Source organism: Juglans regia, chromosome 6 (genome assembly GCF_001411555.2).
Source record: "Juglans regia cultivar Chandler chromosome 6, Walnut 2.0, whole genome shotgun sequence".
In the NCBI taxonomy this organism is placed as follows: Eukaryota; Viridiplantae; Streptophyta; class Magnoliopsida; order Fagales; family Juglandaceae; genus Juglans; species Juglans regia.
In genome coordinates, this window is record NC_049906.1 from 21,273,468 (window position 1) to 21,334,277 (window position 60,810).

The 60,810-nt window shown below is 38.4% G+C and overlaps 1 non-coding gene across 1 annotated transcript; it reads left to right on the forward strand.

Moving 5' to 3' along the window:
* The first annotated feature begins 44,176 nt into the window (after nt 1-44,176).
* Nucleotides 44,177-44,283, forward strand: LOC118348816. Its single transcript, XR_004801823.1, has one exon. It is a non-coding gene; the product is annotated as a small nucleolar RNA R71 (small nucleolar RNA).
* The last annotated feature ends 16,527 nt before the right edge of the window (nt 44,284-60,810 follow it).

The following is a 60,810-nucleotide window of genomic DNA, read 5'->3' on the forward strand; positions in this document are numbered from 1 at the left end:
TCCGCCGTTCACCACAGTCACCATCTTTAACTGGCCTGTCTTTCCCTCAGCCTCCATGCATGAAGCCGCCAAGGTTATTACAGTGAACCCGTACCCCCCACGGTCTCATTGTCCCCTGTTTTAGCCACCCAAAAACAGAGTAAGGAAATCACCTCGCTTCCCCAGTTTTTCAGCCTCGATAGACGACGGAGAACCACCCAGCCAACCTCAAACTGCCGTCTAAATACACTTCGTCAGCCTTGATCAGTAGTTCGTTCTGCATCAGCACGGTAAGCCATGCCAAAACTACCCCCTGCCTCTCACGTATATCTTGTTTTCTCGCTCACCGTGTTTTTTTCTCTCTCTCTGTCTCTCTCTCGCTCATCTCTCTTCCTCCCTCTCTCTTTCAGTGCGCTGCCGTCGGGACAGCCTTCGCCCACCGCAACTCAGGTCCTCCACGATCTCCTTCCCTCACGGGATCCTGTCGCACGTCTTCCCTCACTCGTGAGTTTCAGAATTTATGGTTATAAGTACTGCGGTTACGTAAAGTTAGTGGGTAGGGGAAGATATTTATGAGATTACCATTTTGCCCTTAAGCCAATAGGATTTGAATGTATTTTGTTTTTAAAATGGGTTTTGTATGGGCTTTGTTTTAGGTTTGGGTTTGGTTTTATGTTCAACTTGTGTTTTACAAAAGCTTTTGTAGCTCAGACTTGTCTTTAATTGAAGTTGAGTTTGCAGATGGATTTATGTTTTATTAAGTGGATAATGAGGATTTCGGAAAGTCATGGTATTTTAAGGTTATGAGGAGTTTTAGGTATTGAAGGATTAAAATAGGTTATTTTAGAGACTTTAGATTAAATATCAAAGTATGTGAATAATTGGAAATTTACGAAAATGACTTGATTTTTGATAGGTGACGATTGTTAATTATCGATATTTTGAGGAAAAATTCTGAAAAGCTAAGAAGTCTAGGTAAGCGGGGTTCCTATGCTAGACTTTGCATTAAAATAAAATGAGTTGAGGTCATTTTTAGAAAATGTGCATGTTTTACTATGAAAAGAAATTTGAACTACCTCAGTTATTTGTTCTGCATTACTCATGAGATTTTGTTTAAGAAGAAAGTATTTTCTGTCATGATTGGTGTAGACATGAGCTTATTTTTGACATTTTATTTTTGAACTTTGAAAATGAGAGCGAATATGAAATTTGTGCATAAATTATGTTGTGATATGATTTTGTTTTGTTCCGAAGATTTTTGTTCAGTACTCTGTTTGGAAAAGACGTGATTTCTGAAAACCTTTGGCATGACTCCCTGATTCTGAATTTGATTCTGTTTCCGTTCTGTTCAGTTACAGCCCTGTCACGGGTTATAATAGTGGCATACGGCCCAACCACGGGTTACAATAGTGGATACGACCCAACCACGGGTTATAATAGTGGATACGGCCCAACCACGGGTAATAATAGTGGATACGGCCCAACCACGGGTAATAATAGTGGATACGGCCCTGCCACGGGTTATAATAGTGGTCTCTGTTTTGAGTGCACACCTTGGTGACAGAGTGTTTTATGTTCTGCTTGGCTATACGCAGATGCACAACCCTACCACGGGGGTTATACATGGCCTCTGTTCTGATATGATGTTCTGATGATGATGATGATCATTTATGCTATGCCAAAGAATATTTTAAATGAAATTATTTCTAAATCTTCGCTCTGATATTTTGATAACATGTTCTGCTTTCGCACTCTAAAATGAAAAATGTTTTGTTCTGCATTCTGATTTCTGTAAATGCTCATGTTTATACACTGGTATATGTTCTCTGCTTACTGAGTTGTTGATAACTCACCCCTTATCTCCATATATTTTTTAGATAATTTTGATGGTTCAGCTGGGGAGTAAGAGTAGAAAGTTTAGCAACGTGTGATGATCGTAGTGGAATAAGTGCCTAAGGGTACAAATGCTTATTTGAGAGTCGTAGTTAGAAAGCTGATTTATTTTTTTTCGGGTATTTGATTTGATAAGTTGAGGATGTTTTCGAGTTTTTGGAGAATTCTAATTTATGTTATTGGGGATTTATTTATTGTCGCCATGGAGGAACTTAGATTTTTGGTTTGATTAAGTGTATTTACATTTTATGGAATTTTTCTGGAGTTTATAGTTGTGTTATTTAAGTTAATTTTAAGTATTAAGAGCTAACTCTCCGGACCTCTGGGAACAGGGCGTTACAACGTCTTATAATGTGGAGGATATTTATAGTAGGTATCGGCATTATCAAGCATCAAGGGGTAACATAGAGTCCAAAGCAGAGTTGGATCGAGATTATATGGGGAGCCTTGAAGGATTGACACCCAACTTTGATATTTTAATGTGGTGGAAGATGAATTCAATCAATTTAGCTCGATCCTTGCTAATATAGCTCGAGATGTGTTTGCTATTTCCATATCTACTATTGTTTCCGATTCGACCTTTAGCGTTGGAGGTCGTGTCTTAGATTCATTATATAGCTCATTGGCCCCTGCAACAGTTGAAGCTCTTATTTGTACATAAAATTGGTTGATGGCTCCCTCTGTTAATTATGACTCCCAAGATGTAATAGAAGATGCGGAAAGCTACAAATTAGATACTGGTAAGATTCATATTTGAAGAATATTTTCATATAATCCTTTCAATTAATTATATTTTTAACATATTTTTTTTTTTTATGTAGAGATGATGATGAATATTTTGAATGAGGCCGATTGAACATTACTTGAATTCTCCTTACTAACGGTGATTATTGAAATTCCTTATTTGATTGTTTCCCATATATGCTGGCTGCTTCAAATATGCTCGATAAGAGGAGAATCTTATACCATTTGTATGCTTGAATTTCCTTTGCAGGTGGGTAGTCCAAGTTCTTCACTAAGTTGCTGAAAATTCAATTTTTTGGGGTTAGAGTCTGGTTCGAATGTACAGCATGGATCATCAATGTTTTTATAATCTAAGACAAAATGTTTTACTTTTGTAGTATTATAAAGTAGAAAAACTTGAGGTTGAGTCAACTTTCCAAAAGTTTTAAGTTGATCACAAAGCTATGGGATTCTCTATTGATAAAGCAGATAAGAGTTCCCACTTTTTTGTCTTTTGAAACCTATATTATGTATACATCCTGATGTAATATGGAAATCTCCAATTATTATGGAGTGGATGTAATAAATGTACAGCATGGATCAACACTGTTTTAATAATTTGAGCCAAAATGTTTCAATATTAACATTAAAAAAAAATTATAAAAAAAAAATCGGTTGATCCGGTAATCGGGTAATTTTTGAAAATTTTCCGTTCGATTAAATGGGTAATTTGGCCGGTTCAGTTAATCGGGGTAATATGGTCAGGTTAGGTTGGAACAGTGGATTCGGGTCAGGTTGAACATCCCTATTTACAACCACCACCGTGTGCCACCACCTTTCCTCCATGTGAAGATGCACCTGCCACAGCCGTGAACAACCATCGTTGGAAGCACAGAACCTCCATCCACGGCCCCCACCTGTTGCCTAGCTGCATTTCATCCACAAGTCTCTAGCGGCAACTCGTTCTCCAGCGGCAGCACCACTTCATGCATGCACCACTCCCTCTGCCCACACTCCACGCATGCATTCAGAACATGCACAGTGTAACTACACAGCCACTGTGAAACCCAAACGGCAACCTCCATCCACGCACACAAAGCTTCACGTAAACTCCATGCAGGCCTCCTCCTGCGCAATTGCAATCCTCCTCTGCAACCCGTTGCATCTCCTGCTGCTGCTGCTGCAACACCACCAGCCGTAGCGCAGTGCCGCTGCACAGACCAACCACATGAAGACAACCACGCTGCCAAACACCACCACTCTGAAGGCAGCAGTCAGCACAACCAGACGGAAAGAAAGAGGCAGCAAGGCCAGCGACACAGGAAACAAAAGAAATAAAAAGAACCGGATGCACTCACAAAACATGGAACGAGATTCGCGAAAAAGAAAGAAATGGTTTCGGCTGGAAGAAAAAGAAAAGAAAGAACATGCGGCATTGGGAGGAAAACACGGAAGAAAAAGAAGGAAAATGGGACCCTGCTATTAAATATTTTAACATGAACATTAATAATTGGATCTTTGATTTTCTATGATCCACAATTATAAAACAATGATAATTAAATACGTACCTTTCTCCATCTATTTGATGAAGAAATTAATCTGACTATGAGAGAAGGATCACCCTAGCAACTTATCCTCCTAAGTATCTCCCGATGGCTAGAGGTACTCTGATGTTGTAGTTGAGAACCCTTTAACCCCTCAGTGCTATTTATAGACTTCTGACCATCAAGAAATCTAAGACTTTGTATTTGATTGTGATTAGAGATATAGAGTTAATCTTATCTCTTATGAGTCTTCTTATCCCATTATAACTTATCTATTAATTGATAAGTTTTGAACTATTCCAAACTCTATCAAGATGGGTGTGTGGGACATTGAATTTAAATAAAACTCTTACATTCTCCCACTTGCCCCATACGCCCATAAAATAATATTTTCCATTCATGGGTTTATCATAGGAAATTAACCATACTGCGCAAATTCATTTCCTAAAACTTTCATAGCTCAAAATACATTTCATGAGTTTCGTAATATCAATGTCAAACCAACTACCAATGCGAGTCATGGTGGTCCTATGTTATATGATCAACAAATTCCCTTCTATGTACTACAACACCAGTAACTTAATTTAACACAATCTTTAATTGGGATAATTAAGGCTAATACTATAATACCTTGGGTTCCAATTCATGTCTATTGTAGACATTATCTTGTCATTATTTATCCATACCATTCAATGTACATATAAAATGGAAAGACAAGAAAACAGAAACAATCATAATAGATATCTTTCAATTTTCAGTAACAAAATACTCAGCATATCAATGATCTCTTTAACATGTTCACATCATGGGTATAAGCATATGAGCCATCTTTTCAACATGCCCCTTAAAGTATAATCATTAATACAATATTGTTATGGACATATTTGTTTCTGTACTTTCTCCATAACACTTATGTATTTAAATTTTCATTAAATACTTATCATTCTGAGAAAAATATTGTATGGAATTCTTACAATACTTTCTTAGCGGCTTGGCTATAAGTCCACAATTCCAAATTCTAAGATAAATTTCCTCAATTAGATACCATACATTGTGGCCTCAAATCATACCACAAACTCAATCCCTATTGCATATGAAGTAGTAAGATATTTACCTCATACTTTTTCATAAAATAACTCTACTAGATAGAAAAATACATAACCATAACTGTATTTTCCATCGTTAGAGTAATCCCACAAAAAAGGGTTTGAATATACAGTTACCTTAAGAGTATCAATTCTTCTTAAAACAACAATATAGTTTTTAATTTCTTGCAAACAACATTGCATTCTTTTCACAACTTTTGGGTCAAACATCCTTGGGTTAGTTTGGCAACAACCAAGATGTCAACTGAAAAACTGACATTCAACCTTATACAGGTTTGTGCAATCATCAGATTTATTATAATAATCATATACAAAATTTCCTTAACAACCTAATAATTTTGAGGACACTGTAAAATACTGAGCATGTCACATTTTATTTTTAAAGCATCTATTAAACAACAATTCTTCATGTAAAATCTTTCAAAACTCTATGCAACTATACCGAGACAATCCTAACAGTCATCGTCTTGGTATTAAAATTCAATCCCAATTACAAATGATGTCTCATTCATAATTTCATTTTTAAAGTTCCTTAGAGACATAACTTTAATGCCATACTATAAACCATAATTCATACTTGCCAAAAGTCATATATATGCATGACCATAAATACAAATATACTCCCGCTGACTTATATGTATATACATTAACAATGTTTTTCTTAATTCCAAAACAATATTGATATTATCAAATTTTAGATACCAATTTTTCAAAGTAATCATTTCAAGAAATCTGTTACCTCTTCTAAGTAATCCTTTTATTCATTTCTTGTAGATTTCAGACTTTCACTTTATAATTATTTTCACATTTTTTTATGTAACTCTAGACCATAATGAGCTACTAATGTTATAGTGATTCTTAATGAGTTCTTTCAGGTTTATTAGAATTTCTAATCAATGCTCATTTCTGAGTGAAATTCTTAATTACATGTCTGACTCTATATTGTTCAACATTTCCTTTAAAGTCAGGGTTTTGTCTCCAACACCCATTTACATTCGACTTTTATACATTTAAGATAATTTAGACGAAATTACAGAATTTACATAGATTCATGGATTTCAATCACTCTTTTATGCATCAGTCTTTTATAAAATCACTTATTTCTATAACTTGTGAAAACATATGCGAACTTTCATTTATTTCTATGTCAAATTCAAATTTTTGAAAAATACACCACGCAACCTAGGCAAAAATCAAATCAAGAAGATCATATGAGGTTACCTTTTCTGATGTCTCCATGGCCAATTCTTCATTGGTGTTTCTCTGATGAGGTAGATAATCATTTGCTTATTGTTCCATGTTATAATTAAGATAATCATAAAATGAACTATAAGCATTTTTGAAGTACAAAAATGCACTTCACAATAATCACATCTCTAGTTTCTATACTCTCACTGATTTTGCCAACCAATCTGACATTTCAATTTCCTCAAAATCCAAACTACGAATAAAGACAATACAACCTAAATCATTTGGATCTCCATGAATAATCAATAATGTACCCATTAACTATTATACGATCCAACTTTCTTTAATTTGTATTGTAAAGCCTTACTTTAAATTGACTATTCATACATGTATAAGCCTTAAATCAAGTATCCTATCACTCCATAACTCAAAAGTCTTTGAGACTACTTACTGGGAACACAATTTAAAATATATACCATTGTTTTTAATAATTTTACTACACATCTTTTCATGAAGTTACAAAAATAGGTCAAGATTATACCCTGACTCATAATATTTTTTCTGGCACTTACTACATCAATCCAATTTGATGATTTTCACATTTTACCTAGCTGCATTTCCTCCCTATGAGAAGTGCCTCAAGAATTACTAATGGCTTGAGACTTCTCATGTAGCAGATAGATATATCCATACCATGAAAATCATCTATGAAAGTAATGAAATACTTATATCTATCAAACATTATAGAGAAAAGATTTACATGCGTCTATATGCATTATCTCAAAAAACTCTCTATTCCTTGTACCATCTTTTCTTGATATGTTTGATTTGTTTTCCTTTTATACAAATCAATACACATCCTAAGATTAGAAAATCTAAATGCGAAAAATATTTTATTTACTAATCTCTACAACTTTTTTTGAAGATATTCTCCAAACTTTTATGTCACAAATTATGTTTCAAATTCTATGCATAAATTGTAAAAAAATTTCATAAATCATTTTTCATTTGGTTCCAATACATGCTTCACGAGTGAAAATGAAAAACTTTTAACAAAAACACTAATACGAAGGCATGATAAATACAAATTTTATTGGAAGAAAAATTGGAACAAACATAAATGGCATTTTGAAACAATTTAAAATTTTAAACATTTGTACTCGAGTTCAAACACTAAAATAAGTATCAACATTTATAGAGTTTGATTTGAAACTTATACAAACAAAATACATATGAACATTTGCACTCAAGTTCAATCTAAAAGAATGTATAAACATGTATTAGATCTTATTCGAAACTTATACAGAAAAAATGCTTACCCTTCCCTTCGAATCATGTCTCATGCTTATGGCATATAAACCTTCATGTGTCATTGTTTCTTTCAAACTTCAAATGACACAATTCTTATATTTTCATCACCATCATTTTCCTCATTTTCCAAAAGATACAAATGGCTTTTCATACAAATTAGCAAAATAAATTTGTATCTAACTAACAATCATACTACCAACTTTTTCATATCTTATTACTTTAATGAAATAATAATGCATCTGAAATAAACCATTATGTACAAAACTAAGAATTTCCTATAGTTTGATATCTAGTAATTAATCCAATATTCTTAAAATGTTGTACTTTTCTGACCCTTATCACTATTCTTAATAATAATTTATGTAAAGACTTAAAATGAATAAACAAGGGTCTACAACTCTTAGTGTAAATTTGACATGCTCATGTTTCTCTATACTAGAGTCAATTCCGTACAGAAAACATTGTAAATATATTCGTATACTTATTATAAGAAAAATATTTTAGTTACATTAATGCTTTGAGTAAGACACTCAGAAACAATAATAAGAATTTAATCAATTATGGATGAACTAATAGTGCCATCAAGACCATCCTTTGGGAGTAGATCTTAATACACAAAGTGTTCTCACCAGTATTAAATTCTGTGGATGAACTAGTTATATCATCATAATTCTCCTTTGGGAGTAAACTCTGACATACAAAGTGTTCTCTCAAGCTTTAAATGATATGGATGAACTAGCTGTAGCACCAAAATTCTCCTTTGGGAGTAAACTCTGGCATACATAGTGTTCATTCCAACTTTAAATTATATGGATGAACTAGCTGTATCACCAGAATTCTCCTTTGGGAGTAAGCTCTGGCATACAAATTGTTCACCCCAACTTTTACTTTAATGGATGAACTAGTAATGTCATCAAGACCCTCATTTGGGAGTAGATCTTGACACACAAATTGTTCACTCCAACTTTATCCACCTTACTATGGAGTTTAATGATTTTTCACCAAAATTAAGAAAATCTTGTACCTTTGGGCAACCAATCTTTTCTTTAATTTTGATGTAAATCATTTTCCCCATATTAGATAAACAAATATACGTGGCATGATAATGAGAGCCAAAACAAACAATTCATACATGTATTTAATAATAACATGTACATAAGATTTAATACATGTATTTATAGCAACACCGAGGGCTCTCCTCTTTCGTGGAAAGGTGGAGTTTTCTCTCTACTGTTCTCTGATCCTAGAGGCTCTCTCTTAGCCTTTGTCTGAAGAGAGTTTCTGTCGTGGGATCCCCTGAAGTAAAGCATAGTGTTACGGTATGGCAGAAGATTTGTCTAACCTTTACGAAGTTTTGAGACTTACGGAAGAAGAGAAGGAGGAAGTTCTCATTCCAAATGAGGAAGTTCTTAACTCTATAGCAAAAAGTAGGAATTATCTGGCTGCTCTCATTGTTGCAGAGAAGGAAATGAATAGAGGAGCGTTTCGAAATACCATGAGTAAAGCTTGGAAAGTAGAAGGTCAGGTTTCCTTCAAACACCTTGGAACCAACAGGTTTTTGATCAAGTTCCAGAATCACATGGAAAAGGAACATATACTTTCGAGAAGACCCTGGTCGTTTGACAGGGCCTTGGTTTGCTTGTTTGATTGTGAAGGCTGTGTGGCTCCAAAAGACATTGAGTTTAAGGAGGAACCATTCTGGATTCAGCTTCACGACCTGCCTTTTGCAGGAATGAACAAAACCATGGGTGAAAAGGTTGGAGCAGTGCCTGGAACTGTTTTATCAGTTGACGTGGATGCTAGTGGTATGGCCTGGGGCCATTTTCTTAGAGTTAGAGTCTTACTCGATATTTGTAAGCCTCTCATTCGGGGCAAGTTCATTAACATGGGAGGAAAATGCTTTTGGATTCCATTTAAGTATGAGAGACTCCCATTATTCTGCTTTCAGTGTGGTGCCATTAAACATACGGGTTTGTCTTGTCCTAATCCTTCTCGGGGGGATATTGCTAGTGAAGGCTCAATACCTCAGTTTGGCTCCTGGTTGCGAGCTAGCACACAGCTGAGGAACTCTCCAATATTCAGTAAGAGAGATGGTGAATGTGAAAACACAGGGAGTTGGCGCCAAAACAAGAGTGAAGGCAGCAGATATGAAGATGATGGGATGGGTCAAAACGTCACCAGCAGTCCCAAAGTAGGCGCTGACCAAGCTGACCTTGGGAGTTCTGACAACCACCAACTTTTGGGACCTTTACACGAAAAGGGCAACTGGGACAATACAAAAGTCCATTTTGTCCCTTCTATCCAGGTAAACTCTGATAGCTTTGAGAATTCCCACATGGCTAGTATGATTCCTAAGGACACATTGGCCTTAAAAGGTGTCATACCCATCCTGGATCCCTCCCTGTATCACACTGATCTAGATACATCGTTCCCTACTAGAGACTTGACTTAGGGTAGCTCACATTCTCAGAACTTTACTGTTAAAACTGCTACTGCTATTGATATTAAAAGAAAGTGGAAAAGGAGGGCTAGAGAGATGGGACCTAACCAAAGCCCAATTGATACAGTTATGGGTTAATCTAGTGACCCTATAGTAAGGAAAAGGCTTGATGCAGGAACTCAGGGGATTATCATGACAAGAAAGAGAGCTAAACAAGCTCAATTGGCAGTGGCTGGCTTCCAGCCTTGCCAAGCCCCATGAAACACTTAGCATGGAACTGCCGAGGGCTTGGGAACCCTCTGACAGTTCGTGAGCTCCACCTCATGGTGAAGGAAAAGTGCCCGGATGTTGTATTCCTTTGTGAAACAAAATGTAGAAGAAAAAAAATAGAACTTATCCGAGACAGACTTAGATTCGACCATTGCTTTTCTGTTGACAGTATTGGAAGGAGTGGGTGTATTGCCATTTTTTGGAAAGGAGATATTGAAGCTGAACTAGATACATATTCTCATCATCATATCTCTATCTCTTCATCTTCTAACATCCCAAGTAAGAAGTGGACTGTAATAGGCTTTTATGGACAGCCTTCTACTGCTAAAAGAAGTATTAGTTGGGATCTTCTCAGGCTGATCCATTCCAGAATTCATAACCCCTGGTTATGTATGGGGGACTTTAACGAGGTTATGTTCCAAGAGGAATACTTTGGTTCGAACATACTCCCCTTTAAGCAAATGGAAGATTTTAGACTGGCCTTATCAGACTGTGGACTTATGGATATTGGTTTTGAAGGATCAAAATTTACTTGGAGTAACAAAAGGGAGGGGGCTGAATTCACTAAATGTCGATTGGATAGAGCCCTAGCCAATGTTGAATGGCTTAACCTCTTTGGCTCTAATCAGGTCCTAGTTCTTCCAGGACAATGTTCTGACCACAATCCCTTGCTTATTCATTGCTTAAACTCTGCTCAAGATGAGTCCTCTAATCACAGAATATTTAGATATGAAGTGGCATGGGGTAAAAGAGAATGGTGCATTGAACTTATTAAAGCTACCTGGATACAGAAACCACCTCAGGCTTCCAAGCTTGATTTTACTCGAGGTGGATTGAAGGCATGCAGGGATAAGCTCAAGAATTGGAGCAAGGAGGCCTTTAGACAGTAGAAGAGGCTCCTAAACTACAAGAGAGAACAGTTGAGATTTTTACAAGAGTCCAATTCTGGCCAGTTTAATAGCCAAATCAATACTCTTCAGAATGAGATAGATGGGTACCTCGAAGAAGAAGATCTGAAATGGAGGCAAAGAGCTAAACAAAGGTGGCTTAAGGATGGAGACAGGAACACTAAATACTTCCATAAGTGTGCATCTCAAAGGAAACAGGTGAACAGAATCAAACATATCAAAAATGGTAATGGAAGTGTGACTTTCAATAAGGATGAGATTGCAAGGACCTTTCAAGACTATTACCAAAGCCTTTTCTCTTCCTCTAAACCAAGCAATATCGAGGCAGCCTTGAATAATTTCCCTCCTTCAGTCACTACAGAAATGAATTGCTCCCTTGCTAGCCCTTTCTCTGAACAGGAAGTGGAATTTGCAATTAAGAACATGAATCCCCTCGGATCACCTGGTCCAGATGGATTTCCAGCTGCATTCTACCATCAACACTGGTCCTCAATAGGCAAGGAAGTGACAGCTGCAGTCTTAGAAGTGCTACAAACCAGACAGGGCTTTAAAGATATTAATCAAACCTTTATATCTTTGATCCCCAAGAAGAAGTGCCCACAATCTGCTTTAGATTACAGACCAATCAGTCTCTGCAATGTATTCTACAAGATCATCTCTAAAGTAATTGCAAACAGACTCAAACTTATTTTGCCTAATCTCATTTCCCTCACCCAAAGTGCATTTGTGTCAGAAAGATTGATCTCAGATAATGTAATTGTTGCATATGAGTTGCTGCATTCCATGCAATCAAGGCTAAAAGGGAAGCATAATGGCTATATGGCCCTTAAGCTCGATATGAGCAAAGCATATGATCGAGTGGAATGGGACTTTTTGAGTAAAATTATGAGGAAAATGGGCTTTGAGAGTGAATGGGTAGACTTGGTGATGCAGTGTGTTACCACTGTCAACTACTCTATCCTTGTTAATGGTGTACCCCAAGCAAATTTTATTCCTTCCAGAGGCATTAGGCAGGGAGATCCTCTATCTCCCTACCTATTCATCATCTGTTCTGAGTTCCTCAGCCATAGCTTAAATCAAGCTGAGATGCAGGGAATTATTTCTGGGATTCCAGCTGCTCGAGGCTCCTTTCATGTGAACCACCTTTTCTTTGCAGATGACAGCTTGGTATTTTGTAGATCTAATCCAGATGAATGGTGTAGACTACAATAGGTGTTAAGCAGCTATGAAAAAGTATTAGGTCAAAGGCTTAATCTTGAAAAAACCTCAATCTTTTTCAGCAGGAACACCAAAGTTGAGGTCCAACAAGCCATTCTTCAATAGTCAGGAATCAAAGCTTCAGGATCCTTTGATAAATATTTGGGGTTACCATCATATGTGGGAAGGAACAGAACAAAGGCCTTTCACTCAATACTTGCCAGGGTCAAAGCCAAGATGGCTAATTGGAAGAGCAACCTGCTGTCTCAAGTTGGGAAGGAGACCCTTCTTAAATCTGTGCTGCAATCAATCCCAACATATAGTATGGGGATCTTCAAACTTCCTAAAACAATTCTTAGAAGATTCAACCAGCTTCTACAATCCTTCTGGTGGGGTCAAAGCAACCATAGTTCAAAAATACATTGGTTGAGCTGGCAGAAAATAGGGAAATCCAAGCAAAAGGGGGGTTTGGGATTTAGGGACTTTGAACATTTTAATTTAGCTTTACTGGCTAAACAAGGTTGGAGGATCATTCAGAACCCTCAATCTCTTGCAGCTCAGGTTCTCAAAGCTAAATATTTCCCTACCTCAGAATTTCTATCAGCCAAATCAAGACCTCAAGATTCCTATGTGTGGAAGAGCTTCCTTCTAGCCAGACCAGTAATTAAGGCAAGTTTGATTTGGAAAGTTGGTGATGGAAGAAAAATCAAAATTTGGCAGGATCAATGGCTGCCATGCCCATCTACTTTTAAAGTTCAATCTCCTGTCCATATTCTAGAGGCTGAAGCCCAAGTTGCTGAGCTCATTAACCCAGTTACCATGCAGTGGGATCTATCTCTCATTTATAACATATTCTCTGTCTCTGAAGCAAAACTAATTAGCCAGATCCCTATTAGGCCCTTGTAGGAGTCAAGATATGCTGACATGGAGGTGCTCGAGCAATGGGAAATTTTCTGTAAGGAGTGCTTATCACCTTCAAGGCTCTTTGATAGAAGATAAAGTGGGGCAATCGTCAACTCAAAGTTCCAGCTCGAGATTTTGGAACAAAGTTTGGGGTATCCAAACACCTCAAGTAATAAAATCTTTCCTCTGGAGAGCTGCTTGTGAGTCCCTTCCCACTAAGCTGAATTTGCATAAAAGAAAGATAGTAGGTTCACCTCTCTGTCTAATCTGCTCTTTGAACCCAGAATCAGTCTCTCATACTATTTGGTCATGTGGCGCTTCAATGGATGTATGGTCTATGAGCTCAAAAAGAATTCAGAAATCAAGCCTGCATGAAGGATCCTTTAAAGATATTCTAACATCTTTAATGGATCACTTTTCTCCATTGGAAATCATAGAATTTGCTGTTACTGCAAAAGCCATTTGGTGTAGGAGGAATAATTGGCTCTTTGAACAGCAATTCCAATCCCCTTCTCAGGTGTCAAAGCTTATCCAAGCAGAGCTGAGTTATATTAAGTTGTGGATTGAGAATGGAACAAAACAGAAAGGAACCCAAGCTGCTAAAGTTAACAAATGGATTGCTCCCCCATTAGATATGTTCAAAGCCAATTGGGATGATGCCATTGATAAAGTCAATTCAAGGGTGGGGATTGGTGTAATTGTTAGGAACTCAGAAGGAGTTGTTATGGCATCCTTATGTTCTTCGATGGACCTGGTCCCAGATCCACTTCTTGGTGAGGCCATAGCAGCTCGATGAGCCTCTTCCTTCTGTGCAGATCTGGGTCTTCAGCATATAATACTCAAAGGTGATTCCCTTTTGGGGGTGAAGGCAATCCAAAACAAGGAAGATAGTTGGAGTGATTTTGGCCTTGTTATTAGAGATATTAAGATTTTGCTTTCTAAGTTCCTCTCTTGGTCTGTCTTACATGTCCATAGGGAAGTTAATGTAATTGCACATCACTTGGCAAAGTTTGCTCTTAGCTACCAAGAGGATTGCATAATGATTGAGGACTGTCCCCCTTGTATCAAGCAACTACTTTGATGAATGAAATAGTTTATTTAAAAAAAAAAAAATACATGTATTTAACAATAATAACATGCATATGACATTTAATAAAATTTAATACATGTATATGCCAATAATAATATGTATAGAAAATTTAATAAAATTTAATACATGTATTTAACAATAATAACATGCATAAAATTTAATTTAATACATGTATGTACCAATAATAACATGTATAGAAAATTTAATAAAATTTAATACATGTATTTAACAATAATAACATGCATAAAATTTAATTTAATACATGCATGTACCAATAATAACATGTATATAAAAAACAAATAAAATTTCAGTTTTTTTCTAATAAATAATAATATTATAATCTGACCGGTCCGGGTTTGGACCGGTCCAGTACATCAGGCTAAGACCCAATTCAATTCATTGGTCAAATATAAGATGACTTGGGTAGGGCCTACTTTTCAGGCCTGATACCTTCCCTTTTTTTTTTTTTCCCTTCTCTTACCGGATTGGGCCACAACAGTGGCCTGTTTATTTTCTCTTGGACTAGACCAAGGCCCACGGCCCAAGCCTTTACAAGTAAGAAAAAACCCAGAAACCCAAGGGTTTCTTCTTCTTCTTTTCCTTAAAACATTGCAGCGCCGCACCACTTCTACAGCTTTGAGCTGCTGCGGTCGAGAGCGTCGCCGACGAGGAGGCGACGGGCAAGCTGTCTCCGTCCTCCTTCCACCGCTGACTCCTAATACACTTTTCCCCTTATTTATTTATTTTTTATTTCTCGTTCTGTTATTACCAGAGAACCGCTACAGCAGTGGGCTTTAGAGCCCTCTACCACCGTTACAGGGCCATCGTGGAGGACTTCCTCTCCTCCTCCCAGCACCGACCTCACCGTAAGTTCGATGAGAACCTCAAACAAGCAGGGGCAGTGCCCATTTGGGACTTCATAGCCCCTTTGCATTGCCCCTCAAAGCCACCTCCTTTATAGCCGCCTGTTGAGCCACTGGCCACTACACACGGCGCTTTACCCCACACCCAGCAGCTATACAATACATGGGCTACACAACCACACTGCGGCGGCTCACATGGTTCTTCTCTACAGGCTTACCTCAACTGTCTTTCCCCATTACAATACATAATACAAAAACACACAACAGTGTTAAAACCCATACATCAAATGGAAGATACATATATATATATATATTTATATATATGAAACAACACCAAGTAGATGCACAACACGGTATTAGGAACCTTTTAGCAACGCCTACATTATTTCAGTGCGTGGTCTTTCATAAAAGACAAACACATAATAGATGTTTTAAAACATCATCACGAATTTAATTGTCAGATCCAAAAGACAGTATTTTTAATCTTTTGCAACATTATAAAATTATAGATACATGCAAAGCATATACTCATCGTATATTTTATCGAGATCATAAAAAAATTATAACCTGAAGCTCTAATACCACATGTTAAATATTTTAACATGAATATTAATAATTAGATATTTGATTTTCTATGATCCACAATAATAATAAAAAATGATAATTAAATACGTACCTTTCTCCATCTGTTTGATGAAGAAATTAATCTGACTATAAGAGAAGGATCACCCTAGCAACTTAGCCTCCTAAGTGTCTCCCGATGGCTAGACACTATGATGTTGTAGGTGAGAACCCTTTAACCCCTCAGTGCTATTTATAGACTTCTGACCATCAAGAAATCTAAGATTTTGTGTTTGATTGTGATTAGAGATATATAGTTAATCTTATATCTTAGGAGTCTTCTTATCCCATTATAACTCATCTATTAATTGAAGTTTTGAATTATTTCAAACTCTATCAAGATGGGTGTGTGGGACATTGAGTTTAAATAAAACTCTTACACCTGCTTGTCGGTGGAGATAACTCTATATAAAGGTATCAAACAGACGAAAGAAGATCATCAGAAAATAATCAGAGTTCGAGTCAGTTTTAGCCTTAGTTGTGACGCTCATAGATTCCGCTTGGGATCGGACGGACATCTGAAGCATTGGGACATGCAACAAAGGGTTACGTGCCCCCGTTCATGACATATAAGATGCAATGTTCCTAACATGCATCTAGCATTATGCAATATTCGTAGTTGATAATTTTTTTTTCTTATAATATTCCAAATACTTACAACATACTTCATACATAAAGACATACTAAACAACTGAGATCACAACACTAGTCCAAAATGGTTGTGAACAAAAGAGTGCTGGAGATTGAACTCCACAAAATACAAGTAGTAACCAAAGGCAACTACATCTAAGTCGCACTGTCGCTTAGTCGACCATTTCCAGTTGGTCAATTTTTGATTCTCCTTAAGATCCTGTAACAAGATCTATCATTCGGGGGGAATGGTAGTTGGGACTACCACAGTGAGATTTGATTACAAATTTCAGCATGTTAACAGGAAACTTCCACACAGGTTAATGATGCATGCATGACAGTAAAAGCATGATTGCATAATCAAAGTCATAAATAAGCATAACATAACTTGACTTATAGCATTGCATAAATGACATAACTTGAACTGAAACTGAAACTTATCTTGACGTGACATAGCATGTACGTGAACTTAAAACATAACATGGACAAGCAACATAGCATGAACGTGAACTTGAAATATAACATGGACTTGAAGCATAGCATGAACGTGAATATACATAATTTGAAAATGAAGTTGAACATAACATGAACTTGAGCATGACATAACATAAATGTGAACTTGAAACATAACATGAACGTGAACATGACATAACATGAACATGAACTCGAACATAAAATGATATAGGCATGAACTTGAAACATATTATTGTCTCATGGGGTCACCATGATTGAATAATCTTATCTCATGGGATTATCATGATTGACATGAACGTAAACTTGAATACAACATAACGTGAAACATGACTTGAACGTGAAATATATGAACTTGGAATCTTTTTCAATAGACTTAATCCTAACGTGACCATATGGGTGCTACACGGGTCCCCTTGAGCCGTCTGTCCCTGCCGATTACCGCATCAGAACACAGGTGTCTATACCAGCTATGAGTGTGTTAATACGTACTCCACAGTTGTTGTGGCCCCAAGTATTCTATGTGTCACAATTACTATCTCATGTAGTGTATGCTCCACAGTTGTTGTGTCCCCATACTTCATGCTCCACAATTGTTGTGGCCCCATGAATTGTTTGTGCCACACTTGCTGTGGATACACGTAACATAATGTATGGCTCCATCGGCGTTAGTGCCTGACGTGCTCCGGTGACCAACTAGTTAGGCCTCATTCGCAACCTGTTGACTGTACTTCGTCAACCCAGGGAATTTCACACATATTTAGACACTCCAGCATGAACAAAAGAGTTCCACTAGGATATTACCTCATCCTAGCGCTTAGGGTCATGATTGACACGAGTAACTTAACTGGCATACATGACATTTCGCAACGTGGTGTGACATGAACGTGACATAAAAGACAGAAGTCTTGACGTAGCGTAACGTGACATGAATGTAAGATGACAAACATGACATACTTTGAGACATAAATGTAACAAAAAATATTTCATAACATGGTGTACATGTAACAGATAATATTTCGTGACATGACATAACATGTAATAGACAATATTTCGTAACATGACATAACATGTAACAGATGGCATACATAATGTGACATACTTGCAATAGATAGTAACATGTGATAGAATATATTATGTAACAGATAAGATTTTTGTGACAGAATAATTCATGTAATAGATAAACATGTGATGGCATGGCATGGCATCTACAACAACATACGAATATAAACTATAATTCTCTTACACATCACACATACACAATAAACTGATAGTAAGTTAAGAGCTAACTTACCTCGATCGTCGCGTTCTACGAGAATAAGCGAGAAACACGAGGAACTGTAAGAGGATATTCTAAAAGTTAGAAATTTAATTACTAACAATTAGAAATGTGAAAAGAGACAATTTAGAATAAAATTACCATTTTCCCTCTATATGTGGGAAAATGACTATTTTACCCCTAACTTAAGGATTTCACATCCTTACTCCAAAAATTACCAAAATTTATATTCCTCATGTAAATTTTGTCCTAATTTATGGAAAACTCACAATGGCAGAAACATTCATAGACAATTTCTCTTGATTTTGGTTGCAATTTCTTCCATCTTCAAAGCCCATGATTAAACCAAAATTTTGTAACAAGGATCTTCCCATCCTAAGTTTAAAAATACACTTAAAATATCCATTAAGAAAAGCTAATAATCAACACCAAACTTTTTGTAAAAAGACCCAAACTTTTTAACAAAATGTAAATCCTTAAATCACAAGTTTTGACCTTAATAAAAACATCTCCAGGAATTCTAAAAAAATCAAATCTTACTTCTAACATATTCATAACATCATCGAAAGATCAACCATGCTTTAAATCATTAAACAAAAGCCACCAAACATCACAAAACAACACTTGGAGTTTTTTGTTTTAAACTTAGTCCAAAACAGAAACTTTTCTCTCCACTAACTTTGATCAATCTCTTGATCCATGGCTTAAACACATGTGATCTTCAAACTAAAATATATCATGGTTTAAAAATGTGTCTAAAGAAGATCCAACCATCAAACTTAAAATCGCATGGCTAAAACTCAATAAAACTTGGATCTAACCCAAAAACATCAAATCTTAGGCCTAACCGAAATCCTCTTGCATAGAAAAATCATACCTTTAAAACTAATACTAAATATCTTCAAAAAAATATCCTAACATGTATATAAGAGGCTTAGGATCTTCATATAAAAATATCAAAGCCTTTGGAATAACATCAAACCACAAAATATTCCAACTTTCACAAAACAAAAACTGTCTAACAACTTCCAGTTTTCAAGTTTCTAAATCTAAGGAAACCTATCATCAAAAGCTTTATTCATGCAACAAAACCTCAATGCAAATTCATAAACACTTCCTAACAACACTCCATAAAAGTTTCGGACCAAGATATGTCCATTAGCTTGGTCAAAAATTCCAAAACATATCATACTCTCCAGTTTCACGCCCAGAATGACATTTCCATGGTTAAAAATAATTTGGACCTATCAAATGAGCATGGAATGAGACTAATAAGAGATTCATGGAAACTACACTCAAATAAGAACAACTTATGTGAAGGCATCATCGTGCGAAAATACATACAAAGGGTCAAAAAGGGTCACGCAAAAAGATCCAGAAATCTGCCGGAGAGAGCTCTTTTGGATTTTCTCTTTAAGAACGGGGTGAAGAAGTGATAAAATGGAATGAAATGTGCCTTGCACGACTTTAGACTCCTGGAGGGGGAAGTTGTGGGCTTGAATGACCCTTGATTGGAGTTGCCTATGTGACATAAAGTGGAGAATAGTGAGAGGAATGGACTGCCTGTAGCAGCTGTGAGAGATGGAGGTTGATGGAGTGGATTTCTCCTTCACATCAAGGCACTATTGGGTGCAGCCAATGGCAATCGATGGTCTGCCATGTGGGGGAGGGAAATTCTCCAAGAAGTTTGCCAAGGTGGCCAATTTCGTGGGCCTTGGTGGGCCCCAATTAAGTGGGCCTCAATTTGGGGTTTAAAGGGGGTTTGGTTAGGGTTTGAGATGCTATCAAGCCCAAAACCAATTTTTATTGGCCCAATCAAAATTCCAAGATTTAAAAGGTTGAATAATGATGTCATAACAATGATTTGGTTAATTAATAGCATGTGGAAGTGATTTAATCAAGTGATTAAACGCAATGCTAGAAATCGGGTTAGAAAGGGTTTGGAGGCCAACTTTAGGGTTTGGGGAAACCGTTTAGGGTTTCGGTTTCAATCAAACTTTTGGGGTTTCAATTGAATTCCCACCATTTAGGGTTTCACTAGAATTAAAACCTTCTTTGGTCTGGCACAATTTGGTTGATCAGATGAAACAAAGCTTTGCTTAGGTGGCATGATCTCACACCTTGACTTCATTTACAAATCCATCTAAGGATTCCTCATGGTGCCAAGTGTCTAATACTATTCACTATGTGTGGCTAAGATCTTGCCAAGTGTGCAAATAAAACTCCTCCAATCTAATTTGGACATTTCACACTGTGATTTTGAAAACACTGCATTTGGTGAGCTTATCGAGGTTACTATTCACTCCAAAAAAATACATAATAAACTTAGTACTGAAAAATTCTAAATATTCATATTAATCTATCGTGAAAATCGTTTACCGAAATTCAACCCCGAAGTGCCCCTAAAAAATAATTTCACAATTTCCAACAAACGTTTCGTCCAAAATTATGAAAATAGACTATTGCGCCATAAAATCCTTAATAATCTACTGAGTCTAATGGCGTAGACCATAACGCATTCTGACACTTCTAACTACCTTAAATAATTAAACTCATAAATCTAACACCATAGTGAGTGATAACACTGATTATGATGACAGACTAAAACCTGAGCGATTGGTCGATTTGTAAAAACTTATGGGGCTTTCATGAGATTCCTAAAGTCAATAGAAATTCTACCAATGAATTTCTAACTGGCTGTTACATTAGTTTTAGTTTTTCTTTGAGTTTGTGGAATAAAAGGGAGCTTTTGGTCTGGGGGAGGAAAGCAGGGGATGCAGTGCGGTTGCATAGTTTAAAGCCCAACTGTCGTTGGCCAGCCTTCCTCCTTCGTCCAAAATGCAGATCATTTCATTTTCCTGGCAGTTTATTTTATTTGAGAGTCAATTTGTTTTCTTCAAACTTGTTTTGTAATTTTGTTTTGTTTACTTATGGAGAATTTATCCTTGAATTCCATGGCTCTTGTGATGAACATGGTTGGCTAAATTTTGGTACTAAGGTTAGAGGTGAAGTCTAATAATTTAGATATTGTTTTGGATCAACAATAGAGTTTATATCGTGAGTTTGATCGATGAATGGTGTTATGATTAGAAACTTTGATTATCTATATATTTTTCTTGATTCATTGTGATTTTCGAATACATTGGATGCTTGAAAAATCCCTGTGATATTCAAATGGATTTGTGAACGTGTCTACCATCAATTGATCAAACTTAATCTTTAGTGATGAAAAAGAAGTTTTGGTGTTATTATTAGAAACTTTGATTATCTATATATTTATCTTGATCCATTGTGATTTCTGAATACATTGGATACTTGAAAAATCCCTGTGATATTCAAATGGATTTGTGAACGTTTCTACCATCAATTGTTCAAACTTAATCTTTAGTGATTAGTTTTCTTGGGCTTAAATGTTAAATTTTCCAGTTAGACGGAATCATTATTATAGTTTAACTGAGCTAAGTTGATTGGAAACAATATTCTAAATTATTTGACAGATCCTCGAAACCTCAATCGTTCTCCATATTGATTTATTTTGTCATTTCAGTTATATTTTGTTACTTTAAAAATCCTTATTTCAATAATTCCCTCCTCTATTTGATTGCATTTTCTTTTTAATAATTTGTTTTCATTGTTTAAGTTTATTCTCTTTGTTATATAGTTGACCCTGTTTGGTACTGCAACAGTACCTGTATACTTGCAGGTAAAACTACTCTGAATTTTTGGTTCATTATTTTGAGTCAAAGTTTAGATGCAACAGAGTGCTCCGCCTCTCCCCCTCTTACTCTGAGGGAGATGCAGTTTGTAGTATTATGAGATGTGGTCCGGTGGTATTTGTAGTAGTAGCAGCCTCTGCCCTTGTTGTCAGCTTCCTAAGTGGTTGGTCTGCTCTCTTCTTGTATGGACAGTGTGACTCTGTCATATTGGGGTCCTAGGCCTCTCGAGTGGGGCACCTCCTCCCGCTTCCAATCTTGTTGTCCCCTTCTGGCCTTCCCAGGGGGCCTTGGCTTTGCCCAAGGCCATGGCCTTTCTGTCGGCCTGTTCCAATTCTATCTTCCTGGGCTTGATCAGAGCCCGGAGCATGTCTTCAGTGTTTATGAAGCCATTAGCTTGGTTCGTGAATTCCTATAGTGTGGTGGGAATTCTTCTTGCCAAATCTGCCATGAAAAGGTTTTGGGGCATATGTTTCCCAGGAGTGCTGCTAGGGTGATTTTTGCTTGCTGGTCGTCCGTCGTCATACACCATTTCTTAAGAGAACCGCTTTGGAGCAGTCATGACTGGTTTTGCCTTCAGATCAGCAGCTAATAAGGTATTGACACATCAGCAATGTACATTGTAACACAATGAGGATGACTACATCAGAACACCCAAAATACCCTACGTCTTTTCCCTTCTCTCTTGCTACTCACTGCTCTCCCTCATCCATCACCGCCCAGCCATTCCCACGCTAGCAGCCTACGCCACAACCATTCCGACGCTAACGACAACCACCCAATCCGACGCAACAGTGCTTTCGACACCACCCACCCAATCCAGGGTTTGTTAACTTTCCCTGTCATTCTTCCATGGTTTTGTTTGCCTGATTGAAATTTCTCAACCCCTGTTTTATGTTGCAAATTTGCTGCAAATTAGCAGTTGCAGTTCACGGGTTTTGACATGCTCTAACCATGTCCTACAAGGTTAAAAAAACTCTCTCGGATATTGAGGTCTTCAGCGCATCCTCATTGTCTCTACTATTTATTTCGACAGATTTTTCGCATATCCGTATTTTATTCACCACCATATGATTTGTTGTCATGTTCCAGTTTTGTCCATGCAAATACAGCTAGCAGAACCCATTGTCTCACAAGCAAAGAGATGCCTCACAAGTGCCTTATCACTCATGATTTTTTTTCATTGCAACGGCAAGACTTGTGTCACTCAAAGAGGGAGTCCCTCAGGAACTGCAACAACTAGTATAGTCATTGAAATAGCAAAGTAATTTAGAAGTTTGAGTGCATCAATGGCAGACCAGTCTGTGATCTTATTGTGTAGTGATTTTTCCACTAAAAATCTTGAGGTCAAAACTAAAAAGGTCAGCACTGCAACAACAAGACCTATCTTTCCAATAATGGTTGTGGGGAAGGGAGGGAGCTGGCTTCGTGGGTTTGGTGAGAGAGAGACGAGGGTGAGTGAGGGTAGGGGAATCAGAACTAGCTTCGAGAGAGGAGGGTGGGAGAGAGAACAGGCATCGGTGTGGTGCGGTGCGGTGCGGACGCATCTTGGGTGTAATGGGTGGGCTATGTGGCAGGTATACAATGGTGGCTATTCTCATCCCTAAATCAGATGTACCGACTAGAAGATATTCTCCTCTGTTAAACCTAGCCAAGTACGCTTTCAAATTTTTGTCCTCCTTTTGTTTGACAATTAGGAGGTACACAACTGGGCGTCTTCTCCTCCAACTAGCAAATGGACTGCATGAGGAACAAGCGGACTAGTTCCCTAAAACTATTGATCAACTCGGGTGCTAATGACCCAAACCATCCTCTCGCGGCCCCCTTCAAGGTTAGTGGGAAGGCTCTGCAAACAATTTCCCCTGGGAAACTATGTAGGGTCATATGAGCCTTGAAGGTTTCTAGGTGCTTAAGGCAGTCCCTAGATCTGTCTTACATTTCCTTTTGGAGGACTTTGAACTTCGGTGGTAATGGTGCTACCATCACCTTAGCACTATAAGGTAAGTTTGTGTTGGTAAGAAGCTGATCCACCGAAGAGGAGGCACCCATTTTCCTTGCCATCTCCTCGTATTTGTCCATGAGGCTACGAAGCTTGTGATGCATCTTCTTTCTTTCTTCCTCACCAGCGTCTACCCTGCCACTGCTCTAGGATTGTTCCTGCTCGTTCCTATTTGACCTCGCCTCATCTTGCAGCTTGGTCTTTCTCCTCAAAGCTTCATTTTCTTAGCGAAGATTCTCGACTTGTTCCACACTCTTCCTCATGTGTTCTTCCATCTCTACAAATCGTCTTTCCATGTTCATCGATATTTCTTCTTGTCCGCGAGTTGTCTTTGAACACATAGTAGTTGGCATACGAAGGACATGTTGCGTCTATAGAGATCCCACAAAAGGCGCCACTATTGATGACATGTTTTGTACGCCTAAGCCGAATTCCAGCAACCCGGTTCAGGATCTTTCTACTTGCAATCAAAGAGACGAAAGTGGGCTCAGTGGTGGTCTGGGGAGCCTCTGGTGCCAAAGTCAATACTTCTTCTTGGAGACTTATCTGAAAATTAGAGAGTTTAGAGAGCTTTTATACGTACCAGGAAACATGCTTTTATACGAGGTATTGGGGGAACATCTCGTACCCTGTGTTAGGTCTACGTCACACCCACAGTGGCGACATCAACGTGGCATGGCTCCTTGGGTGGCCTTTCGACGGCAGGCAATTGATGCGGTCACTTTCCATCCCCATCGTCAGAGAATAGAGGGTTGTCTGTGTTCTCCATTTAATTGCATGCTTAGATCTTTAAATGTTAGGTGTTACAGAAAGGTATTTGGGTCCACATGTCCTGTTTGTCCCCCCCTGACTTGTTTCCCGTGCGGTCTATCCCCTTTCTTCCAATACGGTTGGTGGGCTGGATTTTGTTGATGGTCCATGGCCCATAGGAGAGGGGCGATTCAGACTGGAATGGGCTTCCGTATCTTGCCTAGGCCCAACCCAGTGGACCAGGATTGGAATATCCCCTCCACAGATAGAAAACACCTACAATATAATCCATTTTAGTTTCTCCCTTGACATTGTTATGAAAACAATTACATGTTTTTTATTTTATTTTTTCTTATTAATTTAAAAGTGTTAATTAATTAATTTCTTTTTTCCACAAGTGACATCTTAGAGCTATATGCTCTGTAGTCAGAGCATCTCGAGTAGCCTTCTCTCTTTTTAGCTAATTGAAAAGTTGGCTACCTACTTTTTAAATACAATTTCCAACATTTTCTATTAATATGTTTACTTTATTTAAGTATTATATCTCATTATTTTTCTTTTTCGAACAATTAGATATCAAACAAATATTTTCTAATGGCCAAAATTTTAACCATAATTTATTTTGACTGTCATTTTTTTCTATCAATTATATATATTTTGTAATGATCATATTTCTCAAATAACAAGTTGACAAGACTCCCTATGTAACCATGTTTCATTTGCTAACCCTTAAACTCATGGTTAAAGTTAGGGCTGTACACAAACCGGCCGGACCGACCGCCGCCGACTCAGACCGACCGTCGGATTCAGGAACCGGCCGAAACCGGCAAAGAACCGGTCGGCCGGCGGTAGGAAATTAAGGAAACCGACGTCGGCCGGTTCGGTCTGCGGTTCAATCCCGGTCTAAACCGACAAACCGGCTGACGTCTTATATATATTTTTTTACAATATATTTCTTATATAAAACGACGCCGTTTCACTTATTTAAGTGAAACGTCGTCGTTTTTCTCTTGGAACTTAAAAAAATATATATATGGAACGGCGCCGTTTGGCTTGCGTCGTTTCAAAATGGATTTAATTGCCCCTCGCCCCTCTTCTTCTTCTTCCCCGCGTCTTCTTCCGTTCGCTCTGTTTCACCTGCAAGTTGCAACTCTCTTCTACTCTTTCATGGTAGACGGCGGCATATCCCTCCTCCGTGACAGAGACGCCGACGGAAGACCGAGGAACCGAACCACACCGCGCCGAGACCGATAATATCGGTTTTCTCTCCCCTAGTCGATCGGTTTCGGCCGGTTTTTTCATCTCATGGCAGACATCGGTTCGGCGTCAGTTTGGCACCGAAACCGCGCCGAACCCATCGGTTTTCAGCCCTAGTTAAAGTTAACAATGCATTAGAGATAGGAATGCCAATTCGTGTTCATGGGTTGTGTTTATGTCATGTCAATTTATTGATATTTGATTTTATTGGTCAATTACAATACGACTCGTTAAGCTAAACAAGTCAAACATTTAAACCTTAACATAACTCATTTTAAATAATGAATGACATGACATGATCATTTAATTATTTTAGAAATGGGTTGTCATTTCAACCCGTTTTATGTAAATGGGATGAACTAACCGCATAACCCATTCAGCTTGATTAATAGAATTTCACATAAAAATTAAAATCTATATTTATTAGTAGCTACAATATCTAAAAAAGAAAATGATAAGACTACCTACTAAAACAATATCAATATTTTTAATATTTTAACCTATAATAAAACCAATATTACAAACCTAACAATAAAAAATATGAGCATAGGTCTAAAATTACAATTCTCACAACAACAATATATGCACATTGAGAAATACCAATATTATAACCCAACAATAATAAAATTATAATTTTGAAATAAAATTTAAACGAATTATTGCGAGTTAATTTCAAGTTAAAATGGTTGACCCGTTTATTAATCTTGTCTTAATGGATGAATTCGTTTTGACCTGAACCAATTTATATCAAATCCAAACCTACTAATTTCGTGTTGTGTCATGTCATGTTAGGTTCATAGGTCGTATCACATATTGTCACCTCCTAATTAGTAGAGTCAAAGAAATGTATTCCCAATTTCAATCGGACCTCATGTAGCCCTTGTTGCAATTGAATGGTCAATTGTTAAAAAAAACTTGCATTTTAAATTTTATATGCATCAGTATTATTGTAAATTTCAGATTTCTATGTTTAAAGTTAGTGTTAGTACATTAAGATCATCTTTCAATTATAGATTTCAATGAAATTAAATCTTATTTTGCTAAAGTCCAAGTGCAAGAATCAACCTTTAAAAAAAGTTCCATTTCTAAAAATCCAAGTATTGGAAAAATCTTGAAGAAAAAAAGGACATGCTTATTTAATAAAATATACCCTTTTTTTTAGGAGATAACTAATCTTATAAGTGAAAACAAAATTAGAAAAAGTGTAGAGATAATTTCTTATCAACTGCTCGCCGCCTTCACTTCCGCCATTAACCACCTACGAATTAAGGCAAGGACATTAGGTATTTTAGTGAAAAATATCTCCCATGCCTATGTCAGAAAGGATATTAAGATTTAAGAGAAGGGTACTGCTAGGGTGCCACGCAGCTAGGGCTGAACAAAAATCTGAAAATCTGACTTTGAATCCAACTTCGCCTTGGAAGTCGGAGTCAGAGTAGGAGTCAGAGTCGTTGATGAATCGACTCTGGCTCCGACACTCCACCTCCGCCTCCGACTCTGACTCTCGGCCCTCTGACTCCGCCTCTGCCTCTGATTTTATACATATTTTATAAAAATATATGTATTTTTTTATATATTAATCATTTAAATTTTATACAACTATATCCTATACAGTTAGTTAAACTCAATAATATACTAGTTAAATAATATATTTATACTATAATATATATAGACTATATTGACTAATAATAGTTTAGTATATGACTATATGTAAACATCATACTATTACAAATTTACAATATTACTACCATGTAACACTAAATTACTAATGTATAAATACAATAACATGTAATACTAATGTATATATAATATACTATAAACACTAAAATGCATAATAACATGTAATACTAATGGATAAACACTAATTTATAAATTTGTAATAACAGATAATACTAATGTATAATAACTAAAGTATTAATCATATAAATTTTATATAACAATATCTTATATTGTAACACCCCGCTTAATTAACTTTTGATTAACCCTTAAGTAATCTAGATTAGGTTTTTAATTATGGCTTAATCACTTTCATTAAGGTTGATAGTGGGATTAGCATTAATGTTGGTACTTAGTGTTAATGAGCTAAGGATTAGAGAAGCAAGCCCATTAGTAATTTTGGTGAGGCTTTTTAGGACCCAAATACATTCATGGGCCTAGTCCAAAAAAAAAAAAAAAACTTGAACCAAGCCTTTAGGAAATGAAGGCTAGTCTTGGTCCAAGTATAGGAAGGCATAAGGCTTTTTATGTAGATTGGACCCTTGACCCTTTTCAAGCTCATATGGCCCATAGTCATTTTGGACTCATTGTACCATTCAAAGACCAAAGGCCCAATACACTATACCATTGGTTTATTTAAGCCCAAATCACACTCAAAGTACCCAAATTAAGTTTTGAAAATTTGCTAAGGCCATTAACCATCATACTTGAGATTAGTGCACTTTAAGCTATGCTTTGAAGGTTAATCATGCTTAATCTTTTCTTAAACTTTTTAATTCAAATTTTCTTGAATTGATACTCCATTAAACCATGATTAGAACATGTTAATACCCTAGCTAAACCATTCTACATGTCATTAAGAAAAAATGACATAACAAGCCCAAACCATGCTTCAATCAGTTTTGTGCATTGCCCTTTGTAATGCTTGGACTGTTTTGTCCTTGGGTCCAACATTTTTGTAGTTTATTCTCAAGGATAATATGGTCCTTAAACACCTTATGAGACCTTGCAAAACTCAGTTTGAGCCTTGGACGAAATTGGTTGCATCAACCAACTCAAAGAACCAAATCGGGTGCACCTTGGTCTAGTTTGTGTAGGAACCAATTAGATTGAGTTTGAACCAGTCTCCTGCCATGGTTTGCACCACCATCTCATGTCACCTCCTTCTCCACCCAATCACCAAGAAGTCCCATGACCATCATGAATGATTTTGACTTATTTTTGCTGTCCAAAAATATCCGAAACCGAACTGATTTTCTGTCACCACAAAACCACCTTCATCCACCTGTTTTCAAGAGTGGTTTGAGGGATCTTCTGCCATCCAAATGATGCCCCACGACCTGGATTCATCTACAGGACCCTTGCAGCTACTGTGGAGAGGAAATGATGGTGGTTTAGGGCACTATTCCATTCTGCACAAGTGACCTAAGCTCATGCAAGCAAATCTGGAAATTTTCCAGATTTAAGCACATCCCACTTCACCCAATCACCAAGCACCCAAGCCAACGTCCCTCACCCCTTGGCCACCTATAAATACTTCCCTTCCCTTCTCATTTTACCCACACCACAGCTCCAAGCATCATCTTCAGCCTTGAGAGCATTTCCCCCTCCTAGAGATCAAAAGTGTGCAAACCGAGTGAGTTTTGGTGAGTTCTTGAGTGTTCTTGTGTAAGGCAGTCTAGAGAGCTTCGAAGGCCACGAAATTTGTAAGTTTGCTTCCTTTTGATCTTAGCTAGCATGTCAAGCTTTGTTTCCAAGTGTTGGTACGAAATTTGGTTGAGTTCTGAGAAGGTTATGATGCTTAATGCAAAACCGGGTCAATTAAAGGAATGTTTGAATGATTGAATGTCTTTAATTGGAAGTTTAGCTATGGCATGTCCTAAGCATGATTTGATATGATCTATCAATATCCTAACATGATTATGGAAGGTTAAATTTGTGATTTTTCATGATAGGTTTTAAATCTATCTTGTTTTGATCATCAAGCATGAATCGGTTTTAAGCATATTGGTGATTAAGGATTTCTTAGTTTTGACTAAGTGTTGGGATGAACTTGATTACTCAAGGATTAGACTTCATAATGTCCCTAAAGATGTTAGTGATCATTAATGATTAAAGAAAATCTCACATGCATGCATTCATAGGGATCTATAGTTGAAAATACACATAGGTATCAACTAGGATGCATGCCACGGGTTGGGACTAATTGAAAAAGTTCCACTTTGAATCATGGAAATATAAGGGCATAGATGGTTTTAGAATACAAGAAATATGAAGTCCATGAAATTTGGTTAAATTTGGAGTTCGTTTGCAATTAGTGAAAATTTAGGGCCTAAATGGCAAATTTTGAAAGTCTAGGGGTATTTTTGTAAATATTCAATTTTTGAAGCGTTTAATTTTGAACCTATCTATAAGAGTATTAATCCTAACTTAGTATACACACGATTTATGCAGCTACGACGCTAATTTCGAATTTCTCTGGAAGTTTGTAAGTTGGCCTCTAACTTACTCCTTGATAAATTTCTTATGAATTATTGATAAATATTTCATTTATTCTTCAATTATCATTTTGAGCATAAATTATTATGTTATATGAAATATTGAGTGCATACTTACATAACATATGACATTTTTACCATTTTTGCATATTACATTTATAAATGTCATTTTTACATGAAATTTACTGCATATGCCCATGCCATGAAAAGATTTTTTTTAAAAGCATAGCATGAAAATTATTTTTATCACGACCCCAAAGGCCGGGATGGGGAATTATCCTGGTGGAACTCCTCTGTCCACTCTGGAGTGTTTAATAATGGAGTGGTAACCTCTGGGTTGACAAAGAATAGTCAACAGGCTTCGAATAGGTTCTTTTTAAAGAATGCTGGAGTGAAGTCAACATGTTATGACACATAACGCTGGTGGGTGTGCACGTTATAATTTTTATGATGTTATGTTATTTACCAATGCATTGAGAACGAGTCTATAGACAACGTAGTTTCGTATATACTACGGTCACCGGTAGGTACTCACAATGCATATGGGAAACTGTGACATTACCACACATTATGTTATTAATTAAAATAATTATGTAAGTCTATGATGATGAAAGTTTATGATGAAATTTTTATGAAAAATTTATGTCTTATCAAAATGATCACGAAATTACTTATTGAGTAAAAACCCGTGTCTCCATATTTAAAAAAAAAAAATAGATGTTGAGAATCTGGATGGGAGATATGCATAATGATTTTTCCACATCTCATGCATTGCATATCTATCATTTTTTCATGATTGATTTATCTTTGTGTTAGTTAGTTGTTTAACTTACTGAGATTTCGAGTAAATCTCACCCTTTTATGGGTCCACTATCATTCCACTCGGAATGATAGAAGTTGTGTCAATAATCGACTAGGACAAGATTGATGGAGCACTGGATTCGCATGATTGAGGAGGAGTTGGATCTGGAGAGGAAGCTGGAATTAATTTTGATATTCATAGCCCAAGTCCTTTATGCTTTAGATCGCATTAAGAGAATGATATGACTTTGTATATAAGTCTACGCTACTTTAGAATTTCGAACATGATGATTATCTAATGAATTTGGGATGTTTTAGTTATTCTGGCATATTTGTCACCTTAACCTTTTATTTCCGCTGTGATTATTTCATACTGCTAGTTGCATACTAGGATGTATTGCATATTAACTGTCATGAACGGGGATATGTAACCTTGTGTTGCATGTCCTGAAGCTCTAAGTCTCCGTTCCATCCTTAGCGGAGATTGGGGGTGTCACATATATTAATTATATTTTTTGGCCTAATAAATTCTCAACATATTCATTTTGATAAATATATTAGTAACACTAATATACATTAGTATATTAATTAGATTTATGGCCTAATACTAATACTATTAGTAATCCACTTTAAGTCTATATATAAATTACTATATAAATCACTATAGTATTAGTTACTAATACTATATCACCATATAATACTATTAACTATAGTGATATAGTAATACTAATACTAGTTGTATTAGTATACTAATACTATCAGTGATATAGTTATACTATTACTATTATATAGTTATACTAAATTAAGGGAGCCGCTTCTCTCAAACCCAGAAGCTCTCACTCGAACCCGTCTCTCTCAAAACTCCCGTTTACAGTTCTGACTCTCGCCACCCTCCGTACCCTCTATGTAGTGCTCCATTTTGTGTTTGTTGTGTTTTGCCGGCTAAATAAGGGAGAATCGCGGATCTAGATCCTCCGACAACCATAGATCAGCACGCGCCTCTCCATGGCGTTGCCCAACCGCCGATCTTCAAGACTACCGAAGGTGGCACCAAACGGAGCGGCGAGTTACTCGCACGCGCGGCCAAAAGCTATCGGAGACGTTCGCAGAGTGGCTTTCTCGCACCGCCGGGAGGCCCTCTGCCATCGTCACGCACGGCGCCACTGGGTTCTGTGAGTCTGGATCCTCCAAGATCAGTAGACGGTTTTCTCCTAGGGTGGCATGTGTATTGCACGCGCCACCGCAGCCGCTTGGAGCATTGTCCTTTTCCGTTGTTACAGTGGTTTTTCCATTGTATTTTATTTCATGTCCTGTTCTTCTTTTATTGAAAAATAAAATCCAAAAAAATTTTGTCCCTTCGGACCTTGGTCCGAACGGTGTGATCTCCCCTCTTCGTTTAGGCGGTGTATGGGGTTTGGTCCACCCTACTCTGCGTAGTCGGGGTATGGGTTTTGTCACCTGGTTACTATTACTCTGTCGGGGACAGAGATGTGCACGATGGATCCCTTAAACTTAGGTCTTTAGAGATCTGTCGCCTGGACTAGACCATGTCAGCCACGGAAGTGTGTTGGGAAGCTATTAATGTTTGTAACTGACTTTTTAAGTCATATTTGTATGTTCTCTATTATGAATGAAATGTGATTCTTATTATATATAAAAAAAAAAAGTTATACTAAATTAAAATCACTATAGCAAATACTAATATATAGTTATGCTAATCACTATAACTATTAACTAATACTAATATTTATACTAATACTAATATAGACTATAGTTATAACTTATAACTTTTACCTATACTAAATCACTATAACTTATACTAATATATTATATAGTTATACTAAACCACTATAACTTGTACTAAATCACTATAACTAATACTAATATAGTTATACTAATCACTATAACTATATATAGTATTAATATCACTATAGTATTAGTGATAATATTATATTATCAATAACATATAGTAATAGTACTATACCAATAGTATTATTATATACTAATACTATTAGTGTATTACTAATATATATATATATATATGAATATATATCAAGTATAAGAGATTAGAGATTTAATATATTAAATCACTAACATACTAATAGTATGATACTATAGTATTAGTGATTATACTATAAGATATGGTAATAGACTAATGGTATATTATAATAATAGTATATTATATATAAAATAGGCTATAATGGTGTGAATTAGTAATAGTATAATTAGTATTAGTAATATTCATATATATTAATATATATCATAGATTCATAGTATACTATATAAATATCATAGTATAATATACTATATATAGTTTAATACTCTTACATATGTATTTTTTTGAATCTTCATTTCGTATACGGCGCCCTTTTTTTTAATATTCATATATATATATATCATATATATATTTTTTTGAATCTTCATATATATACATATATATACACGTAGTAATTAGTATAGTACTATCCGGTGCCGTTTCTAGTTAATAACTTAATTGTTTAGGAATTAGGGTTCCTGAGTTCCCCCCTCTCCCCATTTCGTCTTCAATCTTCATTCTTCAAATTCTTCACAATCGTCTCACTCCCTGTCACAGCCCTCCCTCACGTAGCTGTCAACAACTCTGCAACAGTCCCCACTAGTGATTGTAATGCCCCTGATCCCCCCCCCCCCCCGAGTTGCTATTCACCCTCGATCGCTCACTCTCGAAATTCCTTCGTTCTCCCAAGTTTCCCTTGAAACCCTAGGTCCCGTCGTCGCCGTCGGGTGGCCTCTTGAGGTGACTGCAGCTGTGCAAACACCGTCCCTCGAATCCCCATCGCCTATTGATCTCTTACACTCTCAATCGTAGATTTATCATTGCCCATCGAAGATTCAAAGTCGGTTAGTTACCCAAACCCATGTCTCTATTCTTTAATCAAATCCTTGAGGTTGGTAATGTTGATTTTTTCTATGGTTATTTCCAGATTTGGCTCTTGATAGTGCTTCTTCCAGATCTTGGTTCACCATAGTAAGCTCCTAAACTGCCCCTGTCGTGTTCTGATTTATACTGTCAAATGATTGGGTTTTAATTTGCTAATTGGTAATTTGGGTTTATTTTGCTGATTATGTTAGGGAATCCGTTACCCAAAAATATGTAATTTTTTATGTTGTTTTAGTGGTGTTTTCATCCATAACTTTCTCATTTTTCAAATCTACCCATATTGTTTATATACTTTTGTTTTAGTGGCACAGAAGGAAACACCATTTGATCTTCTCGAATTTCAGACTTTTGAACATTTGTTGTGTAGATTAGGCACTGAAGTATTTTCGTGCATTATCCATATTGTATGTAATTAAGCATGCATATATGAGTTGCCTGGTTTGCTTGGAATTGATATCCCTTTTGTTAAAAAATGTGTCTAGGATGAACATATTTTGTTGATGATTCTGCTAATTTTGATGGTTATGTGTTATAACTTATAAATATGGTTCTATGTTATAACTTATAAAGATTGTTCTGTTGATAATTTGGAAATTTAATTATGCTGCTGCATTTGTTAGTTGTGCACATGTGTCAAGACTGAAAGTTTTCAAGTTTTAAGAGTACTGCTAGTACCCGTAATATATATTCCAATGCTTATTGTGATGTTTAAAATTGGCCAGTATGTACGCAAGAGTATCTTTCAATCATGAGTGTTGGTGATATGATTTGTGTAGAGGGTTCATGTTATGTGTTTGTTATATTATTTCTTTTATATGAATCTATCTTTTATTTATATTATTAATGTTATTATTTTTAATAATAATCATGTGGGTTTTGGTATAGAAGTGAGAATGAGTGGGTGAGGAAATGGGGAGCAATCTGGGTTTTGTTGTGCGGGTTGAAAAGGAAGCAGAGCAAGCTGGTGTCTGGAAGGCTGGAATTTGATTTATTATTGGTAAGGAATAAAAATAATTAATTATTATGCATAAGAGAATACATATTTTTTTATACATACATATATACGTATACTTATCCATATCTAATCTTATAAACATATTTTTATTGATCTCCTGTGTTATTTTAGGACCCAAATTCCATTTCTAGAGTCAGAAACCACATTAATCTAGTGCCAAAATACGTATCTTGCAGCCAAGCATTTCCTATGTTCCTTTATGTTTTCTTTACTAATCTTTTCATATTTGTTTCAGGCACAAATTGGAAGTTGGAACATTTGGAAGTTTGTAATATTTACTTACTTTATTTTGGTTCATTTGTTGGGATTTAGAAGTTTGTAATTTGGAAGTTGGTAATTTAATTTATTTTGGTGCATTTGGAAGTTTGTAATTTAATTTATTTTTATTTTTTAATTTTTGAAAGCATGTTAGTACTTGTTTTTAGTTAGTTGTATTTTTTGTTGTAATCAAAAGTGAATTATTTAGTTTAGATTGTAATTTTTGAAACAATTGAAATTTGAAAGCACAACTTTTTTTTAAAAAAAGTAGGCCAAATATGATGTTAAAAAAGAAAAGCAAAAAAAGTCCAAAATCCGACTCTGTTCAGACAAGTCAGAGTCGGAGTCAGAGCAGAGGATGTGCCTGTCAGAGTCGGAGGTCGGATTAGACGTCCGACAAAGTTAGAGTCGGAGTTGGAGGTTGGCCATACCAACTCCGAATTGGTCGGTGCTCAGCCTTACACCCAGTAGTGACCGCTGGTCTTGCCCTTGGGCTAAATGTCACTTTTTTATTTTTCATGGTTTTTAAATATCTTTAAATATTTTTAAAAAATTAAAAAATATCAGTACATTAATAATCACTTCTTTAATTATTAAATAAAGAATTTTAAAAAAATTAAATACATGACTACTCAAAATAAGGACTATAATTTTCCTCAAGAGAATATGAATCTAGAAGAGCTAGTCATGTCTATAAGGGTATTTATAAGAAATGGAGCGTATCTTTCACAAGAGGTATCTTGACGGAGTAGGCCTCACATGGGAGATGTCATGATGGAGCATGCCTTTCAAGAGAGAGGTCTTGACAGAGCATGCGTTTGGTTCGCATGGCCTATTTGTTTTGTTATCCTTGGCCAAGAAGATAGGAACCTCATCTTCAGTTGATTAGCTGCTAACCAGCACCAACTTACAATACACCTTGGAGATCATGGTGGTATCGCTACCACCGAAATTCAAGGTCTCATCGTTATACATGTACAACGGTTCCAAGGACTCGGTTGGGCACTTGGAGACATTTAAAACCCACATGACTCTTCATGGATTCCTAGGAGAGATTGCATGTAGGGCTTTTCTTTTGACTTTAAAGGGAGTAGCCCGGGGTTGGTTCGAAGCACTGCAGCCATGCTCCATTGAGAATTTTGAGGAACTGGGTAGGCAGTTCATCACTCAGTTTATGGCTAGTCGACGACAGAGGTGGCTAGTAGAGTACATATTGACGGTAAAGCAGAGGGAGGACGAGAGTTTGAAGGCATATTTGAAATGATTCAATAGGGAAAGAATGACCGCTGACGATCAAGATGAGAAAATCATGTTGGCTGCGCTACTCGGTGGAATTTGGCTGAGGAGTCATTTCATGACTGAATTGGCGAGGAAAACCCCATCCAATTTGAGAGAATTTATGGATCGAGCGGATGACTTTTTAAATGCCGAGGATACATTGATCGCCCTCACTGCCAGGCCAGGGTGAAAGGAGGAGAGTACATTAAAGGAAAGCCCGAGAAAGAAGTCTAAGGCCAAGAAAGAATCAGTACAAGGGAAAACGAGAAACACACACGGGGCAATACAATAGTAACCATGTACACTATTCTAGTGTGCAAGACCATGACAAGGCGAAGGGAACTAGGCGTGATGAAAACAGCAGGTGGCGGACTCAAAGGTACTGTACATACCCTGATCCTTCCTTCTTACATACGCTTCTCTCTTTCTGACATATGTTCCATCTTTATGACATAAGCAAATCCCGAGGGCAGAGATTCTGTGATTGTCTGCCCCTTCTATCTAGAGACTGCGAGACTCGTCATGTGTGCCGAACCATAATGGCGTGTTTCGAAAGATATCGTGTGACATCTAAGGCATGCCCAATGATTTAAATATGCTGAAAATATTTATAAGGAGTATTTCCAGTGTTATTGAATTAAGATTGATCTTAAATGCGACAATCATAATATTCTTGAAGAGCTCCAAAAATATTATAATTGTCAGAAATAATTTTAATAATGATATTAAAATGATTTCAACTATTTTAGATATTATGAGATTTAAATTATGTTGAAAGCTTTTATCAATTAAATGGTTTTATTCTCTTTAATATGTTAAGTGAGACTTCATCGTTTTATTAATGATAAAGGAATATTATTTTATAAACTAAAGTTAGTTTAAAATAATATTCTACCTTAATTCTTGTAAGGTGCTTTTAATTAAGTTAATGTTTTATGCATTTTCAAATCAGTGTTTGAGATCTATTGTTAGATCGTTACGTGGATCCCCAGACGAAGGGATTGGGTTAAATACCCAGACCCCCTCTCTTTCTTCCTCACTTTTCTCCCATCTCTCTCTCTTCCCTTTCCCTCAAGCATACGTCATACGCAGTCCACCCCCACGCCCGATTCTTCCATAGCTCAGCACGGCGCGGCCATGCATCGCCAGACCTCACCGCCGGCACCACCAGCTCACCGGCTCCCTCTCTCTCTCTCTACTGGCCGTGCACAGCCCGAACGGTCTTAGTGCTTACTGCACCGCCATGTGCCATCCTCCGGGGCCACCAACTTCACAGCAGCTTCTCCTTCCGCCGGCCATCATCCTCTAGCAAGCTCAGCCTCCCTCTCCCCCTTCGTCGTACACACGCACCATACCCATGAAAATGGGTCCACACGGCTTCAAGGCCACCGATGCTCCTAGCGCCGCCGTGCGAGGCCACCGAACACCACCACAGGCACCTCCTAGTCTCCCCCTTCCTCCTCCCTTGAACCCATAGCTAGTAGCCCCCTCCTCCATCTCACGGTTTCTCCCTCTCTCACATACGGGTTTCACACCCTCCACCCACCGTGAACCACCACCCTCGGCAGATGACCACCTTCTCCAGCCTCCTCATGCCACCACTGAGCCATCCCAATCGCCCATAGCCCCGATCTGCCACCCATGCACGCACACTCTCTCTCACTCTCCCACGGCTTCTCCTCCTTCATGCGGCCAGATTCGCCGCCGTGAATCACCATGGCGCCACCCCAGTGCCTCCACGACTCCACCAATAACTCCCTTAGCTGAACCCTAGGTCCAAACCACCACTTTATGTGGTGGGTAGCCACTGCACGTGATGGACAGCCACTGTACATGGCTGGATACGCTGTGTACCACTCCTTGCCACCATCACATGGCCATCACGAGCCCTTCTAAGACCATACCTAGATATCCAAACGCCCAAACAGTCACCGTACGTGGGTTAGCCACCACGTACGACCCTTCTGACATCATCGGCCGTGATGATCAACGAGCAACGCACGGGTTATCCCGTCGATGGTATAACCCTCTATCCCTCGTTAATTATGTCAGATATTGATTAGTTGACTAGGTTGTGGACTGTGCTGTTGGTATTTGTGGAGTTGTGGTATTGTGATGTGGTGTTGTGTGATGAAGTGTTGGGCATTCTGTGTAGTGAAGTGTTGGGCATATCTGTGTTGGATGGAGATGTGCTGTGCCGTGTAGTGTACTATGAAGTGTTGGGCGTAATTGGGAAGTATGATGTGTAGTGTTGTGGATTGTGTTGTAATGGTGGCATGGTGTATGTGGAATGGAAAGAGTACACGCTGGGTGTACTCCGTGTGTGTCATAGTGAGAGATAAGGAGAGTATATGTAAAATATACCCTCCTGACATATTGTGGAACGGGAAGAGTACACACTGAGTGTACTCTATGTGGCGTAATGTATATGAAGGGAGTACATTTAGAATGTACTCCATATGGCAGAATGATGCACCATATGACAAATATGCCATACCATATGGCGAATATGCCATAATGGTGATGTGGCGTAGTGTGTGTGAAGGGAGTACACGTGGAGTGTACTGTATGTGGTGGAGTGATGCACTATATGGCAGGTATGCCATAATGGTGATGTGGCGTGGTGTGTGTGAAGAGAGTACACGTGGAGTGTACTATATGTGGTGGAGTGATGCACCATATGGCGATATGCCATAATAGTGATGTGGTGTAGTGCATGATGTACTCCATATGACGGAGTGATGCACCATTCGGCGGATATGCCGTAGTGGTGATGTGGTGTGGTGTGTGTGAAGAGAGTACACGTGGAGTGTACTCTATGTGGTGGAGTGATGCACCATATGGCGGGTATGCCATAATAGTGATGTGGTGTAGTGCATGCGAAGGGAGTACATTTGGACTCCATATGGCGGAGTGATGCACCATTCGGCTGGTATGCCGTAGTGGTGATGTGGCATGGTGTGTGTGAAGGGAGTACACGAGGAGTGTACTCTATATGGTAGAGTGATGCACCATATGGCGGTATGCCATAATGGTGATGTGGCGTATGTGAAGGGAGTATACGTGGAGTGTACTCCATGAGGTACAATGATACACCGTGTGGCGTGTCGTAGAGATAAGGATGGTTATGTGATTGATGGGCGTGGAACGTGATGGGTAGTGTCGGGAACTGTGGAATAGTGTCCCGAAATAGTTATGGCATAGCCTGTAGTCTGAGGTGGCAAGTGTCATCGTGATGGACTTATGGCTAGGAGTATGCGTGAAGTAACAGAGCAAGTATAAGAGTGCGCAGCGGAAGCATGACTGGAGAATGTCACGAAGTGACATGACTATTGACAGTCATGCTTGTGATGGGCGAAGTAGCTGAACAAGTGTAAGTGTACGCAGTAGAAGCATGACTGGGCAACGTCACGAGGTGATATGGTTACTGATAGTCATGCTTATGATGGGTGAGGAGTTAGTGTAGAAATGAAGTAGCAGGATAGTGATGAGATGTCACGATGTGATAGGAGTACGTGAGGAACCGTACTCGTGATGAGTTAAGGGCTAATATAAGAATGATGTAGAGGGATGTCAGGTGACGTGACAAGGTCATGTGTAGGTTGGGTGTAGTCTCGAGCTATATGACGTGACATAAGGCGTAGTAGTGAATGGAGTCTTGTCGTGTTAAGTGTTGGTATGAACTATCAAAAGGGACGGGTAGCGTGAAGAGTCATGTTAGTCGGGTTAAGAGAAGGTTGATATTAGAGTATGGTACTTGTTTACACAAGCAGGTGATCAATGTGTCATATGTTGATCTTAAGTGATAAAGGGGTAAGGTACATGTGTAATCTGGTTAGACACATGTGCTGGACGGATTCACCATATGTAGTGGGTAATCTGTCATTAGCACAGTTACACGGTACTTAAGCCTCAGAGTTGGGTTAGAGCCGTGTGGCTTGTATGGATAATGAGGATTAGTATGGGCTAAGGTGCGTGAAGATAGTGACGGGCGTATTATCTAGGATTGGGATGCGTGACTTAGTCGGTCTGAGTCATGCATCAAGATGAGTTCAATAAGGAGAGTCAGACGAATGTCTTAGTGTCTTAATCTTAAGGTGAATCATGGGTTCACTTTAGTGGATGAGCACTCGAGACAAGACTTTGAGTCGGAAGATGTGGTGACCGTAAGTGGTCCCCGGGAGGATTAGCATAGTAAAGGGCACGTAAGTGCACGGGATAGAAGGAGAGTGTTCTAAGGGATATGTAGCTCTATTTCTAGTTTAAGTTGCTTATGCATTAGATAGAAAATGATGCTAAGTATGTGTATGCATGTAGGTTGCCATCTGACAAGCACATGAATGGACTACATGATATGCAAGTAGTATGGTCCAGGTAAGTGTTACGTTCATACTCTTCTAGAGTTTTCCAAGATATAAGAAATGCTTTTCCTTTAAGATGCTTACGAAAAGAAACGAAAGACGCTTTACGAAAGAAAATGCTAAGTGTTCAAAAGTATAAGTATGTACGGCCCCTCCTTGGTAGCCCCTGTTTACGCACCCAAAGTATTAATTGTACACATGTGAATGGATGACTATACGCTGTATCTATTGTATGTGTTTTCTAAGAAAATCCATAAACTGATGAAAATGCATGAAAGACATGAAAACGGATGCTTTTATGGATCCTATGAACCAATGCTTTCATGTGCGACATGAGGTGATGCTTATGGATGCCATGAAAGACGACGTCATGCTTATGGATGCCATGAAAGACGACGTCATGCTTATGGATGCCATGAAAGTTGATGTTCAAGCCCATGTATGTTCTTAAATGACGTTTTCCATGAACGAACTTTTAAAGAAATGATAGAATTGAAATGAACTGAAAAAGGAAAAGACTATTTTCGGGCTTACGCCCCAAACGATGTTTTTCTTATGAAAATGAATGTTTCCTCATGAAAGGACTGTTAAATGAAAGAATGAACTGAATGAAAGCTCCAGCTCTTTCGAGCTGACATGAGAATGAAAAACAAGAAAGAGATGAAAGCATGGAATGTATGAAGATACGTAACAGCCACATGAATGAATGAAAAGGTTACCAATGAATGGGCAGATTGCAATGCCGGGAAAGTAGTACTGGTAGTGCACCCAATGCTGCCCCTGACTGAAAAGGGATTCCCAACCCATGGCCACGGGCGAAGTCCGGGTCCAAAGGAAGACCCCTAACCCCAACACACGGGGCGTAACAGTGTGTACTGGCCTATGAAAGTGATCAGAACGAATGAATGTATGTATGCATGTACGAACGCACGAATGCACGAACCTTTAAGAAATGAAGGCACTGACGGGAGAAACGTTTTACGAAAAGAAAGCCCATGTTTAAAAGAGAAAAACCCCGTCCACTGATGTTTTCAAATGAACGCATATATGACACATATGCATGGATGTAATAGTACATATGAATGATGAAGACATGAATGAAAACCAATATTGTTATATTTTAACTGTATGAAGTAATGCTTACGAGTCTTCGACTCATTTTAGTTTTTATGCATGTCCCTCCCCCTACAGGAACTGCATGATCAGGACGGACACGGCCCATAGGGAAGAGTATGGAAGTCTAGGCACGAGTTTTAAATGTACGAGTGACCTTTTATTGTAAAAATTAATGTTTTTCGCTGTAAACCTTTTTTTATCCTAAAGCACATTTCATTTTATAAACATAGAGTCTGGCACCTTGGGTATGCAAGTGAAAAGTTTTAAATCAGACGGTAATTTCCGTCGTCCTTTCTAAAAATATTTTGTAAAAAGTCCCACCACAAGGACAGGCGTTACAATATTGATAGATAATGGAAGTTCGGCAGACATTCTATTTTGGGATGCTTTCACAAAGATGGGGTTGAGAATGAGTCAGTTTCGCCCAGCACCAACCATATTGAAGGGGTTCACGGGAGATGTAGACCCATGGGGTCTATTACACTACCTATGTTGGCAGGAATTGACCCTCACCTCACCACCACCCTGATTAAGTTCTTAGTAGTAAGAATGCAATCGACATATAATGCCATTATAGGTTGACCAACATTGAACGCCTTGAGAGCGATCACATCCACCTATCAACTAAAAATGAAGTTTCCCATGAAAGCAGGAATTGGCAAGGTGCGTGCGAACAGGTGCTTGCCTGAGAGTGTTATGTGTAGGAACTGAGGAAAGGAGAGCGGGATGTAAAAACAGTAGAGCCGTGGGAATATGGCGATGGTACCCTCCCGCCGCCTCCACCTAAAGTCTTTAAGACTGAGGCAAAAACAAGGGACGAGGAAACACTGAGACAAGGAGAAGTCGATGAGCCATTGGAGCTCGTACCCTTTGATCCAACCCAGCTGGATAACCACGTGAGGATCGGAACTACAATAGCGAAGGAGGAAAGGACTTGGCTAATCCAGCTCCTCTTGGAACACAAAGACATCTTTGCATGGAATCATCAAGACATGCCAGGAATAAGCAAAGATGTGATACAGCATCGACTGAACGTCAACCTGGAAACAAGGCCTGTTAAGCAAAAGGAATATTTATGTGAATTTTTTTTAAAATATCCAAAAAGTTAGAAAATTGCTTATCTAATTTTTGCTTTTGGAAACGTTGAGGATAAGAAAATGGAGTTGGAAGAATAGGAGGATTGTCAGGAAATGAAGTTGCTGGAGGCATGTCAGTCTCTCTTAGTGTATCATCCACAATCTCCTATTCTTTTACTTTATTCTTGTTTTGGCCATTGTTTGTAGCTGTAGGGGTGGACTTGGTTTCCTTTGATGGTGACCTCTCAATTTCTCTTCCACTCCTATGTGTGATGGCCTTGCATTGTTCCTTTGGATTCACTTCAGTGTTGCTAGGAAAAGTTCCTCTTTGTTGGGCATTGATGGTTGTGGCTAGTTGCCCAATTTGCACTTCAAGATTCTTTATAGAGGCTCCCATGTTGCTACAATGAGTCTCAATGTTGTCCAACTGTGAATCTGTCTTTTTAAACCTTACATTTGTCTCCTCAACAAAGGAAACCATGGCATCCTCAAGTGACATCTTCTTCTCGCTTGGTTGACTATCAAATCCTGGAGGAGGTTGCAACGCATTCTTTGTGTTTCCATAAGATAAATTCTCATGATTTCGAAGCCCTGGATGATAATAATTTGGCATAGGATTACCATGATAGTTGTAGTTCCGATTGTTGATGTATTGAACTTATTCTTGACTCGTTTCATTATTTAGAACTGTCATACTTGTAGCTGCAACATATTCTGCACTTTGTGGTATCCTTTGGATTGTCAAAGCTAAAATTTGATGAGATAGAGAAGCAACTTAAGTTGAAAGAGCTGCTAACGACTATAATTCATGAATCCCTGCAACTTTTTTAGCCATAGTTCTTTCAGTTGGTCATTGATTGTTATTCGAGGCATTTCTTCCAAAATAGAGGTAGCACCTTCAGCTGTCTTTGACATCAAAGTTCCACTAGCAGCTGCATCAATATGGTCTGAGTTTGTCCATTTAATCCATTATAGAACATCTGAACTTGCAACCAATCCGGCAATCCATGTTAAGGGCAGCGTCGAATGAAATCTTTATATCTTTCCCATGCTTCGTAGAGTAACTCAAAATCATTTTGCTTGAATTGACCAATCTCACTCCTGAGTTGGGCTTTTTTGCAGGTGGAAAGATTTTAGCAAGAAACTTTTCAGCCATGTCCTGCCAGCTAGTGATACTTCCCTGTTGTAGAGATTGTAGCCAACCTCTTGCCTTCTCCCTCAAAGAAAAAAGAATTAATCTCAGTCTAATGGTGTCTTCAGTAACACCATTAATCTTTACAGTGTCGCAAATCTCCAAAAACATTGACAAATGATTATTGGGATCATCAAGTGGCTATCCGCTGAATTGGACTTGTTGCATCATGCTGATTAATGCTGGTTTGAGCTCAAAATTGTTGGTATTAATGGTTTGACGTTTTATACTTGAGTGGTTGTTATTCACAACTGGTTGTACATAATCTTTCAAGGTGCGTGGTTGTGCATCATGTTGTCCATCAGCCATGGCTAATACTTTCTTTTTTCTTCATGATCTAAGAGTTCTTTCAATCTCCAGATCAAATGGAGTATGTCAAGGTATCTAGCACGGTGCATCCAACTTCAACAACACACCTGTAGAACAAAAAATTAATAATAATAATAATAATAATAATAGCAATAAAATTCTAAATTAAAACCAAGATTGCTTAGTATCGATATTGGCAAAAATAAGAAGAAAACGATCACCGGCAACGGTGCTAAAAACTTGATCCGTGCAAAACTGCAAGTGCACAATATCGTAGTTTTATAGTAAAGTGATAAGAAGAGTGTCGTCCTCAGGGATTGGTATCTCACTTTGACAAGTACTAAAATTATACTTACTTCGACTTTATTTAGAAAGGTCACTAAGATTTTTGTAATTGCAAATCGAAATAAAATCAATTCAAAGAAAATATCCAAAGGAAATGAAAGCTATTGTTTGATGATTGAATCAATAAGAAAAAGAATTTCTAGGAAACTAATTTCACCTAATCCATCACTATGCTTTTCTCATATAACTAATTGAAATTAATTATCTCTACTTGTTAGCAAATTCTTCAAAGTCATCCAAAAGCCTCTTTTGATAGTCAATTGGATTTATTCTTGATCATCATTTTACACAAGAGTAACCAAATGAATAAAACAAGAAAGCATTAAGACCATCAATTTTAATACTACATAGGTTCATATAAGTCTTTCGATCTTTATATTTACCTATGCTGAAATATTCAAGTTTTATCCTATAATTTCCTCTTTCGATAGCAAATCACAAGATCAAAATCATCTAATTAATGACCAATCAATTAGAAGCAATAAGGTCAGAATAAATCAGACAAACATAGAAGATAATTATTTCAAATTAGCATATAAGAGCAAGCATAGTTTGAAACTAGATTGTATCGTTTTCCTAAAATAAAGAAAATTTAGTTCATGCTAAAAATTAAATTCAACATAAACAAATTCACCATAATTTTCAGTTGAAAGTAAAGAAAATCGAAACTCTCCATTGTTCCCGGCGACCTTGAATTTTTACCCTGTGCGTTGGTCTCCGCTCGCATGTGCAAATGGGTTGCGTCTCTTTTTCTCCCTGATTTCAAGCTTCCACCTTTTTCTCTTCTTTCCCACCTCACCTCTTTTTTCACATTTTTTTTAAATCATTAATGGTGGTAGGTAGAGTGAATTCATGGTGGTAGGTAGAGTCACATCTTAGGATTTTTTGTTCCGCTTCTTTTCAACGTCGTACGTTTTTCACTTTTAATTTCAACTCGATCTTTATCCTCAAAACAGCTGCAATAACCAGCCCTCATATTTAGATAAATCTTCATTTAAATATGAGAGAATCCCTAGACAATAAGGCTTCTAAAATTTGGATATTTTTTTCTTCAAACCTGAAATAAAATTTAAATGAAGACAATGAAGCCTAAAATCAATAAAAATAAATAAAACTGGACTAAAACTTAAATTTAAGAAGTGATAAAATATAGGAAATTATGCATGTCATCATAGCTACACGCACCTGTCCCGAACATGCTGTAACAGCCCGCTAGAAATTCATTGGCGGAATTTCTATTGACTTTAGGAATCTCGTGAAAATCCCATAAGTTTTTACGAATCGATCTATTGCATAGGTTTTAGTCTGTCAACATAGTCAGTGTTATCACTCACTATGCTGCTAGAAATATGAGTTTTATTTATTTGAGGTGGTTAGAAGTGTCAGAATGCATTATGGTCTACGCCATTACACTCAGTGGATTATTTAGGATTTTATGGCACAATATCCTATTTTCATAATTCCGGACGAAACGTCTGTTGGAAATTGTGAAATTATTTTTAGGGGCACTTCGAGGTTAAATTTCGGTAAAAGATTTTCACTAAAGGTTAATATGAATATTTAGGAATTTTTAGTACTAAGTTTATGATTCACTTTTTCGAAGTGAATAGTAACCTCGATAAGCGCACCAATTGCAGTGTTTCGAAATCACAGTGTGGAATGTCCAAATTGGATTAGAGAAGTTTTATTTGGACACTTGGCAAGATCTTAGCCACACTTAGTGAATAATTTTAGACACTTGGCACCATAAGGAACGTTTGTTGGATTTGAAGGAATCAAGGTGTGAGATCATGTCGCTTAAGCAAAACTTTGTTTCATCTGCTCAACCAAATTGTGCCAGATCAAAGAGGTTTTCAATCCTAGTGAAATTCTAAATGGTGGGAATCCAATCGAAAGCCCAAAAGCATGGTTGAAATCGAAACCCTAAACGGTTTCCCCAAAACCCTAAAGTTGGCCTCTAAACATTTTCTAATCCGATTTCTAGCATTGTGTTTAATCACTTGATTAAATCACTTCCACATGCTATTAATCCTTCAAATTTGTGTTAGAACATCATTATCCAACCTTGTTAACCTTGAAAAATTGATTGGGCCAAGTGATATTGGATTTGGGCTTGATAGCAACCCAAACCCTCTTTAAACCCCAAATTTTAGGCCCATTCGGTTTAGGCCCTTTAAGGCCCACGAATTTGGTCACCATAGGATTGCTTCATGGCTAAGTTTTGTACCCCCACTTGGCTGGCCAGATCTGTACAAGAAGAGCCTAGAAGGTTCTTGAAAGACATAGCTAAAGGGCCACCTCACTCATTCACTCTTACACTCCACCTTAAGAAAAGATCTTGGTCTGATTTTTATGAGAAGAAAAGGCCAACACTCAACCATTCCTTCAGTCCTATCACTTTACATAGCTTGTGTAAGAAGCTCTTCAGTCCACTTCCCACGAAAAAGCAACTCTCCTTTACACTTTTCCTTCATAGAACACAAAAGACACTCTCGGACAGTTTTTCGTACCTCTTTTGAATGCCTGTTTCGAAGCTTTTGTAAGTGTTTCCTCGCAACGTTTCCTTCATGAAAGTTGTTTCTTTTGGAGTCTTAGTTTACGTGGATATCTTATTTGTTCCATTTGGAGATCATTTGATTGGTAAAAAGTTGTTTAGACCCCAGAAAGGTCATTCTGGGCGATAAACTGGAGAGTGTGTTATATTTTGGAGTTTTTGACCAAGCTAATGAATAGATCTTGGTCCGAAATTTTTATGGAGTACTGTTAACATGTGTATATGATTATTGGTTGAGGATTTGTTGCATGATTAAAAGTTTTGGTGAAATATTTTCTTAGGTCTAGAAACTTAGAAACTGGAAGAGGAAAAACAGTTTCTGTTTTGAGAAAGTTTAAATCTTTTATGGTTTAATCTTATTCCAATGGCTTTGATATTTTTATTGGAAGATCCTAAGCATCTTATATACATGTTAGAATGTTATTTTGAAGATATTTGATGTTAGTTTCGAACATATGAAATTTTATGGAAGGAGATATTCGGTTAGGCCAAAGTGATGATGTTCTTGGCTAAATTTATGTTTTGGTTGATGTTTACCCATGTGATCTTGAGTTTGAAGCTTGGATCTGTTTTAGGACACCTTTTTGAACCATGTGATGTTTTGGTTTGAAGATCACTTCTTTATAAGTCATGGATCAAGAGGTTGATCAAAACAAGTTAGAAACAAAATTCTGTTTTGAATTTAGAAGAGAAACCAAAAAGTTCAAGTATGGTTTTAGTGATTTTGATGACTTTTGTTCATGATTCAAAACATGATTATTCTTAAGAATATGTTATGAGTGTAGTAGAAGAAAAATTTTGGTTTAATCATGAGTTTTGAGATTTGAAAGAATTACAACAAAAAGCAAAGGAAATAGCCTTTGTAAGTTTCGGCCATATAGAGTTTTGATGGTTGTGTTTAGTTTTAAATTTTTATGAATTGATATTTGAGTTTAGGACAAAATTTACATAAGGTATGTAAATTTTGGTGATTTTTGAAGTTATGATGCAAAATCCTTAAGTTAGGGGTAAAATGGTCATTTTCCCACATGTAGAGGGTAAAATGGTAATTTTACTCTAAGTTGATATTTTTCCATATTCCTAATTGTTAGTGATTAAGTTCTAATTTTTAGAAATCACTACTTTCAGTTTCCCGTGATCGCACTTGAGTTTTGTCTCGAAGCGCGAAGATCGAGGTAAGTTAGCTTTTAACTTACTATCAATTTAATGTGTATGTGTGATAAGTAAGGGAACTAAATTGTATGTATGCATGTTATCATATGTGCCATGCCAAGTCATTACATATTTATCTGTTACACAGAATTTATTCTGTCATGAATTATTCATCTGTTACACAAGATATTCTGTCACGTATTGCTATACATGCTATACATTGCAAGTATGTCATGTTAAGTTAAGTATGCCATCTGTTACATGTATTTCTTGTCATGTAATATTCATTGTCACATGTTACGCCACGTTAAGAAATGTTGTCTGTTATATGGTATGCCATGTTACGAAATGTTGCATGTTACATGTATGACATGTTATGAAATGTTCTCTGTTACATTTATGTCTCGAAGTATGTCATGTCTGTCGTCCTACGTTCATGTCACGTTATGTTACGTCAAGATTTCTGTCTTTTATGTTACGTTCATGTTACGTCACGTTACGAAATGTCATGTCTACCAGTTAAGTCATTCATGTCAATCACGACCCTAAGCGCTAGGATGGGGTAATATCCTAGTGGAACTCCTTTGTTCACGCTGGAGTGTCTAAATAGGTGTGAAATTCCCTGGGTTGACGAAGTACAGTCAACAGGTTGCGAATGGGGCCTAATTAGCTGGTCACCGGAGCGCGCCAGGCACTAACGCCGATGGTGCCACACATTATGTTACGTGTGTCCACAGCAAGTGTGGCACAAACAGATAAGTCATGGGGCCACAACAACTGGAGCATGAAGTATGGGGCCACAACAACTGTGGAGCATACACTACGTGAGACACAGCAATTGTGACACGTAGAATACGTGGGGCCACAACAACTGTGGAGTACGTATTAACGCACTCACAGCTGGTATAGAAACCTGTGATGTGATGCGGTAATCGGCAGGGACACACGGCTCAAGGGGACCTGTGTAGCACCCATATGGTCATGTTAATGATTAAGTCTATTGAATAAGATTCCAAGTTCAAGTCATGTTTCACGTTATGTTATGTTCAAGTTTACGTTCACGCAATCATGGTAATCCCATGAGACAAGAATATGTTCCAAGTTCATGTTATGTTATGTTCACGTTTACGTTATGTTCCAAGTTCACATTTATGTTATGTCATGCTCAAGTTCAAGTTCAAATTATGCATGTTCACGTTCATGTTATGTTTCAAGTCCATGTTATGTTTCAAGTCACGTTCATGCTAAGCTTCAGTTTCAGTTTAAGTTATGCCAGTTATGTTATGTTGTATGTCAAGTTATGCTATGATTACTTACGATTTGATTATGCATTCATGCTTTTACTGCCATGCATGCATCATTAACCTGTGTGGAAGTTTCCTGTTAACTTGCTGAGATTTGTAATCAAATCTCACTGTGGTAGTCCCAACTACCATTCCCCCCGAATGGTAGATTTTGTTACAGGATCTGAAGGAGAATCGGGAATCGACCAACTGGAAATGGTCGACTAAGCGACGATGCGATGTAGGTGTTAATACAGTAGTTACCTCAGATTACTACTTGTATTTGTAGAGTTCAATCTCCATCACTCTTTTGATCACAACCATATGGATTAATATTGTGATCTCAGTTGTTTAGTATGTCATTATGTATGAAGTATGTTTTAAGTATTTGGGATATTTCGGTTTGGTGCATAGTATTGCTAAAAAGAAAAATTATCCGCTGCGAATATTGCATAATGCTAGATGCATGTTAGGAATATTGCATCTTATATGTCATGAACGGGGGCAGGTAACCTTGTGTTGCATGTCTCGACGCTTCAAATGTCCGTCCGATCCCAAGTGGAATTTGCGGGCGTCACACATGCCCTCTGAAGAATTGAAGTCGATAACGGCCCCATGACTATTTGCCCGATAGGGGATAGATTTGGTCCGCCCTATGCCCCCGAGCAAAGAAGGAACCAAATTTATCATCGGCAACGGTGACTGCTTAGTGTGTGACAAAATTCATATGGAAGGTAGTCGTATGCATATTCGGAATACTACAAAGCATCATCTTCGACAATGGCAATCAGTTTGATTCAAAGCATTATCGTAGGTAGTGTTCAGAACTTGGGACCAAAGTCAAGTATTCATCTCCCAGACACCCACAGGTAAACGAACAAGTCGAAGGAACCAAGAAGATCATAGCGGGGATATTAAAGAAGAAGGTAGGCGAAGAGAAGGGGGCATGGGCAGATGAACTCCCCGAAATCTTATGGGCGTATAGGACAACATCCAAAATGTCAACATGAGAGACTCCTTTCGCCTTGGCATATGGAACTGAAGCCATGATACATGTAGAAGTGGGGATACCAAGCCATAGGAAGCTTAGCTTCGACATCGATGAAAATGGAAGGAAGTCGAAAGAGCATCTGGACCTACTAAAAGAAAGTAGAGGGAGTGCCGAGATAAGGGTGGTAGCCTAAAAGAGGAAGACAGAGTAGTATTTCAACAAGAGAGTAAGACTGAGGTCCTTCAAGGTTGGCAACCTGGTGTTAAAAGAGACTAGAGTGACCATAGCAGAAGAAGGAAAGCTGGGACCAAGATGGGAGGGGCCATACATAGTCACAAGCACTAGTCGCCATGGAACCGATCACCTAAAGGATGTAGCAGGGCGTGAATTGCCTCACCCATGGAATGTTGAACGTTTAAGTAAGTTGTATGTTTAAAATATTGTTATGCCTAAGACATTTTCGATGAAATATCATTCTTATCGAAGGATTTTTTTTTTGGTAAGCTCAGCTATTCCTATCGTATTCTTTCTTTATTATTATTATCTTAACACTTTAGGATCCTTGGAACGTGACTCACCAAAGTTAAGTGGTCGAGCAACTCTCCCACTACAATCCACTCGCCAAGATTACACGGTAGAGCAACTCTCCTGCTACACCTTCTTGCCAAGGCTACACGGTAGAGGAACCCTCTCGTTACGCCACTCGCTAGATTTAAGCGGTCAAGTAACTCTCCCGCTACAATCCACTAGCTGAGGTTACACGGTCAAGCAACTCTCTCGCTACACCTTCTCACCAAGGCTATATAGTAGAGGAACCCTCCCGTTACGCCACTCGCCAAGGTTACATGGTCGAGCAACTCTCCCGCTACACTTTCTCGCCAATGTTACACGGTAGAGTAACCCTCCCGTTATGCCACTCGCCAAGGTTACGCAGTCGAGCAACTCTCTTGCTACACCTTCTCGCCAAAGTTAAGCGGTCGAGCAACTCTCCCGCTACACTCCACTTGCCAAGGTTACTCGGTCTAGCAACTCTCTCGCTACACCTTCTCGCCAAGGTTGAGCGGTTGAGCAACTCTCCCGCTAATGCTACACTTTTTCGTCAAGGTTACACGGTTAAGGAACTCTCCCGCCACTCACCAGACCACACAACTGAATTTTGGATAAGTTCATTACATCTTTACTTTTGGTTTCTTTATTCTTGTTTAACTTGACTCCACATGACTAAGACCAGAACCAATTACATTCACATTCCATAAATCAATTAAAGTCATTCTTAGGAACAAAACAAAGGTAAAAGTTCCTCGATTGCAAACATACGTCTTACTTAAAATAAACCATTGTTCAAAATATACAATTATTAAGGGGTAGTTGCCCGAAATCCAACAAAACAAAAAATGCCAAAATAAAAATATCAAGGGAGACGAGGAGGGGGGAAGGCGTCCGACATAACATCTCAACCGATAGAGTCAAAGTAGTGGTAGGCGGTAGGACTAGCTCTTATCTCTCTCCACTTCAAGTTATGGAGAACTATCTCGGGGTGTGCAAGTAGAAGCTCCTGTAGTTGATTAATCTCAAGCTTGAAGCTAAGGCCAAAACCATGGACTCGAATCGTGCTAGCAGAGTTAATTTGAGGAATAAGACGATTAATTTGCTCTTGCGAGTGACCTAGCTCCTGATTTAGCTCAATACTCTCAATTCAGAAGCAGTCAAATTGTTCTTGCAAGTCTCCCAGCTCTTATTCAACGTCAATAAGCGGTGATCGTGCTCCTTAAGAGAATCCTTAACGGCGGTTAAATCCTGCTCTGCCTTAGCTTTCTCGCCCTGAGCTATGCTCAGCCGAATATTGATTTATTGGCATTCTTCCTCGGAGGCAATCAATCAGGTAATGTAGTTAGCCTTCGCCGCCCGTAGTTACTCCACCTCTTTTTCCACTTCACTCAGGCGGGCGGCCAGTCTGTCTCGTTCAGCCTCCCTATCAGCAGTGTTAGCTTTGTGTAGCATAGCTTCTCCCAAGCCTAAAAGGTGGCTTTAACTCTGGAAAGCTCCTCGGCCAGCTTTTCTTTCTCCGCTCGGGCAAAGACAACAGGCTCGTGGGCCTTGCCAATGAATGAGCGCATGGAGTCATTTTCTTCCTCGAGTGCCATACAGTCTTCCACTAGCACAACAACCAACTTGTCAACTCCCTACAGAAGCCTAGTCAGGAGAAAGAAATAATAGCCTAATGAAAAGTTAAAGTAAATGGAGAGTGAAGTTCACTAGCAAAAGGATGCTGCATAACTTGAGGACAATATAGCAAAATGCCTCATCCTGACGCGATCTGAAGGCCTGAGAAGAGTCATCAGGCTGAGAAGAGGAAGCACCACGCCAAGCACTTGGAATCTGAAAGGAGACACCAGCAGCATCCTTTGGGGTCAACGACTTCTGAGTACTGGGAGGCGACGGATCGCTAGTTGCCCGAGCTAACGTCCTGGTTGTTTGGTCAAATTGGGGAACGTCTATACCCTCCTAGAATGGAGACCCACATAGAGGGTCAACTTGATGATCGCTGGCAAGAAAAGTTGAAGAAGGTTCCCTACCCCTTCTCGGGGAACTATCAAAGGGCGAGGATGGAATCAACACCTTGCTCCTGCTAGCTAAAGATAAGTTTGGGAAGAAAAAGTGCAACTCAAGAGTATCCCACCCGAAGTCGTCGAGGCAGCAGGAGATGGCTCACCAACATCTACAGGACGAAACAAGTCTCCAAACTCGTCTAGTAAGGAAGGAAGGTTGCCCATGGGAGGTGCATTGAGGGAGTCTAGGTTCAAAACAGAGACAAGATCATCCTTGATGGGAACCATGATGGGCTTAGTCTTAAAGATCACGGAGACAATGCAATGATTGATGCAATCCACTTGGGACGAGTTTAGCAAGAGCCCAACATTCAAGATGGGGCTTGAAGGATGAAGATCCAATTTTGATTCATTTGATCAGCAATGGAAGATGGCAACAACAAGACTTAAAGGCTTTAGGCTCTTGAAGGGTTTCGACTTATTTAATTCATTTAAAGAACTTATTTTATTAGTTTAGAGTAATTGAGTTTATTATGGGAAGCACTTAAGGGGGCCTATGCAAGGGCATGTTGGGAAAATTATTATTTTATTCAACTAGGGTTAGGGTTACTGTAGCCGAGTTACTGTAGCGCGGCACTATAGCCGAGGCACTGTTCATCCAGGGGCACTTTTGGAAGATGGGGGTTTATTTTGTCTAAGGTTTCATTAGATTTTGCTTTAAATACTCTATGTAGCCTCATTCTAATCAGTTTATGAAGTTTATGAAATTTGATGAATTTATTCATTGTGAGTTGAGTTTTACTCCTCTTGTTCTTAATTGAACTTTTGAACTTATCAAAGGTAAATCACAACCTTTGTGGCGTTCCTCCTTTGTAATCTGGGTTCTTGGGACGGGTTCTTCAACGGGTCTAGATTTTAATATAATCTAGGTTCTTGAAACGAGTTTTGATATCTTGGGGAGTTTTCAAATTGATTGTGGGTTCAAGGGATTTTATTCCCACGGGTTCATATCAATCCTCCTCCTGAGGAGGGGCATCTTTGGCATTGACTGCTCGCCCAGGAGTCTCGACCTCTTTTAAAGAAAGAGCCTCTGACTTCATGGCCTCCTCAGCCTGCAAAATGAAGTCTAGCTTGGCGTCTGCATGGTCCATGATATCATCTAATGAACTGGACCAAGGTACTGGAGGGTTCCTCGACCCCTCCACTTTGCTCACTGGAAGGGGGAGGTGGAACACCCCTGGAAGCGCTAGACATGCTATGGCGCCCCTAGCCCTTGCTTGGGATTTGACGGTGATCAAAACGTCTGGACATATAACACATGACTACATACCCCTCGTACATGACATATAATATGCAATACTCCTAGATATACTAGTAGTATGCAATAAATAATGCAGTGGAATATAAATGGTTCGTGTGAAACTAGGCAATGCCTAAAGTAATTGCCTTAGCACATGGTACCGTAAACTATGCATAACCCAAACATTGCCATCATCAAAAGATTTCATTTCATAAAGTATCCAAAATATGGATATGTCATGTCCATTCTCCACAAAACGTTATAAGTTTCCATGGTCCCATTTTTTTTTTTTTTTTTTTGTTCAAAAGTCCTTCTCAATCCAACTTCTTCCTCTTCTCTAGGAAGCTATCTTTGTCCCTATTTTTCAGCCTCTTGGCCTCCTCTATGAGCTGCAAGGCCTCAGAAATAAACTGGTCGACATTCTCGATTCTATCCAAAAGAGAGGGCTCAGATGAGCTCTCGTCAGTCTTGGGCACCTCGTCGCTGGTCGGGGGCACCTTAGTCCTCTTGCGCTTCATCATCTATACCTGTCACAACTTCTATCATTCCGGTTGGAGAATGGTAGTGGAAACTACCATAATGAGATTTCAGAAATCTCAGTAAGTAAGCACACAACATACGATGATTAACATAGGCATACAAGTGGCAAACCTTAGAATGCATGCGTGAACATGTACTTGACACATGACATGACCAGAAACTTGACTTATGCACTTGACCTTTTTCAAAAGACATGTAACAGATTCTTGGACTTTTTAGAAAAATATTATTTTGTCATCATTTCATATCTTGTTAATCACGTGATCCAGAACATATCATATCATATCATATCACATGATTCATATCATGCGATCCATATCTTGTAGGCTCATTGCCTTATTTGTATAACACATACATATCACGGCTTCCCTATGCACCGCGTGTTCCTGCTAGTTACCACACCACCAACAGTCCATACACCGTGGTGAATACGTCTTAATCATATTCATGTCATAATAACACGACAGTATTTCGTCGAGTTACTTGCCTTCGCCAAGGCACCCACTAGCGTTAGGTGCTACCTCGCTCCGGCATCATTTCCAAAAAGATCCATTCGAGGCACGATGATGATTCTTTGTCGACCCAGGGGTTACCACTCCATTCTTAAGCACTTTAGAGTGGACAGAGGAGTTCTACTAGGACAATCCCCCGTCCAAATATTTGGGGTCGTGATAAAAAATTTTAGACACTTTTCTTTTTCTTTGAAAAAACTCTTGTTTCCAAATGCATGTGACATGAGACTTAAGACATGATCCTTTTCATACTGGACATGCGAGACTTGAGATGCCGTGCACGAACTCATTGTACATAACATATTCAAATCATGGCATGATAATATGGAACATGTGAAACATCCAAAAGGATTTCATGAACATGAACAATAGGTCATGGCCGAAACTTTATAGGCATGTAACATAGAAAATCCTCACTTAACATGTTCCATACTTGAAGTGTGATAAACAATATTCATGGCATAGATGGATTGAACATGAAATCATGGCAACATCTTAGAAATTCGAAACATACAACGTCACAATAGCTGATATTTCATGATAAGTGAAACATCAACACAACATCAAGCAAAACCGAAACAATAGCATGTGATTCATGGCATTTTCATCATGGATCCGAAACATATAGTCCTTTCTCTTGATCTTATGTAAGTCAAAATAATAGATTCAACCAAGCAAAGTCATAGATCAACATTCAAAGCTGAGAACAAATAAAAGATTTGCACAAGCATATACGTATGTTAGCCAAGCTAAATTGAGTGTATACTTACAAAAATTCTTTAGGAAAGCAAATAGCAAGTTGAAAAAGAGATGTGTAAATCATTAGAACAATGGTTTCAAAAACCCTAATCTGTGTGCATGAGTGTGTGTGATTTTGGGTTGCCTTTTGTTCACGGAAATTCCAAGACCATTCGGTTCTAGGGTTTATAGACATGAAAACCCTTCAAAATACGTGACTCTTGATTAGATCTTGGACGTGTGTGTGTGGTTCATGTGGGTGGCCGAAAGTGTAGAGGTTCTAAGCCCTCAAAATCTCTACTCTCTCTTTCTAAAAAACACTAGGTTATTTCAAGATGAAACAACCTTTCACTTGTGTGTGTGTGTGTGTCAAAAATCTAGAACTCTTTGGAGATTCATCATCTCCTTGAGTTACGCGTAATTGATGTTAACAAATTGGAGAATAAGAGATCCTCACCGTAGTCTCCTCCTTACTAGTGCCATGACCCTCTCTTGATCGTAGACATGAGTAGCCTCTCTTGTTTGGTTGGCAAGAAAATGAGTGAAAGGTGAGAAATCCTCAAGTTTTCGGTTTGAAGTGGTATGGAGGATGGAGAGCATAAGCAATTTTGAAATGGAAAGGGAAGAAGAACCCTTGGGCATGTGTCTCTCTTCCCTTTATAGCATTTCTCCCAAGCCTCATTGGTTACTTGTGGTCCAATGCATGAACGACAAGTGTCACTTCTTCTCTTCCCTCTAGTCGAAAGTCTCTTCTCCTTCCATACTCTTGGATTACCTTGGGAAGGTGGAAAGATCCTCTTGGGCATGTGGCCCTTGGCCCTAGCCGAAATTTGTCTTCTATGCCCCTCTTGTTTTGTCTAGATACAATGCATCTTAGGGTAGAAAAGTAATTCACCCTTTGTGTCTCTTCATCTATCAAAATGAGGCCTTCATCTCTCAAAATGAGGCTTTGCATGTGTGACACATGGCATAGGCGTGTGCCTTGCTCTAGCCGTCCATCTCTTTTCCAAAATCTCTTGTTATACTTCATCTTCTAATACCTCTTCCCTAGGTGACTCTCCACTTCCCAATAACCTCTTTGTATCCCTAAGGTGACAAGTGGCGTGTGTGGGTGTGCCTTTGGGTGTAGTGGCCGAAAATGTAAGGGTAGGCTTGTCATTTCATGTGGTTGTCTCTTCACATTCCTTCTAGAAGGTCCTCGTATGTTTGACAAGTGTCAATTTCTGAAGAGAATCCCTTAGATGGGCGTGCGGTGTGGGAACCGAACCATCCTTTTTGTCCCTTGGCCTTCCCCATGCAAATCCCTCTTGGAAATCCCTTTGGTCTTCCCTAGGCACCACTTCCCCATGCAATTTATCTTGGAACTTCAAATTCATGCCAAGTGGCATGGTGTAGGCGTTTGGGTGAGTTGGCTGAAAATTGCTTGGCCTTCTCTAGGTCTTTTCTTCTCCCTTTCTTCTAGAAGGTCTCTTGCATGCATGACATGTGGCATCCAAGGCAGGGTTGGCGTGCATGCCTTCCCTTGGCTTCCCAAACACTCATCTCTCACTCCCCTAGCCCACTATCACATCTAGATACATAATGCTATGCATGCATGACACATGGCACCTGTAGGAAAGGCTTTTGGTTCTGGGCCATACGTATCTAGGGTTTTTGGGCTTGGGCTCCTTATGGTGGCCGAAATATACATGACTTAGTTGGGGCTTGGGTTGCTATTCTACAAAACCAAGGCCTAAGTCTAACTAGACATATTCTCATGGCCCTAAAATACTACTAAGGCAATGAAAATAAACATGGGTGTAATCTAATCAAGTTTCAAGTTATCACACATGCGTCCAACGACTTTGCTACAAGGCGAGCTTTCTTCTTCTTTCTCCCTGCCTCTAGGGTGGCCCCCTTTTCAAGTTTCCCGCCGGCAATGGGGCACCTAGAATTTCACGATCAAGCATATGGGCCCGGTTGGATACCATCAGGAATCTATCAATGTTGGTGGGCGTCAAGAGGGTGTTAGACCAAGTAAACCTAAGGTTAGCCATCGCCCAAGATTGAACCAAGTAGATGCGAGCTTCTTCTCGGGGAGACAACAAAACCTCAAGGTCACATTTGTCGAGAACGGCAACTAAGACTCTGAATGGGGAATTCCTGATGTAAGGCTTCATCCATCGGAAATTCCCACCCCCTTCCCAAAACAAAGAAAAATTTCTTTGACCAGTCCTTGGCATGAGAATATTTACGCTCAAGCTGCACCAGTTTGTTACGGGATCTAAAGCTACACAGGTTCCATCTAAATGACTAAACCCATGGAGAGAGAGGAACTTCCAAATAGTAAGGTTGAGATAATCATCACTAGTGGGTTCCAAGACCCGCCACCATAGAACGCAGCAGGCCATCAAAGTAGGCCAAGCATTAGGCACCAATTGGGCCAGCACAAGGCCTAAGACATCTAAGACATCTCAAACGAGCAGGCGGAGCCCCATTGAAAACATAGCCAGATAAAGGACACCAGAGATAGCCATAACTCTGATGTCAATGGCTCCTTGCTGCTGGCCAGGCAACAACAACCCCACTGAATCGGGGATATTGAAGTGGTCCCTCACACTGTCCAGTTCGCGTCGTGAGAGGGTGGAAACCCAATGATGGCCCTCGAAGATGGAACGTGAAACGTCTCCTTCAATGCTAGGGTTAGTTGTAGCACCTTCAAGATGGGCAGAAGGCTCGTAGGGTCGCGAAGAACCACCGCCACGAGAGGGGCTTGCACCTTTTTCCTTGTCGGAAGCCATGGATACGCCGAGAGTAGTTGATGAAGGGGAATGTGTATCGGCTCTGACATACATCCTAGGGGAATAACGAAGCAGAACCCCAAACTTCGCCCTAAGAACGAATCTCATAGCAACGTGCATGGCAGAGACTCGCGGGGTAACTAGGAGGGGGGCGTCGACCCAACACCTCGTGGTTTAAAAAGCCCCATCACACGACACACGATGAAGCTTCACGGGGGTAATTGGAGGGGCATAAATTAACTTAACCGAAAGGGCTCAAAGTCACTTACTATAAAAGTCCCATCATACCGTGTGTGATGAGACTTTGCAGAGTAACTGGAAAGACTTTAATTTAATATCACCATAAGGGCTCGCGGGGTGCCACCTTGGACCTGGGTCATGAGTGCCCAACAAGTCACTTAAGGCTTAAACCCCCTTGACCCAATAGGGCTCAGGTCAGTTTATTAAGAGAAACGCCCACTCGTTTATCCTAGGACCGTTAGGATATTCACTCATTCAAAATAAGTGGATAACCCGAAGGCACCGGGATTCAAGTTTCAAATAGTGGGCAAGATAGTTAGTCTAGGTGATCTTAAGAAGACAAGCCCTCTATTTAAAGGATCCAAGTACGCTAATGAAGGCTCTCGAACAATTGGCTTTAAGAATACTCATACCATTACTGACTTAGGCTTCGGAGGGGTGCCCTTCAACCCCTCAAACCTTTTACTCTTTGGTTGCAAGAGATCAGGAGTGCGTAGCTGTGAAACAAGTCCTCAATACAACTCATATCATCTAATCATTACAAATTTGTCAAATTCTCACACAAAATACAATAAACAATTTAACTTTTTTAAATTTCAAAATAATAATAATATTAAAAAATAATATTATAACAATATTTTATTTAGTTTTTAACTTTAATCTCAATTCATCACATCTCAACTCACTATCCATATCTCACCTTACAGTGTCAACTAATACTGTAATATGTTGTTTTGGAGAATGAGAAAAACGCATCGATCGAAACTATTTTTTTACTCACAAGTTATTTTTGTAGATTAGAGTAACTTTTGCTACTTTGCCCATTGACTTGTATTATTTGCCAAGTTTAGTATGACAAAGCACAATTTATTGTGGGATCACTTTTATGTTAGGTTTGGAACTTTGATAATGTGTTAAGTTGCGATGAAAGTTGAATAAAATATTATTAGAATATTTTTTTAATATTATTATGATTTTGAGATTTAAAAATTTTGAATTATTTATTATATTTTATTTGAAAATTTGTGAAAACTGTAATAATAAGATGGGATGGATCAATCCAAACCGAGCCTAATCGTTACAATTATTTCTATATATTAATTTATGTTATGTCTTTACATGATTGTGTCTTGGTATGTCAAAATATAAAA